The sequence below is a fragment of the Natrix helvetica genome, assembly GCF_964273705.1.
Source record: "Natrix helvetica genome assembly, chromosome: 2".
In the NCBI taxonomy this organism is placed as follows: Eukaryota; Metazoa; Chordata; class Lepidosauria; order Squamata; family Natricidae; genus Natrix; species Natrix helvetica.
The window spans coordinates 175,162,544-175,234,632 of record NC_138552.1 but is presented as its reverse complement, the minus strand read 5'-3'; the positions used below and the strand labels follow the sequence as shown (position 1 = coordinate 175,234,632).

The following is a 72,089-nucleotide window of genomic DNA, read 5'->3' as shown; positions in this document are numbered from 1 at the left end:
GGGAGGGGCAGGAAGCAACATAGGGGGCAGGGAGACACCCTTCTTCCCAGTCTTCTGCGCTTCATAACTATTTGCTGGGGATGGATGGACAGTAAGTAGTCATGAACAGATGTTAAGCTTGGCTGATTCTCTGATAAGCTTTTCTTCTCTTTTATCCTTTTTAAATTATACATCCTTTTTAATGTTTCTGAATCATGCCACATTTCTGACCCCAATACCTCTTGGCATTCTTACATGTCCACCAAAGATGGTGAAAGATACCTTCATACTTGTTACACTTCCAATACTTATTTGATACTAGCTGTACCTGGCCACACGTTGCTGTGGCCCAGTCTGGTTAAATGGAAAAGAAAGAAAAGAGGAAATGCAAGTTTCTAAATATGTTTAATTTCACAATGCTTGTGGGTATAGAATATTTTTTGTTGTTCCATTGTCTGTGCAGATATAGAGATTGTCTGGTTTGCCGACTCTAGAACATGCAACATATAATTGTCCATGTGAGAAACAATTTTCAATTGCTGGAAAGACGTTGGACCGGGCACATTTACCAAAAGCATGCGAAGAAAGAAACATTCCCAGGGTGGTTCCCTCTAGGCAGGGCCATGCCGTTACCAGCAGTGGCAAGGTTCATGAGGGTCTTGCCCACCTGGCGGGCCCTGCCACTCGCTGCACCAGCCACGGCTCCCCCGGCAGAGGCATTGAAGTGAGCCATGGTGGCCCCTGCAAGAGCCGCCATGGAGGACGCTCCCGCAGGGCCCAGCCTGGCACCCTCCAAGCTCCCCGCGGCGGGCAGCCTCCGGAACGACGGGCTGGATGGGACCCCTCCAGACACCAGCGTGGGAAGGAGGCTGGGGGTGTCTTCCATGGGCATAGTGGGGCGGCAGGTGGGTGCTGCTGTTGGTCAGGCCTCGGGGCTGCTGGGCCGGGTGAGGCTGGATGGGGGAGATGGCATCGGGGCTGTCGGCTTCGTGGAAGTTGTTGAGCATCTCCTCGGAGGAGTGCATTCAGGCTTCCCAAAGTCGGTGGCCCAGGGAGCGAGACGTCCAGGATCTCGGAGGAGGAGAAGTCCTCAGTGTGCAACTTGTCCAGGTCATCGTAGCTCTCCGTGTCTTTGGCGATGCTGTTGTTGGACCTGTGGGTGGCCGAGATCTGCGCTGGCGTCATGCTGGTGATCTGGAAGCCGCTTTTCTTCTTCAACTGGGTGCCTGCCAGACCCCCAACACCTCCTCTTCCCTGTGAAAGCAGTGCCAGGCTCTGCGGTGGAGATGCCCTAGGAGGACAGGAGGAGACCGAGATGGAGGCGGTATCGGAGGCCGGGGGAGGCGGCATCGGCCGGGCCAGCAGGTCGGGCTGGAAGTCCTCCAAGCTGGTGCTGCTGCTGCAGGCCCGCTAAGGCAGCATCGCGGGCTGCGCCATCTTCTTCTTTTCCTGCGCCTCCGCCACTGAGTCAGGCTGCTGTGGCTGCTGCTGCATTGGGGCCAGCGGAAGGCCCGCTGCCGCCACCGACGATGATGACACCTCCCTCAGGCGCTGGCCCAGCCGGGCTGAGGAGAAGAGAAGGGGAAGGTGGCCGCCGCCCCGACCCAGTTTCCCTCAGTGGTGGTGGCAAGAGGAGGCGGCCGGCGTCCCCTGAGGAACAGGAGGAGGAAGGATGCAAGGCAGCCCCCGCCAGATGTGACCCCATCCAGAGATGTCACCACCACCTCATGGGGCACCCAGCGGGTGCCCCAGCCCCACTGTGCCTCAGGCTGACACCGCCCCTGCCGCCCCCGTCAGAGCCGCCTTGGCAAGGCCGTAGCTGGCTCGCTGTGAGGGGGTGGTAGAGAGCGTGCGCAGCCGGCCAGGCTGAGGAGATGCTCCGCCTTCTCTGGAACTCTGCTGGGCTGGGGCGGGGGGAGGCTGGCTTAAGGGCGGGAGGAGGTGGCCACCCTGCCTCAGACAGCAAAGGCACGGCGGGAAGAGAGGGGAGAAAAGCATGTTTTTACCTGTCACAGGTGTGTCATCTATATAATATACATATATAAAAACATGCGCGTATTCGAATGCAATGTTGTGTCAAAATTTCAAAGCAATTGGTGAAGAACCTTCGGAGATTTGAGATTTTGAACAAACAAATATTACATTTTTATTTATATAGATTCTCTTATACACATTTGAATTTTTTTTTCAAGAAGTTAAATACCAATAGTACATCATTTTATTTAAAAATGTCAGTTTTTCAGGATGGGCCTCATCATATTTCAAAGTATTCAAAATCATTCTCATATTGTCTTTAATTTGTCTCTTTGGTAAAAAACCATTTTGATCAGAGTGGATAAAACTATTTAGGTACTTTTAAAGTCTCTCTGCTAATATGGATGCAAATAACTTGTAATCTGAATTTAATAAAGAGATTGGTCTACAGTTCTTGGTTTGTGTTAAATCAGTCTCCTCTTTGGGTAGCAGTGTAATATACGCTTCTGACCATGATTTAGGTATTCTACTTTCAGACATCACTTCATTCATAACTTCTAAAAGTGGGAGGGACAAGGATTCTTCTAATGTTTTGTAGAATTCCACTGGTAATCAAATGGCTTTGATGTTTCTTGATGCACAGAAGGCCTTTGATAACGTGAATTGGCAATTTATGTTTTTACAACTAGAACAGATGAATTTTAGTAAGAAATTTATTCAAACTATACAAATGGTGTATCATAAACAAACAGCAAAGATAATGGTAAATGGAGAATTGACAAATTCTATTGAAATAAAGAGAGGTACGAGACAAGGTTGCCCACTATCACTGTTACTATTAACATTAGAATTCTTAAACAGAAAAATCAGAAAAGAAGAAGAAATAAAAGGAATGAAAATTTAAAAAGAAGAATATAAGTTACAAGCGTTTGCAGATGACTTGGTTTTTATTCTTAAAGATCCACTAGAGACAGCACCCAAATTGTTAGAAAGAATAGAGGAGTACGGAAAAGTAGCAGGTTTGAAAATAAACAAAGACAAAACAAAGAACATACCATTAAGACAAAAGGAAGAGTTGGCGGAAGTCTTGCAGATCCAAGTCACAAACAAGGTTAAATATTTGGGGATATATTTATCAGCTAAATGCAGTACTCTTAAGGAGGACAATTATATTAGACTAAAGCAATAAATTGCGACTGATTTGATGAAATGGGAAAATTTACAACTATCATTGATAGTAAGAATTTCTACAATTAAAATGAACTTTTTACCCAGAATCTTATATCTGTTCCAGACAATTCCAATCAGATTGGGCAAGGACTTTTTTGAAGATTTAAATAAAATAGTCTTGAAGTTTATTTGGCAAGGGAAAAAAGCAAGAATAAAACTCAAGTTGCTACAAGATGCTAGAACAGGAGGAGGATTGGGCTTACCCAACTGGGAGTTATATTATCAAGCAACAAACCTGATGTGGATTAAGGAGTGGATAATACTAAAAAAACCTCTAGATTATTAAATGTAGAGGGTCATGATTTACTGTTGGGATGGCATGCTTTTTTATAGTATAAGGGAACTAAAGCACATGGTTATTTTAGAAGACATTATATAAGGGAGGCTTTGCTATTAATTGGGAAAAGGTTAAAAGATTACATTACTTAAAAATGCCAGTCTGGATATCAACTATTGAATCTTTTTCATATCCAATAATATATAAAAAGGAACAAACAATCAGATATGTTGAAATATTGAATGCAGAGGGTGAACTCAAATCTATTCAAGAGTTGAAACAAGAAGGAATAGAAATGAATTGGTATTCATAGGTGCAGATACACTCTAGATATAATGAAGATAGAAAATCAGAAGATCTTTACAACAAAATGACTGAGATAGATAAAATTTTAACAGGTACTGATGAAAAAGTAATTTAAAATTATATGGATATCTATTAGAGGTTAAACTACAAGAGGAACAAATCAAAGAAACTATGATAGCTTGAGGGGGGAATTTTGGACATGGGATTGATTTAGACAAATGGCAGAAATTATGGTTACAAAATTATAAAATGACGATGTCAACTGCATATAGAGAACATTTGTATAAGATGTTTTACAGGTGGTATCTATCCCCAACGGGAATTGCAAGAATGTCAAAGAATAAATCCGAAAAGTGTTGGAAATGTCATCAGATACCGGGTTCTTGCTACCACATGTTGTGGACATGCATTGAAGCTAAAAGATACTGGACTAAGATTCACATGTGGTTGGAGAAAATGATACACAAACACGTAGACCTTAAACCAGAGATTTTTTTATTGGGAATTATGCCAGAAACTTACAATAAAGTCTTGAAATATTTGATTATAAATGTTCTAACAGCAGCTAGAATCGTACATTTAATAGACAATTGGTAATATTATGCATAACCCTAGGCAGTGATGTATATTACAAAGATACTCTGTTGTTGATAAATAGTTTAATAAGAAAGTAATGAAAGATTGGTATATTTATGAAGCGATCATTTAGAATACTTTATTTAAAAATGAAGGAACAATATTTTTGTTGGAATGTATGATGTATAAGGACAACAATGAACATAAACATACTTGATGGATGATCAGTGGGAGTATGCATAATTGAAAGTAGTGACGTATAAACATAAATAGTTGGAAAATTCTTCTACATTGTAAAAATAATTAGAATGAGATAAGTGATTACATAAAGGTATATTGTTATTAAATAGATAATTAAGAATGCAAGGGAATTAGGTCTGCTGAAAGGAAAGAAATATTAACTGTAATTGAATATATGATGTAAAATGAAAGTGAGGTACCTATTCATATTAGATGAAAAATTTGTGACTGTATATGTAACTGAAAATATGGATGCACAAAGCTTGTAACCAAACGACATGCTGTACTGTAATGGATGGGAATTTTTAATGTTTTTTTTTTGTTTAAAAAAAATTAAAAAAAAAATTAAATGTCAAATTATAATTAAATGAGAATTTCAGTCCATTGTGGTCCACATTATCCCACTGCCCCAACATAATGTTATATCCCATTATATCCCATTTTTCCCTCATTTAATCACACAATCTTTCACATATTAATCCTCCTGGTTCATTTTCAAGAACAGTTTATATACTTTTGCATTAAGATGTTCTAATCAGAATTAAATTGTTCTGGAGTCAAGGGACTCCTGGCATACTAGCTTGGGATTCATATAGCTCCAAGTCATGTCTTTAGGTGGGGAAATCACAACTGTCTTCGTCATGCAGGGAAATTCTGATCAGAGCAATGCCATTGTGCTCTTTCATTGTCATCTTTGTTGACTCAATGTTGCTGAGACCATGCCGAGGTCCTCTTCTCAATGGTTCTGAGAGAAACAGGACAAGGGATGCAGTGTCTGAATTAAGCATCCATGGGGGAGGGGGGGTGTAAGGAAAGAAAATTGATGAAATGAGTGGCATATAGAAAAGGGTGGGCCTTATATTGTGATGTAATGATGTATATCTTCACATTTTGCTGTCTTTGTGAACAAGATTAGGTAAGAATAAGCTTTTGCTCCTGGAAGAAGTCACTTACTTATTAAGTAATAAGTTCTACTTCTGTCCCAATATAACACATTTTTGGCAGGGAGCTTGTCTCAGCTGTACCATTTCCATTTAAAAATTCTTTTCTGCAAATTTTCCATCATATTTTATATTAATTATTTCATTGACTAAGCAGGCTTTTATCATTATATCCTGATTGCCAGGCCAACAATTTACAGGGAATTATTTCCATTATATTATCATTGGGGGGGATCCCTTGTACATTTGACATGAAATGCCTAATCTATTACAATGCATTGTATTGTATTGTAAATTTAATTTGCATCATATTCTATAACATATTGTAACTATATATTCTCTTTATGCCAGATACTGATCAGATTTTCTCACACTGGTTCCATGTGGACTGCACTAGACAAATAACTTAGCCAATACTTTCCTGTCACAATAAACATCAAAGAAAGATTCATAATGATGGGGAATCTGCTCAGTTGCATTTATCTACTTATTGAGATTTGCTCAGCACATGTTCAAGGAATGTCAGGATCCCCCAATATAAAAATCACTGTTTGGGTTCAGTTTTCACCAAAATGGCTTCCCTGAGATCTCCTGGAACTAAAATTATCAGATTTCTGACTACTGTCCTACCAATAAATCCAGAAGGGAAAGCTATTCCTGATTATAAAGCATATTTACTATATATCTTTACTGTCTATATCGTATACTGTTTAATATTGTACTGTTTAATATAGTTGCTTGTTAATTATAAGATACTTGTAATCTTTCTTATGTGTGATTGTGTCTGCATGACCAACCTGTCTTCTCCTTCTTCCTCATCTCCTTACTACATTTAAATCTGACATTAGCCTAGGTCACTGAATGCTGAAATGGGAGTGCACGCACGTGCTCGTCTGGGCACCAACCTGGAAGAGGAGCTGCCCAGGGGGCATGGGTGCACTGGAAAATAAACTTCTGGTTTCCAGAGCACACATGTGCACCGGCAGGCCAGTCTTCCAGTTCCTGATGTACATGTACACATGACAATCAGCTGGCTAGCACGCATGCTCATGCCAGAAAATGGAAGACCAGTTCTTCTGGCACTGCCCCACACCCAAAGGCCAGCTGATCATTGCGCGTGAATGCGTGCCAGAAAACTGGAAGAGAATGGGCGACACCTTATATGTCAGGCAACATAGCTCCATGTGCCACATCGGGCATGCATGCCTTAGGTTCGCCATCACAGGCCTAGGTACTGCATTGTAAAGGTATGTATGGTTGTGGGAATGACCTTGGGAGACAGGAGGGAGAGGCATCAACATTTAAAAGATGTCTCAGCCCAGAAAAGGGAGCATGGGAAGTGTTTCAGGAGGGATTCTCCCTAGTTTTTTGGAGACTATAAGGAATGGAAGGGGGGGTATACTTTCAGTCTTGCAAGATTCTTTTTATATAACCATATAATAATGATAGAGCTAATACTCCTGGTTGTGCTTCTTATCTAGACTACTTTGCAGGGTTAACATGTATGCTTCTGATGAAGTGACGTGACCTGTGGTTCACAAAAGCTTACGCCTTTTCATAAAAGATGGTACAAGTTGTGCTGCCAGATTTCTGACTTTTATGCTGCCATAGATTGTGGTGAAATGTAGCCTGGATTCCCAGGAGGTAGGGGCTGTATTCCAGAGGAGCAAAAGATAGCAAAGTTTAGATGGGAGAAAGAGGGCCAAGACAACTCCTCCCTAAAAGTTCCCTGAGTATATACCGTATTTAATTATGCAAGTATTTTGTTTTAGTTTGGCAAGATTTCTGTCTATAGGTGAGGAACAATAATAAACAATAAAGGAAATTGCCTTGTCTTTTTGGAGCTTCACACAAACACTGTTTTCCTCCTACAATCTTGTTATTGCATATTGGTATCTTATGGCTTCAGTAAGACCTTCATATTTTCATATGAAGATAAAAGTAGCAATGGTTTTTTTTCAGAGGTAAGTATAGATTATTGTTGAATTGCTTAATATTTTGGAAACCTACTTTCATGTCCTAAGTTAAAGAAATGTAATGATTATTTGCTGTAACCATGTGGAAAAGGTTATTGAAAACAGGAAAAAAATTGTTATGAGATGCTGGAAATGGAGAAGCTCATTTCAATGCCCCCTGAAATTATTTTTTTTAAAGATTTGAAAATGATAGCAGAACCTGAGAGCAGTCTTTCATCATGCTGCAAATGTGAGGCTGGAAATAAATAAGGAAAAAATAATAATTTCTTTTAAACTATAAAAAGGAAATAGAACACCCATTCCCCACTTTTTACTTCTTCAAAATGTAATAGTGTTCTGGACTTCTTAATCATTTTTCACGGTCAAATATCACTAGAAATTATGGAAAATAGGATATTCTAATTTATTATATTATGTTGGTATTTATGCTTAGATAAAAAAATAACCCTCTATATTGATGTGTTCTTTTTGGAAATCGGAAGATGAGGGAAGAAAAGAAAGAAGAAAGTTTCCATTTAATATTTCTGTTAAAATTCCTAACATGTTTTTCCAAGTACGATTAATATATTTTGCTATTTTCTCTGTGAACCCAGATCCTGCCTTAGCAGAGTTTTTTGTTCACATGGAAGGAAACCAGAGGTGGGTTCCTATTGGTTCGGACAGGTTCAGCTGAGTAGGGAGTAACTCAGCTGTGAACGCACCCAAATGGGTTCTATCCGCGGCGCCATAGGCACCGCCATTTTGTTTTTTGCATCTGAGCATGCAGAGAAGCCATTTTTTTTACTTCTGTGCATGTGCGCGTAGCACGCATCAAGCGTGTGTGCGGCCAAAGCACGTCGCTGAGCGAACCGGCAGTAAAAGAAGCCGGAACCCACCCGTGAAGGAAAGCAACGGTTTGTCTAGGGAAACAATTGCATTTGGTATGTGAGTGTCTGAAATAAGCAATGTCATTTGTTAAGCCCTAATTAGGGTTAATACCATCCTCCTCAACTCCCAAAACTGAAAACAAAAAAAAAATAATGTTCACAACCTTTCCCCAATTCCATAAAAGAATGGCAGATCCCAGCCATGCTAGACATGTATTAATTTAGCTCTGTTACGGACTGCCAAGCCTCTGGTCACTAAAAGATGACCATTTGTGGATTAGAGATGATCCAAATGACTGTAGTAGCAAATATCAAGTACAATTCTGTCAAACCCTTCGTTTTGTTTTTTGGATGAAGATAGATAGATAGATAGATAGATAGATAGATAGATAGATAGATAGATAGATAGATAGATAGATAGATATGCTGGTTTTGTTGTATTCGGGTCTTTTCCCGTGTAAGGTTGAGATTGTCTTTGCAACGTTTCGGCAGGATCTCAAAATGTTTTGAGCCCACGCTTGAAGATGGCAGGTGAGTTCCTGCCGAAACGTTGCAAAGACAATCTCAACCTTACACGGGAAAAGACCCGAATACAACAAAACCAGCATACCTACACCCGTGAAAATCTACGAAAACATATATATATATATATATATATATATATATATATATATATATATATATATATATATATATATATATATATATATATATATATATATATATATATATATATATGTATATATGTACAGTCTTCACTGTATTTTATAGCATATGCTAATGGTTTTATTTTTCTTTGGGGGCCCTTTGTTCTTGTGCTGCAATGTTGAATTTGGAACACAGGGAAGTCACTGTTAAGACCTGCCCTTAGAGAATCCACTATTCCTAGGCAGCCGTATGGCTCTCACATTATGAAAGTCATTGAACGTTTCAGGACAATGCCATTTTGTGAGTACAAAAATACTTTGGAGCCAACTCCAGTTTTATAAAGCTATAGTGTTATATTTTCCCTATCCCCTGAAGTTCTACTCGGACATATGTTTCCATAACTGCGAAAGTTATCAGCAGCTGCACTAGAAAATGTGTCCAATCGCAATATATAGTTGGCGTATATGGCAAAATAGAGACCTTTTCCTCGTCTGGGAATCAAATGGTGATTCTTGCTTTATTAAGGGCATGCCAACAAAGCCACTCACTCCGTTCCAAGATTGGCACCATGGCCTTCTGTTTCCATATAGTCCTTGCTCTTTGACAGCTGAGCCAATTAACTCCTGGCTGAGCTGCAGGGGAAAGTAATTGCTGCAAAGAGGATTTTGCAGCTGTAACACAGGAGCTCGAGGGCACTTGAGAGCAGGCTGTTCTTTGTCAGCAGGGACCCTCTTCCCCTCTCACCTCTTTGGTGCTTCCTTCTGCCAGCCGAAATGAAGTCACCAATGTCCACCAGCCAACCAGGTTTCTAGAATGAATGGAGGGACATCTTTGCAGCTCCCCTTCACAAACTGGCCTTATTTTATTCATTTACCATAAAAACAAAGGCTGGATGAGCTAAAAAAAAAAGCATACAGGGATAGGTACAGTGTGGGTTCCACTTCTCCATTCCTTTGTTGGTTGAAGAGCAGGGGATCTGGCTTAGTGATTGAAAGGAGAATCTGTGTCTCCTAGTCTGCCATCTTTATGATTAGCCATAATTTCCAAGACACGCTTAGTTTATTGGCAAAGCGAAATTGTTAAATCAATTCAATCTGAATCTAGGCACAAGGTTCCTACCAGCAATCTAGACTCAAAGAGAGAAGGCAGAGTTGAAGTCAGGACAAAGTAGAAGTCAACAATTCGACCACACAACACCATATAGCAATTAGGGTCCAAAGGATGTGGCAGAAACATAGTAAAGAGATTTTTTCAAGAGTCAAGGATTCCAACACATACACACACACAGCATTAAAAACCATGTGATCTGAGGCATGTGAGAATGGGCTGTAAACTAGAAGTTATTGCCAATATGTAATTGTACTTGGTTTACTTGAGTAAGCAGCTAGGATCTGCAACTGCAGAACTTGGTGCTTCAAGGTCACAATGTACTTACAAGAAGTCTTATGGTAGGAATTTTTCTTCTCAAGCCTTCAATTTTCTAGTTCTCTATCCAAAACTGGGCTGCTCCTGTGGGCTAAAGAATTTGGGATCTACTTTAAGGTCAGATTCTGTGGACATTGCACTGTTATCTAATGAAGTCCTTTCAGTGGTGTTGTTGTCCAGTGTGTTATAAGATTGCTGCTCCAGGAACCCATGTATAAGCTGATTTTCATGCTTGGGAACCATATTGTGTCATTTTCATGTCCTCTTCATAACATTGAGTTACCTAAATCTGGCTTTACCTGACTTGAAACTGTCTCTATTAGTGAGTCAACTGAGTTTTAAGTTATTACCAAATTTGATAAGCATTCTTTTCATATGTGTCCAATTAATTACAAAAATATAGAAAGTCCCAGCCCTAGAATTGCGTTTAATGGCACCGCACTCAGGTTTGATATGGAGCTATTGAGGAGCATTCTCCGTAACCATGCTAGCTGGAAACCCACCCAAACCAACCTATTCAACATGAATTGCATTAGCAGAAATTAAGATTATAGATTATTAAACAGTCATAAGCATTTCAGAAGCATAAAAATAAAACCAACCAAAAACCAATAAATACAATGTACTAAATAATATTTGGGACCTATGATACATAGAGCAGTCAAATAATAAGCAATTAATAGACCAGGATGAATTTGGCAGATATAATAAACTAATAGCATTCAATAAGCAGTTAATCTATGGAGAAGTTAATATATTCAGTTCAGTGAGGAAAATGCAAACAATGAGCTGAAAGAAAGGTTAAAAGTAGTGTAAAGGATTTTAAGAAGTTATTCACTTTAATGAAGCATACACAGAATTTAAATACAGATTGGTGATATTGAAAATTCAAGTTAAACTTGAGTTCTAATATCAAAGCTTGTTACAACATCAAAAGATGTAAGGTTTTTTTTTCTTGTTCAGCAGAGAAGATGAGAGATTTAAAATGCAGCATTCACACCCAAATCACACATGTTTATGCATATGTTCTTGAGAACTTTACAGGTGTACAACCTGGGAATAAAAGAAGAAGAAGAAGAAGAAGATATTGCTCTCTTGATAAGAAAGAGAACAAGATTTCTGATTTAGCCAGGAGAAAAATACATAATTAGTTTTCTTTTGCAGCATTGGCTTGTATGGCTGGGTGTGAAGGAAGATGTTTCTTGTTAGAATAAAAGAAAGTGATTTGCAATCCCTGTTCCCCTCTTTTCTCTCCTGTCTTGTTCTGTTGATAGCTTTTTACTTCTTTCTTGGGGAACTTAACAACGAAAAGAAATAAAAACCTCATTTTAGGTTAGGGAAATTATCGGGAAGCTATCAGATAGACCAAAGGAGGGGGAAAATTCTCTTTATCTTCTGAAGGGAGGGAAAAAGGAAAGAAAAACTGCAGCACCCAGGTGGGGCAAAGTTTATGATTGAATGGCTAGATGCGGCTTTCCTTGTTCTGATGAAAGCAGCAAGATCCTGTAGTTCTCCATAAAAATCTTTAGGTTAATATTTTTGTGATAGGACATTTTTTTCTGGGATAACCCCAAACTAAAAGCCTTATTAAAGAACTTTACAAACTCAAAACTGAAATTATTTGTTATTCCCAGTTTCCTTCACATTCAGCTTCGGATACCATATTTTTTGCTCATAAGATGCTCCAGACCGTAAGACGCACCTAGCTTTTGGGGAGGAAAACAAGAAAACAAAAAATTTGTTTTGTTTCAGGCATGAAAATCTTGCACGGCTTTGTCTAAACCTTTTAAGACTTTCCTTTGGTTGCCTCTTGTAACATGCTGTTATAAAGAATAACAGAGCTGGAAGGGACCTTGGAGATCTTCTAGTCCACCCCCCTGCTCAGGCAGGAAACCCTATATCATTTCAGCCAAAAGCTCTTGAAGCTACGGAAATTTTAATCTCCACAATGGATTTTTTTCTCCTGGGATCTGGGTCTATGCTGTTGATGCAGTTGCCTATCGCTGCTACCTATCACTGCTACCTATCACTGCCACTGCCTACCACCGCCGCTCGCCGCCTATTGCCACCACCGCTGCCTATCACCACCATTCACTGCCTATTGGCAGTTGGATCCCTGCCACCTGGAACAGCTGATTGGCGGTATTCTGGGAGGCTGATCCAACTACCAATAGGCAGCAGCGGCAAACAGCAGCAACAATGGTAACAGGCTGTTCTGCCGCTGCTGCCTGTCACTGCCGCCACACCAACCCCCCCCCTAGTTTGTGATGCAATATTCACCTCATAAGACACACAGATATTTCCACCCACTTTAGGGGTGGGGAGTGTGTCCTATAGTGCAAAAAATATGGTAATTAAACAGAAGTTCAGATCCCCATGGATCTTACTAGGTAACTACTTCTACAAATCTTACTTTTTAAGAAATACCCACAATGTTACGGGTGTTACTCCAAGGATGAGAAATATTCATGAGGGTGGGGAATGCTTGCAGAAGCTCATGTGTGTGTCTTGCCTGAGTTACAGAAGGCTTTCTCAAGTGTTTTGCCAAGCAGGAATCTACAGGCTATCTTAACATGTTTGAAAACTTCCTGGCAATTCCCTGTGTTGTTGATCTAGCAGGCTAAAGTTATCACACTTCCTATAATCATTTTGTATGGATAAATTAAACTCAATCTTCAGCCAAGAACGGTATTACCCAAAGAAGATGCAGAAGCTGTTTCTGCCAGTTCTAATACTGCCTCAGATCCTAACTGTTTGAATAGAGATTACTATAAGGAAAAAGAACAAGAAATATTCTTAAGGGTAGATAGCATATTAACTTCAAAGACATCAGATAGGCAATATCTGAAGGATTAAAAAAAGGATCAATTTAGAAATTCTACAACTAAAATAAGTTTATAAACACAATGATTAATAAAGGCATAGATTACAAAAACCATAGCATAGAAGTTGTTGGTATGTATGTAATTGAGTCCATTGTCTGGTTTGGCGAATGGTTGTCTCTTGGCATGAACAAATAATAAGAAAATAATGTGTGTATTTGCTTAATTATTTAACTGCAGAAGTGATTTGCCAGACGTATCTAATGCAACTTCCTTCTGTAAAATAACCATTGCCTTTTTAAAATTCAACGATCAGCTGTGTAAATAGGGAGATTGAGAAATCCTTGAAAGCTGTAAATTGGAAAGCTCTGTCCTTGGGTCCTTTTTAAATATTTTATTCATGGCTTAGCCAGAATCAAACACTAGCTGTTATTGGGGGTGCAGTTTTAGGAGTGAGGAGCAAATGAAGCACCAAAGTTATGGAGTACTTTGTTAAATGCCTTGTTGAAATAAAGTCATATTTGAATCAACCCTATTTCTACAATCTATTAAGTAAATTACACAGTCAAGAAATAAAAGAAGTTTGGTTTAATAAGACTTTTTCTGAACAAATCTATATTGACTTGGAATAATCACTGCATTTTTTTCAAGGGGTTTATCATTCAATCATATTATGATCTCTACTAGAATCAAACTGATGAGTCTACTTACCCAGTTCTTCCTTTTCCCTTCTTTTGAAAGGGCCATTTGATCTCTTCTCACCATTTAATATACAGAATTATGTTTCCAGAATTTCTATCTAATAACCCTTGGCTCGCATTTTCTTCCACTTCCCTCCCACAGCTTCAAAATCAAAGTAAATAAGATTGTTCGCATGTATCTTATTCACCCCAACTTGGACACATGGCAAAGACTGACATTCAATGATTGATGAGTTACCTGTAGAGGAATAATCCATTTCTATAGCCAGTGAAACTTGCCAGGCTTCTCACCTGGACTTGGCAATAAATCAATAATCTCCCAATAGTTCATCCTTAGCTCAAATTCTCTATTTGATTTGACAGAAGATTCACAGATGCAGCTTGGCTAGATTAAACTCTTCATTGCAGACCAGAAAGAAGCATCACACAGAACAGGTGATTTCACACTTCAGAGCAAAGATGTTAAATAGTTGTATATGTTTTCAAAGGGCTAACTGTAATTTAGTACATAATACTTTGCTGACTGCTAGTTTCCACCTCACTGCGTAACCCACAGATCTCAGTATCATGTTTGTTAGAAGATTCCAACTAATACAATGTTCTTTTGCCTGTTTGCAAACAGTAGTTCCTTCTCACTTTCAGGCTTCAGGCTAGCACTATTTTTTTCCTCTCCCAGACATCATAAAGCATTTTACTTTACTAAAGACTGAAAGCTGTTTCTAGTTTCAAAAGCAAGGAATATCTTATTCTCATTTCTGGTGGCTACCATAATTGTATAGGCTAGTTCCAATATTTACTTCTTCTAGTTGGGGAAGAATTGCTTCTGTAGCCCCATTCATGGAGAAACTCTTTTACTTGGCTGATGAAACATTTTCCCTTTCTTGTGCTGTATGGATGTACCAGATGGGGCATTTTTCACACTAACTCAAATCAAAATTGAAGATCAGAACCCTGAAGATTTTGGCCAATGGTTAGTTTTTCCAGAAAATAAAGACCGAGTGAACATTTATATTTAGGGGACTGAAAAGATGAATGAAACGGCCATCCTATGGATCGGTTAAATAGCTCATTCCATTGTGCTATTAATCAGTTCTAAATGTACTGAAGGAAAAATGGAAGAGCAGTCTACTGAAAGGTTGGGAAGAAAGAAGCTAAAGATAAAAATGCTGGTACAACTGTTGTTGGGAAGCAGTGTAGTTTGCAAATGATTGAGGATGTGTTACACCTTGCTAGGTCTATGTTCCCAGGAGACTACATAGAAGAACTTTGTGTGAGGCAGTTATAAGAATGGAAAGTTAGTAATTTGGATGAAGATTTGATGACAAATTCTCTTGGAAAAAATAGCCAGTACTCCAACCAGCATTCTCTGTCTTTCTGTGTGTTTTGTTGCTTTATATATGTTTGATCCTTTTAATTTCTCTTCCTCATTGAGCCATCTTTACTACTGCATCCACTTTGGAGTTTAGAAGGATAATATTTGAGTAACTTTGGTAAGGATGCCAGTTTTCTTCCTCCCCCTTCTTTCCATTTGGGTTTGTTTGTAACAGAATAACAGAGTTGGGAGGGACCTTGGAGGTCTTCAAGTCCAACCTTCTGCTCAAGCACGAACCCTAACCATTTCAGACAAATTGTTGTCCAATCTTTTCTTAAAAACTTTCACTGTTGGAGCATCCACAACTTCTAGAGGTAAGTCATTCCACTGATTAATTGTTCTGCTTCTTTGCCATCTTGTTTCTTTCTGTTTCTGTTTTGTGTATTTTTATTTATTTTTAAATGTCTTTAATGTTTTTAGCTGTTTTAATGTTTAAACCACCTGAAGCCAGTAGGACTTGGACTTTATTACTGCACTGTTTAGAGGTGCATAAGTGACACTAAATACTGCTTATTGGGTTTTTAAAATTATTATTAAAGAAGGCATCTGGGACAAATAAAAGGGTGTTGGAGTTTTGATATGAGGTTTATGTGAAGCCTTGAAAAGGACTGGGAGGCTTTTCTTTGACTTGGTCAGGCGAAGTGAAGCCATATCTTATTTCCAAGCACTGCCACTCTGCCACATCAAAGCAACTATGTAGACAGTCTTCTGTGATCTTTTGTGCATGAGTAGGTGTGCACAGAAGGCATTTCCACTAAAGCAAAGTAGTCGGGCAAAGCCAAGTGAGCTCCCTTAATGCTTTGATGGAAAGTCTCACTTTTTCATGCTGTGCCACGGCTTTATTCCTTCAGTCGGAATTGATGTGGCTCTCTTAAGTGACCAGGCACACAGACTTATTAGATAGTAATCCATGCTTTTAGAAATCTCCAGAGCATTCGGTCCTCACTACCAAGTCAAGATTAATTGTATCCAAGGAAACTACATAACCAACTTGAGAGAAAATCCCTCAAGTATCTTTTCTACTCCCCTGTCATAAATCTACAACAATAATAAGTTAAATAATTAACGATTTGTTATTTTCCCTGTCACCTAAATCCAGATGTCTGCCAAAGATCTTCCAGTCTACTACTGGCAGAATCCATTCAAATTATTTCTTTAACACGCTTGTTTTCACATGAATTTATATATTTTGTCATATATCACAGCAGGTGGCAGCATCTATTCAACCATAGCTGATCTCAAAAAAGCAAAATAGGATCAACTATTAGCTATTAGCTATTACATAGATAGAACACTCTCAGGGAATCTCCAAAGACTGCATTACATTAGTTATCTACACAAGTCTATTTATTTATTTGTATCCTGCCTTTATTATTTTTACAAACTACTGTAGGTGGTGAATATATCCAACACACCTTCCTCCTCCTATTTTCCCTACAACAACAATCCTGTGGGGTGAGTTGGGCTGAGAGAGAGCGTGTGAGATGGCCCAAGGTTACCCAACTAGATTTGATGGATAAGGCGGGACTAGAATTCACACTTTCCTGCCTTCTAATCTGGTGCCTTAACCAGTAAACCATACTGGCTCTAGATGAATAAAGCAAAAAAAAAAAAAAAAGAGGTCCCAGAAAGGAATGGCAAACCACTATTATACTATGGCCAAGAACAGGGGTGTCCAAACTTGGGAACTTTAAGACTTGTGGACTTCAACTCCCAGAATTCCCCAGCCAGCCGGCTGGGGAATTCTGGGAGTTGAAGTCCACAAGTCTTAAAGTTCCCAAGTTTGGACACCCCTGGCCAAGAATATTACATGTCCACAGAGTCACCAGAAGTTGAACCTGACCTCAGGGAGGCTTTATTCTTTTCCTAATGCAATATGTTGTAAAGCCTGCTACTCCTTTCCCTGTTTCCTGCTTAAAATGACTTTTCATTCTTGACATTTTAAAGTGGTTTAATCAGGGCCGGATTTTCCTATAGGCTAACTAGGCTTCAGCCTAGGGCCTCAAGATCAAGAGGGGCCTTTTATTTATCCTTGCCACATTTTTTATAAAGGTTAGTACCAATTACAACATGTTTCATTTAATATATTGATATATATCACAGTAATGATGTATTTTATTATCTCTCATGTAATTTACAAACTTAAAAATGGGAGGTGAAAGGGCCCCATAAGTGGAATAGCCTAGGGCCTCTTTTCAATTAAATCCAGCCCTGGGTTTAATCAACAACAAAAATTGCTGATTTTTATTTTAAATAGCACATAAAAACAGATGACTACCATGTTTCCCCAAAAAGTGCTGGGCCTTATTTTCAAGGAGGTCTTATTATTTTTGAGTTGCAGGAGGTAGCGAGCATGATCACCTCATGGCTGCTGCTGTGTTGCAATATTTTCAGGGAGGACTTATTTTCAGGGGAGGGCTTATTTTACTGTATGCGCTCAAAAGCCCAATTGGGCTTATTATCCGGGGAGGTCTTATTTTTACGGAAATGGAGGTAGTCTGTGACTATATCAATGGCATGGAGTTTGCTTCCACGAGATTCATTTATTTAGTGGTAGAACATATCTTTTGTATTTAAAAATAATACATGAACATCTCTAATTTCTCTGCATTTGGACAGCAGCTCCTGAACAATAAAATATTTTTCAAAAAAGATATTGCAACAAACAATATTAGCTTTACTAGGCTCTAGTATTCCTGTGCTAACCCAAGCTGCACAGCTGTTACTTGTCATTCCAGCTGTTTAGCCAGTGGTCATTGGCTTCAGAAGCTCCAATACTGGTGTAATGTCCAGCCAATGAAGTCTTGCATTGTACAGGGAGTTTACTTCTAAGGTTTCTATAGCTTCAATCCCCTCGGTTTTCTTTGAAATTATGTTTAAGTGGAGACATACATAGATTGAAAAGTGACCAAACTGCTTTCATAATGAAAAATGAAAGATGGGGGAAAAGAAACTATCGCACTCAACTCATACTTCTTTTTTTCAACATTTTAAAAATAAAGTGAATGCCCCAACACTGGAAGTCTTTAAGAAGATGTTGGATAGCCATTTGTCTGAAATGGTATAGGGTTTCCTGCCTAGGCAGGGGGTTGGACTAGAAGACCTCCAAGGTCCCTTCCAACTCTGCTATTGTATTGTATTGTATTGTATCGTATCGTATCGTATCGTATTGTAAGCATGGATGCCCAATTTAAGTAAATGGTAGCTTTTTTAATTTGCAGGAACACGAAAGCAGGAAACTATTTGCTATACAATTGGTTGTGTTCATTTAATCTGTATAATATATGCTTAATGTAAGATTAACATCACCCAAGCATAAGACACATGGTTCTTTTCAAAAAAAGGAACCATGAGATCTTTGCTTAGGCCCTGGACCTAAACAAAGTTTGATCTGAGACATGAAACTGCCTGGCTGGATATATACAAAGTCCACGAAGCATTTAAATGCCACAAATCATCAAGATTATTGGTTTCTGTCAGAAGGTAAGAATGTTAATCCAAACTTTTAAAATTACTTTAAAATATTTTTTCTCCACTTTCCACTTCTATTGATCACATTCCACGCTCAGAAGTCGTGGAGGTAAATTGCAACAGATCTGGAAGACACCTGGTTTGTAAAACGATTAGAGGTGGGTTGCAAAAATGCCAAGGTACATCAGATAACAACAAAGAGAGGCAAAAACATTCTAATAATTTGCTACCATCCAGTTCTTGTACTTCATGTAACCTTAAAAAAAACATCAAAACTTGATGCCAAACAATTAAGCATCTTAATGGGATGTTCTAAATTGCTTTAGCCTGCCCAGAATTACCCTATGGGCTGTTGCATTTTTTTGTCCTCAAAGAATTATTTTTTTAATCCTATCACTTTTCCACCTATCATTATTGTGATGGAAAATCTTTAGACCATAACCTACCGAGCATGTGAAGGATAATAATTTCAGGTTTCAACTAGTGATTTGAAAGGTAAGGGTACTATTTCCTGGTGGTTTATTCTCTGCAGCTGTGTCCTCTTTCCTGTTGAGTTCTACTTTTAAACGTCTACGCCCTGATGATAAGTCAAGTCATAGCAAGCTAGCAGAAATTGCAGGAGGATGTGAGCTACGGAAATGCAAAGATTTCTTTCATGTGTACAACACAGGTGCATCCTCTTATCTGGGTGAGTCAGTGTCTCTTAAGGTAGGTGGCAGAATCCTACCTATAGGCCAGTTTAGTGGTAAGCAGTTCTTGGTCTCTTTCTTCCAGCCAGCAAATATAAAATAGAAGGGAGACAGTATAAGAGCAATTCAGTTGAATGTTCGGGATAGATGAAACTCTAAAATTTTATTCCTGTTCATGTTTTATTTTCCTAACCTACCATTTTCTTGTTAACTATCAGTTTGGATTTTTAAAATTTTTTTTTAAAAAAAATCAGAAGTCTCATTTTTATATGGAACAGTCCTAATATGCAGATTTTCTATAAGCAATCCTTCTGGATTGTCAGGCACGAACAACAACATCCACACATGCAGAGTTGAAGCTGACAACTTTATTATGTGCTGCCTATAATACAGGAATCTCCCCAGTCTGGCAGTCTATTCTTGGGAAGAATTAGATAAGGCTCCAAAAACCAGTAAAATGGGAGGGGGGGGGGGGTTGTCCTAGCCATTTTGCAGTTGAATAGTGACTCCAGGCTAACTCTGCACTTGATCTCTTCTCTCTGCCAGGCTGGGTGCTTCCCAACATAGTTTATGTGCTATTTTCATCAGAATATGCATTTTACATATATTTTCTCCTTATCGGTTTAGTCTTTCCCTTTGATATGATGATCCATATGCAACAAGTCTAGCATTGCAATTTGGATTAACAGCAAGACATAAAACATTTAGTTCTGACATGTAGAGAAGCAGTTCCTGCAAGCCTTGAAGGTCAATGAATACATGTGTAAATATGGGAATATCATGGGAATTCTGACAACATAATTGTCATTTGGGGAGGGGTCAGCTGTAAAACACCCGAGGTATTCTTTCTCATCCCAGCTTATCTTTGTCCTGGGTTGGTGAATGGGAAAACCTCCAACCAAAGAATTTGTCCGCAGCAACTAACCGCTATTACTTGCTAAGAATTCCTCTGCTTGGATCTATGAAAATAAAGATGGTGCTGAGACAGGCACTTTGCATTATTTTTTAATTAAAAGAATCTTTTAAAAATTAATAAATCGCAGAGACAAGTCCCTGACATCATCATGAAATCAGTCTCAGGCGCAATATTGTTATTAGGTAATAACGGGCATCACATACAAGGAAAGTCAATTTGGTGCAGTAGTTAAGGCACCAGGCTAAAAACCAGGAGACCATGAGTTCTGCCTTAGGCACCAAGCCACTTTAACCTTGGGCCAGGGGTGGGTTCTGACCAGTACGGCCCGGTACGGCCTAGCCAGCATGCATTCCATACCTGTTTTTGAAGCAACCGGGACAATTGTGCATGCACGCACACCGTGCGGCACCTGCGTGACCTCCGGTGAGCAGCTGGGTGTCGCAGGGGTGGTGGAGTGCCCATGCGTGCGCAGTGCACAAACAGACCATGAGCAGCCTACCGGTAGCGACGGTAGGAGCAACCCACCACTGCCTTGGGCCAGTCACTCTCTGTCAGTCCTAGGAAGCAGGCAATGGCAAACTACTTCCAAAAAACCTTGCCAAGAAAACTGTAGGAACTAGACCAAGCCATTGCTAGGAGCCAACACTGACTTGAAGCACACAGATAAACAAAAAGATATATGGGAGTCTCCAGACAAACCTAATCAGCAGGCTGTTGGAAGCCCAAACAAATGTAGGATCATACTTTCGTCTCCTCTATTTCAAGCAGCACCCTCCTACCCTGAACTCCAAAAGATCCAGAATTTAAGATTCAAGACAGAAATAAAGTTTTACAAAGGAAGGAACATCAGGCACCTCCTACTTCTCTGCATGGACCCTCTGGAAACATCTGTGATTCTACAAGAGCCATTACTTTGAAAGAGTCACTCCCTCTAATGTGGAACCATTTTAAATTACAGCACAGATTATTTTTTTTAACAAAACAAAAGCAACTGAAAAGCAAGACCTTTTGTATATAATCCCAACCTTCATAATTTATTTGCATGCAGTCTAGATGTACAGAACATACAGTATAATTGTACGCAGTTGAAGAGTGCTGAAAAATGAATACAAAAGGTCTGTTTTTCTGACATAATGGAAATAGAGCCTTTTCAGGGAGGGGCATCTCTATTTTTTCCCCCATCCAATTGTACAGACTCGCTGTCTTATTAGACTAACACGCTTTCATTTAATTTGGCCTTGACAATGACTCTTCACAGAGCATCAGTAGAATACAGATTCAAATCCTAACAATAACAGCAGCAGCATTTTGCTTTCTGTATTTTCTGTTCAAGGACTTCAGAGTGCTACACTGTTATTATTGATTCAGTTCTTATAGCAATTCAAAGGGTTTTTTCCATGCATTACTCTGCAGGGTGCAAACATCCAAACTTTTCAAACTTTATTGCCTGGTGTAAACTGTGAGTACTGGTATGCAGGTGCCCTGACAATAGCAGCAGCAGATCTCTTCCAGAGTGCTGAGTTAAAATGGTGGCCACCGGTCTGGCATAAACTGTGCTCTCCCCATTGTCGAATCCTGTTTCTGCAGAAATAACTAGGATGGGTGAAAGGGAACTAGCCTAATGCATATTCCAGTCCAGGCAAAGATCCTGGATTGATAGATTCTCCCCGCATCATTTGACCTCTCACCAATCATGCTCCAGAGATAGGACTCTTGATGCTCCTGCACAATGCAGCCATTCTTCTGCATGTGTGACCAGCTTGTCTGTTTACGAACTAATGCTGTTGTCAAAGAGCACTAAACTCTCATTCAAATATAATAGGTGGGTAAGGAGAAGGGGAGAAGGATGAAATGGGAAATCAATGAATCAGAATAGAGCTGGAAGGGACTTTCGAGGTCTTCTAGTCCAACCCCCTGTTCAAGCAGGAGACCTATACCATTTCAGACAAGCAACTGCCTCCAGTGATGAAGCATCCCCATAATAATGATGATAATAAACAAACTTCGGTACCAATAGTACTGCTAGGAAATAGAAATATTGGCAACAAATGTCTAGGGAGTCTATTTGGGCCAACAGCACCCCAAAATAACTGATTTATTCTCAATGATGGTTAAACCAGTGGTCCCCAAGCTTTTTTTTTTTGCCATCTCCCATCTAAGCATCTCTAAAATCCTGATGACCCCCCCTTCCCCCGTGACATATAAGTCTTACTTTACTCAAAAAGTGAACTCTACTCACGCGGAGGAAGCCTAAAAGGCCATTAACTTGGTTTAAACAAGATTCAAATCGCTCTGATTAAAAATCAAGTTGCCCCCCCCCCCTATGGGGCATGGGCCTCACGTTGGGAACCACTGGGTTAGACTATGTCTAACAGGAGTAGCAGACACTATTTAAAAAAAAACCCAATAGCCATGCAAAATTCCTTGTTGATTGAAGCAATGGAAAAGTTGTAACGCATCCAATTGGAACAGAACTAGCACCACACGAGCTGGTTTAAATTGATTTCTGTACAACATAGAACTAGCTCTCTCTCAAGAGAGTTATTGTCTTCATCATAATCATTTCCAGAAACTAGGTGAGAAAGTGGCCCACAATTATATTGATCATTTGCCTCCAGTAATAGTTATCTAATTGGCTGGCACACTTTGCAAGCATCATCTCCTCCCAACATCCTGCAAAAATTGACCCCAATTTTTCCTGTCCTTGACCAGTCATGACAGAGAAGAATGAGCCCTGCAGTGAGCAGTGCTTTGAGGACTCAAACTTTGTGTGAGAGATTAACGTTCACTTGCAGAAAACTAAATTTTGACAACTCTATTTTGAGTACCATTTCACCTCAAATCCTGCAAAATGTCATTTTCACAGAAAAGAAGCTAGAGAACAACCAAGCATGGAGCAATCAATTGTTTTAATTATATTTTTTAGGTTGCTTTGCTCAGTCAGATTTCAGGCTCCTAAAAATCATTCTGATGCAGTTATTTTCATGATTAATAGCAGCAACCAAAATTACTTTCTAGGTCTGTATACTCTCATAAAACAAATACAAAAGAACCAGCCACATCCTTTATTAAGAAAAACCTATTTACGTCCTTTGTCCTAAAGTTTCATCTCCTAGAGACTGCCTGGTAACTAAGGTTACTTATATGGTAACTTGTCAATAAACTTGATATGCCTCAGAGCAATCAAATATAAGAACAGAGGAACAGAGCTATTTCAATGCTAGATCTGCAAGACTGCTGTTGCACGGAACTACACTTACCCACAGTCTATTAGTATCCTACACTCATGGATGAAGAACTAAATAAGATATGTGACTGCTACTGACCTCTGACTCATGCCTTCTGGGTAGTGTCTAGTGAAAAATTAGATAGAATATGATATCATTCCACTCAGAAACTCAGAAGAGTTTCTATACTTATGTTCATTTTTTTTTTACTTGTAGAGAAATTGTGGCATTGCATCAAACAAGGTCTTTCCCCAGATTTTCTTTATCTTAGGCGGCATGAATTAGTAGATATGTGTCCTATCATGTCTGGCTTGGGCCCTAAAATATATCAGCAACAGCTAAGAAAATACAGAAATAATGCTAGCTGTTCCTAGTGAATCCACATTTCCCATAACAACTGCACACGAAATCTTTATTCTTAGATGGCAGAACTCTGTACATTGTAGACCAATCAGGTATAGGAAGAAATGAGATAATTTTTAAAAACATCATGCTGTACAGCTGTGAACATTTTCAATGAGAAAGAAGCTTAAGGGAATTTTCTCTAAATTATTTTCTTTCTGATGTGTTGAACAATCCCCTAATCACATGGCAGTGCTCGTGGCAATTCGTTGTTTAAAATATCTACGTAGCACACTAGGTAAGAAAGGTATAGAGATATTAGTTGAAATCTGATGGAATGAAAAACTTCCAAGCATTGTGAACTGTAGACCTGGATAAGTGGCATGTCAATGCTAATGAAAGCTGGCCACAAGTATGAAGAGGAGAAGAGGCAGTATGGAAACCTCTTTTCAATATATTTTACAAGAAGGCATATTGGATGAATAATTTGATAATCATGAAACAAAGTCTTTGATAAAGTTGATCCTTGATAAGATAACCATCTTATCAGATAAAGATCAACTTCCCAACCTTCATATATGAGCTTCAGTTCTCAGAATTGTTAGCAATGACCATGTTGAATGGGGAATGTTGGGAACTGAAGTTCATACATCAAGAAATTGCTAAAGTTGTGGAACATGGTATAGACAATGATTATTCTCTCTCTCTCTCTCTCTCTCTCTCTCTCTCTCTCTCTCTCTCTCTCTCTCTCTCTCTCTCTCTCTCTCTCACACACACACACACACACACACACACACACACACACATTTTGTAGGGTGGTATAACTTCAAGACTTGAACAAGAACAGCAGAATCTTTCAGAGAAAGACTAGTTGTTCACCATGGGATGCTAAAAATGGAATATCATGTGGAATACTAGGAATAGAAAGGAGAATGTTTGCTTTACTTGCTGCATTTGTATCACATAATTCCTTCCACATCCCAAGTCAATTGAAATAATATTGCTTGTTCTATTTTATCATTACATAAGCCTACGGAGTAGGTTAAGTTGAGGACAGTGTCTCTACTGGAACCAAATGGAGGGAGAGATTGTGGAAGACTACCAATAGTTCTTTCTTCTTGCTCTTCTTCACCTGATGGTAATATTCTGGGTGTCCTTTCTTGGAAACAATGGACACAGCATCTTAAAATTTGGAGCCAAACTGTGATGTGGTAGAAGAGGATAATTAAGGGTGACATTTTTTAATAAGAAGAATAAGGCTGCAAGACCTTAGTCCTTTACTTTCTAAATCACAATTGCAATGCAACATGGTCTTTAGGAAATCCCCAGGTATAAGTATAGGACCAGTACCTACATTTCAAAATCTGCTGTCATATTATTTGGACAAAGAGTCTTCCTCATATTGTGATACAGTATTTGTCCCTGGAGACAGTAGCCCTGGTTGATGGTAGAAGACACAGGGTCCATCTCTTGTCTTCTTGGATGTTTTTCTGTGAACTTTTGAAATGCTTTTCTTATTTGTTCATTGCTTTAATTTCATTAATGACATTCAAACTGAAAACAATTAACTTTGCAAGTAACGTGGAATATTAGAGAAATACAATCAAGTATTACTATTTTGCAAAGTAACTCTGGATTGATATCTTTACTGAGATACATTTTCCCTCTAAAATTTGATGTTTTTCCTGCACATCAAGAAGGCAACACTTTTAGAGCATAATCTACAAAAAGAAAACAAATTGTGCATTTCAATTACAAAATCAATCTACATTAGGATTTCCTCAGCATCGGGATGTATATTCATTGTCATGATGCTGTGGGAGAGACATATATTACATAGCTGAATTAATGCTTAGGTTAAGGTTCTTAAAGCTGCTTCAGAAAAGGAAGCATTCGCTGCTCCCCAAAGCCATTTGGGGAAATTCCTGACTTTGATGTCTCTATACTCACAATGCAATTTATATACATTTGGGGGAACGAGGAAGAAAAATCTCTTGTCGTCTTATTTCTTTTTCTTTTATTTCTTCAGTCTCTAGTGACTTTGCCTATTTATTGAAAATCAACTTAGAAACAAACAAATAATAATTTGCTCTGCAGATTTATGATGAAAAGATGATATAAAACTATTATTCTTCGAGCGCTCGGTGATGGGAGGGGGGGAAAGAATGTTAACAAAGGAAATGCCTTTCAGTCAGATCATAATGTTCTCTGATGTTCAGCTGGAATGGTATAAAATGTGCTTCTAATGAAAGCAGGTGAGAAGGTGAAGAAAACTAATGAGGGTGTTTCTCAGCACTAGAACACCACTTAGGAGCTCTATGAACTTCTTTTGTGTTAGGAGGCTGCACAAATTAGGTCTGAAACCTTCACCTTCAAGTTCATAAAAGCCTCACTTGTGGTGCAGCAGAAGCAGTTATGTATCTTACGTAATTTTCATCCCCATTAACTTTGAATCTATTACAATAAAACTGAAACTGACTTAATTATCTTACTGTTCTTGCTTGTTTAGTGCATAAACACCTATTCCTAACCACAGTGGTTCAACATGACAAAATGTGTGCTCTGCTCTGCTCCCTCGTACTTGCAGGTGATGCCTAGAAATACATAAGGGATGGAATTTGTGTCATGATGTCCCAACAAAACTCCATGAATGCCTCTGATTTAGTGCCCTAGGAATCTGTAAGAAGTTTGATGTAGCGGTTAAGACACCAGGCTAGAAAGTGGACACTGTAAGTTCTAGTCCCACCTTAGGCATGGAGCCAGCTAAGGGACTATGGGCCAGTCACGCACTCTCAGCCCTAGGAAGGAGGCAATGGCAAATCATTTCCCCAAAACCTTGCCAAGAGAACTGCAGAGACTAGTCCAGGCAGTCATCAGGAGTCAAAACTGACTTGATGGAATTGACAAAATCCTGTAAGATACAAAATTGGATGCTTCTTCTCTTTGCTGTTATTCATTCTAACTCTTGAAGTTTTGAACAGAGATTTAAGACATGATAGAAACACTGGGGTGAAGGCTGAAAAAGAAATATACAAATTAAGGGCATTTGCAGATGATTTGGTTTTAATTTTGGAAAAACTTATAGAAGGACTAGAGATATTAATGGAAAATTAAAAGAATTTAATGCATTAGCGGAAGTTAACACTAACAATATAAATGAAGATGTTAACAATAAATATAAAGTGGAAGATCAAAAAAAATGAAGGCAAAAACTGATAAAGATTTGATAAAAATCTCTGATATGAATCATGTTATTACAAAAAAAAATTATGTTAAAGCATGAAATGAAATTAAGACATATTTATTAAGATGGGAAAAACTGCAATTATCATTGGGAGAATTTCTGTGGTAAAATGAATGTACCACATAGAGTGATGTTTTTATTTCAAACGATACCTGTTTTGGCTAATGACTCACCTGTTAAGCAATGGCAAAAAAATGTATCTTTTAAACTGTATTTTGCAGTCTGTTGTTTGGTTTAGATGAAAGAATGTGTGCTATTGAGTGTAGGATATTAGCACCCACTCTTCTCCTAGAAGAATGAAATATCCTAGGAAATATTGAAAAGGCAGAATATTATATTTCCCTGCATCAGAAATGGAGAAATATGTTTTAAGGCAGAAAACAGACTCACTCTTAATAGCCCCCACTTTTCTTAATGGGCCATTAAAATGCCTGAGTGAGTCAGTCTATTCTACACAACAAAGGGTTCCCTCATTCAGCTCCGGGGCGATGGCATTAAGGCATGATAGTATTAGCCCTTTACCCAACTCACCACATGGCATCTGGGAACTCAACCAAATTTGGACTCAAAACACAGCCTACAGAGTTGCCCCTGCATGGCCCCATGGGAATCTGACAACCAATCAGAATACATTTCTTACACAGGAACAGGAAACAGTGAGGTGGGGCCAAAGAGTATAAAAAACCCAGCAAGGTCCTTTCTTTTCTCCCTTTTTCTTCATCACCCAACAATTGGAAGCATGTGGTCCCTTCTGTTCAGGACCTCAAACCATGTGGTCCTGTCCACCATTAAACCATCTTTCCAAGCAGCCTCCCTGAACCCAGGACATTTCTTCCAACAAGAGAAATAAGAGATTGTTAGAATTAGAAAGACACAATTTGAGGTTGGCATGGCTTTTTGTGATATGATAAGTTAAAGGTAATGTAGATTGCAAAAAGAGCCATATGAAGAATATGGAATATATAACACCCAGGCTATGGCCAAAAATACCCTTACTGGTTACAGCATAAGAAGCATTTTATAGAAAAGAAACAAAGCAAATGATTAACATATCAAGATTTGATGGTACAAGAAAGTGGAGGGCTTAAAATGAACATCTGACTGCAGAGAGATTCAGTTTTCAATGGTTTTCATATATACAATTAAGAGAAAGATTTAATATGGATAAAGAGATACTTGGTGTTCAACAACATTAAGGTAGAATTTGACACTGAATTATGTACAAAGGATGAACATGTTATTGCTAAAATGTATTAAACTTTGGCTGAGATTTGAAACAGGAAAGGAGTAGGTCAAAGAGTAATGAAATAGGCTAGAAATGTTGGTTATAACCTAAAGATGGACCATTGAGAAAGAACTAAAATTCACATTGTGTTATAATTTAAGAAACACATTTTATAAGATGATGCATATGACTCCACAGAAAGTACCAAGATATATAAAGGCACTTCTAAATAATACTGGCAATATATAAAATACATGATGGGACATTTACCATGTATGAGGGCTTGTGAGAAAGTAAAACATAAATAAATAAAATAAACAAACAAATAAAAAACACAAACACAAATTATAATACAAAGAATTTTAAAGACCAATATTCAGGTGAAACTGAATATAAGAAATTTTCTTACTGGGACTTATGGATAGCCAATCAGATAAGACTTATGGACAATTGATTTAGTATATGGTAACAGTGTATATACTGTATATATATTTGTATATATATTACATACACAAATTTAAGGACCTATTGAAATACCCACAATGGAGACGTAGACTGTGAAAATGACAGAACTTGCAAAAATGGTGAAATTGACCTGCTTGATCAGGGATAAGACAACAAATACTTTGATAAAAGACTGGAAATCCTTACAGACATTTGCTGAAAAGAGAAAAAATGAATTGGTGATATAAGAATTTGCTGATTAAAAAGGGTTGAATAAAGGAAAAGAGAAACATGCTGTAATTTTAAAGATGGAGGAAAGATAATAAATTTGTAGCTGTTATAAATAAGATTGAAAACAGTTTTTCAACATGAGCTGTGGTGGCGCAGTTGTTAGAGTGCAGTACTGCAGGCTATATCCGCAGTTTCCAGTTTCCAGCAGTTTGGCAGTTTGAATCTCACCAGGCTCAAGGTTGACTCAGCCTTCCATCCTTCCGAAGTAGATAAAACGAGAACCCAGATTGTTGGGGGCAATGTGCTGATTCTGTAATCATCTTAGAAAGGGCTGTAAAGCACTGTGAAGTGGTATATAAATTTAAGTGCTATTGTTATATGTTTTTTATTCTGTTTCTCTATCTGCACTGTCTTTTCTATTACTACTTTTATTCATTATTTTTCTTTCTCCTTTAATTTTAATCTATACAATTTCTTGTTTATCTTTGATTACCTTATCAAAGGTAAATTTGATACAGTACTGAGTGTTTGCTCTTTCCTTCCAACACATAAATTCAATCAAATGTAAATAGAAATAAATTAAAAGGAGGCAAGCCCAAAGTTCCAGATGTAACATTTCACAAGCTTTCTCTTTCTCTTAAAACAAAAACAAACAAATGGAAAAAAAAAACCACAGAGAAGAAATAGGCAACAAGTGGAAGTTTCCCGCAACTTTCTTCTAAGTATGTTTAATTTTCAGATAAGTGTAGGATTATTTTCCCAACTATGTAAGAAAGAGTCACAAGAGGAGAGTAGCAATAAAAACAGAGCGTATCACACAGTATGATCAAAATAGCAGAAAACCCTTGGTTAATAACCACTAATTCCACATACTAAATACTCAGACTTCTTTTTTAAAAAATTACTCCTAAGCACACTTGTAGAAACCTGTCTAACAGTTCTGCCAAAAAAAGGTGCATGCCTCTGTTATCACCGGTACACAATCCAAATGATCAAGAATGATGGCTAATTTGGTCTACTATCACTCAGGTCCAATTTAAAAGGACAAAACAAAAAGACAAGATAGGAAAGGAGAATATTGGGGGACAGGATAGCTTCAGGCTATCATTAATGATGGGAAAGAGAAGCTTTAATGCCTGCATCAGTGGTTTTAATTTGTTTCAGGTCAGTAGTGGCAGGAAGTCATTAACATATGATAGCTATCCCTTTTTCTAGGAGTTTACTCTCTCGGTCTTTATCTTAATACATTGATATCCACCTTACGAAATTTACCAGCCTAATTGGCACCTTTGCGACAGCCTTAGTCCTCAAATGTACAGCCAGTGAATTCAATCTGTAACATTGTGCATGCTGCTGTAGTTCCGGCTCTGCTAAAAGCAGAGAAAATCTAACCTGCATAATAGAAGCTCTGTGTGGATTGCACTCTGATCTGCATTCCTCCCCAGCCCCAATCTGAGCAGGACTGATGGCCCAGAATGGCATACAAAAGCCATCTGAAACCGTACTTAGAAGTTTGTGACAATTCACAAGCACTAAAGCAATTAAGAGAGCAATTTCCACAAAATTAAACTTAGAAGATAGAGAGGGGCATTTTAAAGCACTTTACAAAATGTGAATGGTTTCTTACTGTTTAGCTTTTTATGCAATTAAATTATTCATCAATGCAGATCTTGGATGGTGGGGTCATTAATTCATTTTGTATGTGTGTGTGTATGTGGTGCATGTGTACTTGCATGTTCATATGCATTCAATTCTGGAGCATTACATCACAGCACAGATATCTCTGAATGGGAATGAATACACACACACACACACACACATATTGCATTTGTGCTGATAAATAAATAAAGGGAGACTAGTATAGATCTAGTTCAAGCTATTTAGCTCTCATCAGCTAGCCATACCCTAAATAGCTTGAAATAGATCTATACTAGTCTCCCTTTATTTATTTATCAGCACAAATGAAACACAAATGTAACAAGGCACCATAAAAAATGGCTTTCTGCCTGGATGGCTCCTAGGGTGAGCCGAAAGACAGAAAAGGGAAGCAGTATGCTCCCTCCCATATTTGGGCATACCAGGGGTTGTGACACAATACATACATACATACATACATACATGTGTGTGTGTGTGTACATACACACACATACATATACACACACACACATATATACATATACATATACACACACATATGCATACATATATACATATTTCTTTTTTTAAAAAAAAAAGGTTTTTTATTGGTTTTACAAAATTTTAAGGAAAGGGGTAATGGGTATGGGTACAAATTTTGACAGCTACATCATGCAGGAAATGGTATTCCCCCCCAAGTCTCATAACCTTTACAAAATGATAAACAAATGTTATTGCTTAACTAAATCTTGACAGCTTATTTTTACATTGTATCTTTCAATAATTTCAATCATTTACTTTGTATCTAACAAAAAGATTCATTGTATCAGCAAATGCAATGTTTTTCTAACATACTTTTGTGATCTGAGTCTTCTCATTGTTGCCTCCCCCCCCCCCGGCCTGCCAGCAAAGCCTCGACCCCTCCCTCCTTCATATCTTGTGTACTGTCTTCCGCTTTGTCTAGGAGAGCTTTGTTTTTTTCCATGAAGGCCTCCGCCTCCATAACTGTATTAATTCTAACTCTGCTGCCCTCCCAGAAAATCAACATACCTTCTGGCAATAGCCACCGGAACCAGAATCCCTTATCAAATAATTTTTTTCCTAATGGTGAATATTTTTTCCTCTTATCTCTTACTTTCTTCGGGATTTGTTTCAGGATGGCTATCTCTTTGTCCTTGTATTTTAATGTTTGCCCCCTTTGTGCCCCCAGAATCTCATCTCTTGTAGCGTTTCTAAGAAATTTAATATGAACCTCTCTTGGAACATTGTGTGTTCTAGCATAAGCTGAATTAACTCTATAAACCAAGTCAATATCCCATCCTAACTGCTGTTTGTCTTTTTAAATATATTCAGCTAACATTGTTGTCATGATCTCCTTCAAGTCTTCATTGTCAGTCTCAATTATGTTTTGAAATCTAAGGAAAAAAGACATCCTTTCAAATTCCATTTTTATCATGAGGTTCTCAAGTTCTAAATTTCCTCTCTGGACCACCCTCACCTCCCCCCTCATCTCAGTTGCCCCCTCCTCCAGAACGTCTAATCTTTGCTTGTTTTGTGCAGTTTGGTTTTGATTTTCTCTGAGTTGTTCATTCATTTCTCTCAATTGATTTTTCAGTTCATCCTGCCCTTTTAAAATCTTTTGAAGCAGCTGGTGAGTTACTGATTCCTCTTCAGGGGCTTTAGGTTGTAGAAACGATGTTAGTGACTGTTGTCCAATTGGGCTGGATGTTGAAGATGCTGGAGCAGATCCTGGCTTCCCAGGTGGTGGTTTCTTCGGAGCCATCATAAAAAAAAACCTCAGAGATATCTATGTCCATACAAAGAAATGGCGACTGTGGAAAAGCGCAACCAAGAGAGACCACGAGGCAGACAGTCCAGACAGGAATAGAGACCTTCTATATAGTTCAAATCCAGTCAATTAAATCAGTTATTCCAGATCCAAGATACTATGTAGCAAGAGATGTTTCTGAGAGTCACGGAGGCAAAAGTACAATGCCAGCAATTTTCATAGGAGGAGTCTAATTTCAAAGAGCATAAAGACGGAGGAAGTGTGCCATCTTGCTTCGCCAGCCCCGGAGATCAGGAAGCAACAAGTCAAAGGTTTTCAAAGTTTTTAAAGGAGTCAGATCATCACTTTTCTTTCACAATTGCATTAAGAAAGTCATTTTGCCATTGCTTATAACGAGTGTGATCCCTTTTAAAACTCTCTCTCTCTCCTCGAAGAGAGGAGATAAATCCAAAGCCACTTTTCCAAGGGGGGAAAAATCCCCCTCCCTCCAATCACACTTCCCAGGAGAAGATTGAAAGTCTTTTAGAAAGCTGATGTTCTTTCATTTAAATATCAAAAGGAGAATTGGGGAGGATTCCCATCTCACCGCACTTCAGCTGTAGCCTTCAAATTGTCGATCATCCAGCTGCCTTGAAACAAAAGCGCGCGGGAGCGTAGAAGCTCCGTCGCGCACCCCCTCTCGCCTCTCAGCTCCTGGGGCAATGCCGGAGACCCCCCCACGGCCGCTGCCAATCCAGGGGACCCCCAGCGAGCAGCCCCTAGGGCAGGGCGCCCCTTCAAGGCCCCCTGTGCCCCCCCAAGCCAAGGGAAGCCCACCAAGAGAGCGCAGGGCGGACAAACACGTCCGTCGCTCTCAACAACCGGAAGCAGAAGGATATATACATATTTCTATTGCAAGAATAATTCAAAAAATACCTGAGTGGTGTGTGTGTGTGTGTGTGTGTGTGCACGCGCGGGTGTGCTCTGCATATTTCTATTACAAGAATAATTCATAATATTGTACCTAAAACTTTACCCCACAATTGATTTAAAATGCTATCCATCCAACCAACCATCTATCCAGAAATCAATGCCAGCATTCAATTTGCTGCTCCTTTTATCAGTCATTTTCATGCCTTGGTTGCATTTGTTCTGAATCACTACTGAATGGTGATCCCATTTTTAGTTTATTTTATCCCTCCATCATTGTTTGCGAGAGTACTAGACCTTAGAGGCAGACTGATTTTTTCCCCCAGTAAGGCAGACACTAAAAGAGAAACAAACCCAGAGGAGGGAGATAGACCTGCCATGAATGTGAGTCCCATACAGCACAACTGAACATGAGCAGCTGCTGAACTATGCGTCTGAATTCTAGAGAGGGTTGCAGAATAAAAGTGACAAATATAGGGAAGTGGCAAATGCTACAAAAGCCTGGTTCAACTCCCCTCGTTATTTTCAGTGTATCCCTCTGCTTTCCCAAATATTATAGTAAAGGTTTATTGAGGTCTCATCCATTTTACTGATAACAAATTGGAGCCAATTTGAATCGGCTCCAAATTCATCTACGCAAAGGAGATTCATATGAAAGTAGGACAAAAAACGGAGTGGTAAATAGTGGATACAGGGCTCCAAACAAGAATAAGTCCAAATAAAACCCCAGAGTCTAAACATGGACTGAACTGGTAAAGAATATGTCAAAATGTATTTCCAAAAATGATGTATAAGCAAGTTTGCACAATCTGCAAACCTAACTAGAATCATGAAAAAAATCTGACAGAGTCCTGTCAGTCAGCTTAGAACTATAGTTTGGGACAAATTCTCAGTACAGCAACACATTCAAGAAAGGATTTGCAATATGATTGTGAACATCAAAAACACAAAAGCCATTGGGTACATCTCAAGGATAACCTTGCTTGTTGTAATCCTCATGGATTTTTAACAAAACATTTTATTTGCGATATTCTTTGAGGGATGCAGACACATCTAGTCTGCTTTGTTTTCTAGTAACCAACTCAAGAGGAAGCTACCTTGAAACAAAATGGAACATGAGGCACATAGTATTTATGCAATAGTTCAGTAGACAGAGGCCATTGGTTAAAAAATGTAGATTTAGGCCCAATATGAAGAAAAGGGATTAACATTGCAAAGAATTATGCTAGAAATTCAAAAGGTTTTAATAATCACAGAGAGAATTGAAAAGAGACTTGAAATTATAGATCAAAATACAGAAAGTACAGAGGGAAGAGTTGAGAATACTTATAAAACAATGATGAAATTTGAGGACAGAGTTCAAAAAACCACAGAGACATATGAAAGTGATAAGAAAATTGTTGACGCTGAGCAAATTGAGAGTGGAGGGAAATGATAAGTGTAAAATACAGAAAGGAGAGATCGATGAACTGGAACTCTATCTCAGATGTCAAAATATAGATGAAGAAAGGGGAGAAAATTTGGCAGAAACAATGAGAGTAATCTCGGCAGAAGCACCAGCGATAACAAAAGTCAAGCTGATAAGAACAACAGATAGAAGGTCTTGAATCTTTATAAGATATGCAATGCATAACAAGTTGTCAAGAGAAGTCCACATAAGATTTATCAAGAAAACACTTAGAATACAGATTCTACAAATGGCAAGAAATATTGGACTGCACTATTTCTGGAAGGATACACGATGATGAAATGAAATGTCACAATAAAATTTAGTTAAATGTATTTAAATTTTGAATACTATGTATAAGACAAAGTAATAATAGCCATAGCCAAATAAATGATTAATAATGATAATAAAGCATTTACATATACTAAATTGATAATATGAAATTTTATACAAACTGTAAGTGAGGATGATGATGATGTTGAAAAATCTTTTTATAAAAGATAAATAATTCTATATAGAATAGAATATAAAGATGTAATATCACTGGATGATTTCAGGATGATGTAATAAAATGTCATAATATAAATTTACTTCAAATTTAACATGTTTCATATAAAAAGGATGTAATAATAGCTATGCTTAATTAATGTTTAACAATTATAACAATTTGTATACATGTATATTGAAACGATGATACTAATAATGGAAAAAACATGGAATTGAAAATTATTAGAGAATGTTATCAATGCTAAAATAATAGAATGATTTAGAATAGGATATAAAAAATTCTTTATTATTGGATATATTGAAGATGATATAATGAATCATTATAATATAAATGGATACATATTTAGAATACCTAGTTTAAAATGGAGAAACAATAGTGATAAGCAAACAAATGAAGTATAATAATAATAATGTATACAAAGATATTTGATTGACAATATGTGAATTTTGATAAAGCTCAAGTGATGACTATGGAAAGGACGCAGAAAGACCTTGTAACCAATTGACACACTGGATGCAGTTAAAGAGGTTTTTATGTTATATGTCTTGTGTTTGTTCGAAAATTAAAAAAAAAATATTTTAAAAAATTTAGATTTAAAAGGAATAGTACCTTGCAAATTGCCTTTTTTCCGTCTGTTGCCATGACAGTTGCAGTAGCCAACCTAGAAACTGTAACTAATAGTCATTGTTTAATGAATTTTGGGGCATTTCATTCCTGAGCCCATGCTCTGTTTAAATTCAGAGGTCTGCTGATCTGTAAAGTCTAGAAAAATACCCTTTGGTTAAATGGATAACAGAATTGCTCTGTGTTCTAACAGCTCTTTTGCTGTAATTCACATGGTTTGTTATTAGCAAACAATGAAGGCTTTGGGGAGTAGTTCTTTTTGGAGTGAATATTCGTATGAGTGCACAGTGTATATTTATCCAGATCATCCTTTTCTGTCCTTCACTGCTGATCATGTGGGCTCGGAATTGTAGCTTAGCAATATCTAGAAGAGCACATTTTGTGTTTTTATGAGTATGAGAGCTATACAGATCTTTCCCAACCTCATGTTCCCCAAATGCCTTAGGACCACAACTCCATAATTCTCAGTTAGGCTTGACAGGAATTCTAGGAGCTATAGACTCACCACATCTGAAGAATATTAGATTGTGGAAAGCTGAGTTGCAGCACTGACACACCCTTGAAAGTGAAATCAATGAACTCTTAAATGAACTAGGCAGAAGATCCCAACAGGTGTAATTTGTGACAACTCAGTTGTTGAACTATAATTGTCCTGGCTTCCTCGAATGCGGGCAGTTGTAACGTAGCAATACCAACTTGAGAATAAATCCACACAGATCCTAGGAAACATATATGTTACCAAAGTGCAAAAATATTCAATATACTGTACATTCAGGAATAATATATCTGGGCTCTCGGATGACAACTGGAAGACAGCAAACAGATGTTACTGTTCAGATTTCTGCAGAACAGATATAGTATTCCCCAATGTATAGTAAAAGCTATAGATTAGTAGAAAAAGCTAAGCTACCTGAGCTGTTAAATGTAACTCTAATTACATTGAATATTGTGAATATTCTGACATTATTGCACAAAGACTAGTATTAATACAGAACAATGCTAGTTGTACGACTAGTGTAGTACAATGCTAGCCATGTATCACAGAACTGCACTGTATTCAGGCACCGTGAACAAATTGATACATAAATATAATTGTGTTTGCAGCTTTTCCACAGCTTTTCATCTGATCTAAAGACTGCAGAACTATGTTGAGTCTTAGAAAGGAGCCATAATAATTAGATTCTTGTTAAATCAATATCTAGTAATGCACCTCCAGAGGCTGCTGAATAATAACTTTCAGCAGGCCAAGACTTTGTGACCATTATGTTGAGAGATGTAGTTCAGAAACCTGGCTAAACTAGACTGGTTCTCCCAATTGGACTCTGGTTCCAAGGGTGTGTGTGTGTGTGTGTGTGCGTCACTCTGGCGGTGGCTATCTGATTTACAAAAGACCCTACATCTCCCCGTGTTCTTCGTGCTCCCCCACCTCCATCTTTTAATGATAACTCATTATTATCATTATTGATTTGTTTTATCCTTTTTACTGGTTTTAATGTTTGCAAGCCACACAGAGTGACTTCTAGATGTGATGGGTGACACACATCAATCAATCAATCAATCAATCAGCAAACAAACTTCAGCAGGACCGCACACTGAATATCTACATCGGGGGGAGACTAGAATCAACAGGAAGAGAAAATATTAAGCTATTCTATTACTTCCTGAAATATTCTTTTATATGGACTTTTCTCCTTAGCCTGGTGCAATGGTGGGTTCCTACTGGTTCGATCCGGTTCGGCTGAACCAGCAGTGGTTTGGTGGCCTGGGTTGCTGAAACTGGCAGAGACCCAGGCCTGCCACGCCCCCAAACCGGTTCTCCAACGGCTGCGCCATCTTGATTTACGGTTCTACCCATGCGCAGAACAATTTTCATTGCACAAATTTAATTTTTTGTTCATTTTTTAACATTTTGCCTATGCACAGATCTATTTATATGCCAATGTGCACATGCACACCGAACTAGCAGTAATGCTGGCAAAAACCCACCCCTGGCCTGGTGTAATCCACCTACCTACTTACTACCCCCAGCACTTTCTTGCATTACCTTTCATGGATTGTATCTATTACACCAGTGTAAGAAAGAACTATTGATAGCAGTGTTCCAATATCTCAGGGGTTGCCACAAAGAAGAGGGAGTCAAACTATTCTCCAAGGCACCTGAGGGCAGAACAAGAAGCAATGGGTGGAAACTAATCAAGGAGAGAAGCAACTTAGAACTGAGGAGAAATTTCCTGACAGTTAGAACAATTAATCAGTGGAACAGCTTGCCTCCAGAAGTTGTGAATGCCCCAACACTGGAAGTCTTTAAGAAGATGTTGGATAGCCATTTGTCTGAAATGGTATAGGGTTTCCTGCCTAGGCAGGGGGTTGGACTAGAAGACCTCCAAGGTCCCTTCCAACTCTACTATTGTATTGTATTGTATTGTATTGTATTGTATTGTATTGTATTGTATTGTATTGTATTGTATTGTATTGTATTGTATTGTATTGTATTGTATTGTATTGTACCAATACTTTTTGCAGTAAAAGGCTTTGGAGTTGGATCACTATTTAAAAATAAGACAGGGAAAAATAATTATCCTGCTGAAATCTATCCTATCAGTTCAGGCTGAAGCTTTTTAACAAGCTGTAAACATGGAGGAAGGATGAGCCCTGAAAAGAAAGCATGCCCTTGAGCTCTCTCTATGGGCTGGTTCAAGTCTGTTGATATTCACTGAATGTCTTTTACTTCAGGAAGGCAAAAAGTGATGGGACCTGATGAGGTAAACAGTTCCTAATGACTTTAAATTAACAAAACCAAACAAAACAAGGAACAATGCAGACTCCTTTAAGAAAAAGAGCCAAATAAGAATGATGACTCCCTGTAGGAACATAAAACTACAGAAATATAGTATGATCTACTGCAGTGTTAAATAAAGCTCCTTTTTTGCCTATCAGTCTTGAAAACATTGCAGATATACAAGTACTCTTCCTTAGCACAAACATGATCACTTCTTCTCTCCTCCAGGTAGCAAGGCCATTTCCAAAATAAATATCCTTCATTGCACACTTATTATTTGGATTACCATCAAACAGCAAAAAGCTTGAGGATATGAAATGCTTGTAGAAAATCAGAACCAAAAAGCAAGATCAGAACCTCAGAGTTAGTAGCAGGAAGTCTTCAGATCAGTTAGTACTGTATTATTGCTGCTGATTTGCTTTGTCAGTTTCAAATGTAAATGGCAAAAGGAACAAAGAAAGAGAAAAGACTATTCTGTTATCTTTCTTCTCGGAAATATAGTTATTTTTGGAGGGGATTGATTTAACATAACTATGTAACTCCGAAGCTGCTTTCTTAACTGCCAAATTCTGTTTGGCTTCTGTGTCATAAAACCTAATGGTAAAAATATTTAAATAAATCAAGAATTGATCTGCTGGGATTCAGAGAACTCAAATCATCTTTCGCTTAGTTTGACCCATCTCAATATAAATCACAGTAGGACAATTATTTTGAGGCTTACCACTCGATGGATATTCCACTCGATGGATATTATTAAGACAGATGTTGGCATCCTTGGGTGGCCAGGTTTTATTCTGCTTTTTGGAGGAAGGAGGAAGGCACAGGGAAATGAGCTAAAGAAATCAATGGCACCGAAGTGCTGGGTCTGAAGTGCTAGTCAATTGAAACCTAACCCTCTTTTAACACAATGTGTACATTACATGAAACACAATAGATTAAAAAGTCCAAGCTTTGATCATCCAGCCACACTCACCATTTTGATAAAGTTGATCCTCCTTGCAGGCAGTTCTGCTGTAGCAGGCAGGACAATAATCCAAAGTGAGAACTACTATGTCACACACCTGCAGTGCTGGAGCCTTTAGCTTGCCCCATCTCAAATATTACCTTGAACTGTTTATCCCAAAGGTGCTTTTCCAAAGGCAATTGGACTTTCTTGTTTTTTTCCTTGAAAACATTTTGCTTCTCATGACCTGGATGATTTGAGAATCTCCATAGACACTTAAGTAGGATTGTTTTATGAGAATCAAACTTAACGGAATATTGTATACTTTGAATGGAGCAGCTAGAGGAAAAAATGGGATATTAACCTACCCACCATAAGGGGCATGATGGCTCAGTGGTTAAAGATGTGAACATGTCAGCTGGAAAGCTGATATCCTAGGTTCAAGACCCAAGCACTGCGCAAAGGGTTGACTTTCCATTTGTTGACCCAGTTCCCGCCTACCTAGCAGTTCAAAAGAATGAAAATGCAAATAAATAAATAGGTACCACTTCAGTGGGAAGATCAAGCATCCCATGCACCTTTGGTATAGAGGCAGGTTGGTCAAATGACCAAGGAAATGTCTTCAGACACTCTGGTACTGGCCAGGAAATGGAGATGAGCAACATTCCCTAGAGTTGGATACAACTGGACAGGAAAACTTTTCCCTTTAATCTAACCATCAGGTTCTATTGGATGCAAAGGAATTGATACTCTTAAGTCAACTTTGTAAAAGTAGCTGGCATTGCAGTCCTGTATAAGATTCATAGAGCACCAATACTCATTCTGAGGAAATAGACACAATCCTGTTGCACATTCCATTGGAATTAAGTGTTTTTTCTCAGTGGGATATGCAATCCAAATGTGTATTAACTCATAAGAATTATATGCTTTGTGAGGTTTATGCCCCAATTACAGTGGGCCAATTGAAGTATTTTGTGTGATGGGGGCTTGATTTAGCAGACCTTGTTTGATCTAGAAAAAGAAAACAAGATCAGACGTACCTAGTGCTTGAATGGGTGACCATCTTGGAACTCCAGGACTAATGGCTACATTGAGAGGAAGAAGCAACATTTTGGAAGAAGCAAGGCAACCCACTTCTGTAACACGGCCAATAAAACTACACTGGTGCAGTCAACAAAAGTTAATCCCAATTTCAGTGAACCTTTACATTTTTTGCATTGTTGTTGTTAGTTACAAAGTCGTGTCTAACCCATCACGTTCCCATGGACAATATTCCTCCAGGCCTTCCTGTCCTCTACCATCCCCCGAAGTCCATTTAAACTCACGTCTACTGCTTCGGTGACTCCATCCAGCCACCTCATTCTCTGTCGCCCCCTTCTTCTTTTGCCCTCAATCTTTCCCAGCATTAGGCTCTTCTCTAGTGAGTCCTTCCTTCTCAATAGGTGGCCAAAGTATTTGAGTTTCATTATAGGATCTGGCCTTCTAGAGAGCAGTCAGGGTTGATCTCCTCTAGGACTGACTGGTTTGATCGTCTTGCAGTCCAAGGGACTCACAGCCAGCACCATAGTTCAAAGGCCTCAATTCTTTGGTGCTCAGCCTTTCTTATGGTCCAACTTTCATAGCCATACATTGCAATTGGGAAAACCATAGCCTTGACTATACGCACTTTTGTTGGCAGGGTGATGTCTCTGCTTTTTAGTATGCTGTCTAGATTTGCCATAGCTTTCCTCCCCAGGAGCATGTTTTTTTTTTTTAATTTCTTGGCTGTAGTCCCCATCTGTGGTGATTTTGGAGCCCAGGAAAATAAAATGTCACTACCTCCATTTCTTTCCCATCTATTTGCCAGGAATTGAGAGAGCTGGATGCCAAGATCTTAGTTTTCTTAATGTTGAGTTTCAAGCCAACTTTTGCACTCTCCTTCTTCACCCGCATTAAGGGGCTCATTAGTTCCTGAAACCCCATGTTTCAAGTGGTTCACTTCAAACATCAAGTTCTATATTTAAAGATGTTACTCTCTGAAGAAATTATATTTTCTGCATGTTGCCAATATATCTGCCATCTTCTCGAACAAAATATCTTATTTATTCTTACAGCAAATCTATGAAGCTTGGATTATTGATATTCTAAGCAGGATGGACAGAAAGGCCATTGTCAAGATGTAACTGAAACACAGATTTTGTAGGTAAAACTTCATTTGTGACCATTATCTTTTATGTACGAGGACATATACTCCAAGCTGTGAAAACATGCCTCAATAGATGTAAGGAATATTAGATACAAATTGTAGATTTTCAGCTTTTAAGTTTTGAAGATATTCTACTATGTCCTATATAGAACTCTAATCTTCTCTAATATTTAACCATAGTTTCATAGGTACAAACAATGGCTTGCTCACAGCCATTGCCATTGCCTTGGCTTTGTAATTCTACAGAGCTATGACCCTCTAGTACAAATGCTTCTCTCTGAGCAACCAGTTACTTTCTGAAAAGCCAGATACAAAGTCATACATCTTATTATTCCTAGCAAGAGCAGAGATTTGTGAGGAACTATGAGTACACCGGTTTCTAACTCCTTCCATGGCAGTGGTGCTCATGTGCCTTAATAAAATATTGACTGAAAACAAATCCTGGTTTCAGATTCCAGTGGCACCAGTACCAATCCCAGTACTTGGCTTTATGAAATCCAACTACTAATCTTGTAACATTTAGCACAAAAAATGACATTTTTTCATTAAATCATGGTGTAGTATTACCATCCTTAAGGAAGAACCTACATTGAAAAAGTGTTTAGTTTTCATCAGTTTGCATTTTGTCTTCATTTCAGAAGCTCTGAAATATTTGCGTTAAGAGCTAACAAAGCAAATCTGAATGTGAAACTCCTAGGTTTGGACCCAACATTTGTTATAATAAAATGTATTATCTTGGACTATGTAAAACAAATATATAGGTAATGGAGGCTTATAAGAAAAAATGAACATGTAAGGTGGGGGGAGGCAGTAAAGGGCACAAAAATGACCCTTGTTTTACAGAAGTCCTATTTATGTTTACCTGGCAATCAGTGATACTGAAGAGAGGGACTATTACATCCAGGAAAACAGGCGCATGATACCACTTGCATGTGAAAATCTGAGTGCATTCAAGGTGCCCATGCATAACATGGCTTGGGGTGCTTCTTCAAGAGTGGGGAGGGCTGGTTTATATCACTTGGTGTTCTGGGAATAGCCATTATTCACTAAGCATTCTGTAAAAGAAGCCTATAACAGTTTAGGCTTCTAAACAAAAGCCTACTGCAAAGCGGTACCAAGAACTGCATACATATAATTTCTCCAGGGTTCTCAGACTGAGATCATATTAAATACAGTATAGATAAGACAATCAAGCAGATGGGAGATTTTTCAGCCATGCTGGTATTTGCAGCATTGATCACATAAGAAGACAAGGCCATCCAGCTATTAAAGTTGTTGTTAGTTGCGAAGTCATGTCTGACCCATCACAACCCCATGGGCAACTCCAGGCCTTCCTGTCCTCTACCATCCTCTGGAGTCCGCCTACTGCTTCAGAGACTCCATCCAACCACCTCATTCTCTGTCATCCTCTTCTTCTTTTACCCTCAATCTTTCCCAGCATTAGGCTTTTCTCCAGTGAGTCCTTCCTTCTCATTAGGTGGCCAAAGAATTTGAGTTTCATCTTCAGGATCTGGCCTTCTAAAGAGCAGTCAGGGTGGATCTCCTCTAGGACTGACTGGTTTGACTGCCTTGCAGTCCAGGGGATTATTAAATTAAAGAGACAACATCGATTTTTAACAACATTCTGCTCTCACATCATACTCATAACCCTCATAACATATGGCCATGTAAAGCCCATAAAGGGAATCAGTGCATTTTGAACTAAAAATTGCCCGAGATGACGTGGCTCTTGTTCTTTTCTTACACTATTTCACTTCGCTGTCAAACTGCAACACTTCGATGGCCTTCGGATTTCTCCCGGTTGAGCCCCGCGTTTCCCAAAGGGCGGGAAAGAAAACGGCCGGCGATTTAAGCTCAGTCACGACCAACCAATAATAAACCTTGGGTTAATTACGGACTATGGCGCAGGGATCCACGTGCCCTGGCGATGAAGAGAATCGCAGGCAGCCAACAGACACTGTCAGCCGCCTGACCTTATCGAGAAGCGCACCCTCTCCCGCCTGCGCCCCACGAAAAGTTAAATGTTGGCACTCGCACTTGGTGCCAACTTAAAAGAAGGGTGGCCAAGGAAAAGAAAGGGGGGGATCTCCGCCGTTCCAAAGAGGAGATCTCTCGGGGAGAAGGGCTCGTGCTTGTGAATACTTGAAAGCCCGCAACTAGATGAATGGGGAGAAGCTCTCTGCAAAACGGGAAGTTGACGGAAAGGAGGGGAAAAGGCACAGCTAGCTCGTTAGTCGTCTTCCCCGGGGCGAGGGCTGACCCAGGCTGCCGTTCAAGGTATCATGTTGGATAGCCATTTGTCTGAAATGGTATAGGGTATCCTGCCTAGGCAGGGGGTTGGACTAGAAGACCTCCACGGTCCCTTCCAACTCTGCTATTGTATTGTAAATAGAGAAGCAGTTCCGCAGCGCCACTTTCCGTAAGCCTCGGTCGGACGCCAACCCCATTCCTCAGAAGTGCAGCCTTCGGTCATCTGTCCCTTCCAGATGCTTTGGGGTGGCAGATTTCAGCCCCGCCGCAAATTCTGGGACTCGTGATCCTAACGCATTTGGAGGACGTTAAGTTGAGGAAGGCTGCCCTATAGGGAGACCCTGCGAGGCTCCAGGGCTCCCACGATGGCCACAACGAACGCGCCACTTATGCGGGACGGCCCGGGTGCTTTCCCCAAACGACGAAGCAACCGAGCTCGTATTTCGCGAAGAACACGCCGCTTCTCTCCGTCAGCCCCGCCCGGATCCCCTTGGCCTTTAAAAAGGGCGTTGTGGTAGTAGTTTTGGTGAATTTAAGGCACCGAGCTGCATGGCACTGGCGCTATGCCGCCTAGGTCTCCGAGAGAATTGGGCGGGAGCGGGTGCGCGACGCCTTGTATGGTAGTCCTGTTCCCCAAGGGGTCCCTCTCCTCTCCAAAGGCGCGCGTTTTCGCTCGCCCTCCAGAAACTACGCGGAGATATACCCATCCACACCCTGGCCTTGTATGCCGGGCAGCCTCTCTTTGCCCTACAAGTTGACCGAAGCCTTCTCTCTCTCAGCACTCCCATCAACATCCCCTTCCTTGGTGGCCAGCCTGGTAGCCCACCGCCCCGTCCTCGTCAGCCAGCCCCACGCTCCTTTTGGCCGCAGAACTGGCCCGTTTGCCTCCCGCTTGGTCAAAGCGTTGCTGCCCCGTGAAGCTGCTGCTTGAGCAGCTGCCCCTTCTGCCGCACGCGCGAAGTTTTGGCGCTCAGGATCTCTCTCTCTCTCTCCTCCGTTCCTCCCCCGCTTCTCCCGCCCTCGCTCGCCGCCGCCGTTGCCGGGCTCTGCTCCCGCGGCTGCCAACGGCAGGACAAAGGCACATTAGACACGTGATGGCGAAGGCGCTTCATAAATGGGACCAGGAGGCAAAGAAGGGGTGTGCGCGCGGAGACAGACCGTTCAGAAGAAAGGGGACGTCGGGCGAGCCGCAATAGCCGGAGCCACGGCGGGAGGTGGAGACGGCTCGGGCGCAAGGGAAGGGGGCGGTGGGCGCAGCTCCTCATCCTCGGGGAGCGGCAAAGGAAGAGAAGCACGGGAGAAGCACATGGCGAGGGGCGCGGACAAGCAGAGGCTGGCGCACCTCCTGACTGGCTGAAAGGGGGAAAGCGAGCGGTTGTCCACACCTGCCTGCCCTCGCCTTGCCTGGGCGCCTCGCACCGCCGCCTTCCCGCACGCAACACCCCTTGCCTCTCACCCGCCTTCCCCGCTCCCCCTCCTTCTCCCCTCAGTACCGCCGGGCCAGAAGGGTCGTCGCCGGCCACCGCTTCAGCGACCTCTCTTGGGCTGGGCGTGAGGTGCCGTCAAAAGAGAGCACGAGGCGCCGGCAGACGCTCAGCGAGGACCAGCGCCCTCCGGCTTTCTCTCTCTCTCTTTTCAAGCCGCGGATTTGGGGGAACAGACGGTGCCATGTGAATGTGGAGGAAGGTAAGGAAAGGGGCGCTTTGCCTGGGTTTGCTTCTTTGCCTCGGCTCTAGGGAGGAAGCCGGTCCACGGTAGGACGCTGCGAGGAGTGCCCGCTCTTGGCGCCCTGCTTCGAAGCCCCGTTAGGGGGAAAGACGCATCCGCCCATTTCATTCCATGCCATCAAGTCAGCCGCGGCTGAGTTCCTCTAAAGGGGACAAACTCCCTGGATCATCCGAAAGGTAATGCGTGTTAATTGTTCTGCTCTCCGCAGCAGATATAAAAAACACTTGAGAGTTCAGCCCGCACACGGTTGGAAGACCGAGTCTCCATTGATTTAATTGTATCGGTGCACGGTCTCTTTGAACTCCGATCCTAAGCTTCCGAATCGGTAGAACTTGCTGGCAAGTAATGGCCTCGGGGTATCATTAAGTCGTGGACGCTTTATTCCCCAAGTCTACAGATATATGTATTTTAAAGAGTTCCTTTAAGGTTGCTCACAGAGCTTAATGTGTGTCTACCGTAGCAAGCTCATTGTGTGCAATGTCTTATCAATCCATCTGGCTACCTAAATGCATATATCTTACCTATTAAGCTGCTTCTAAGCGGTTTGCCATAGATATTTTGGAAAATTTGAGCATGGTATCAACTATTTGGAAACTCATCAGTTATGCCATAAAGAATCAATAAGAACCATCAGTTGGGCATTAAACAATAATTTGCCACTGGCATTCAGAATAATGGATTGTTGCTTAAATCGTTAAATCTTCCAATACCTGATGAATCGTGAAAAGTTTTTTTTTCCAGCCTTATAATTTGAATCCACATGCCAATGACCTTTGTTAAGATATTTGGGATTTCTTGAATTAGCCAGAAACTGACAGAAGGTTGTCTCAATGAACAGAGAAATAGTTATTAATTAATAAGAAAGCCTTTTCTTGATCCCGTGTCTTGGCTCTCTATAGGCTTTCGTGTACTTCATATATTAAAGAAGATAGCAAGGGATGTTTATTCAAATTAGCTAGGTTTCAATATGCCTATTTATTATTAATATTCAAAATGATTATTGGTATTTATTTGCTGCAATAGGCTAAACCTCCAAATCAAACATTTGTGAAATGCAATCAGTTTTTTGTAGATATTATATGTCTTAAAAACAATTGTTCACCTTTATAGTTAACTGTACACTGTTCCTTTCTTCCCTTTCTATTGAAATATAATTGAGGCTACTCAGATAAGATCAAGCCCATGTGTCTATAAAAGAAGACAAGGCTGTGTAGATAACATTTTATTTTCTCCTAATTTGATTGTTTTGTTTAATGGGCATGATTTAGCAGAGGGGAGAAAATACAAGATATGACAAGAGCCAATCTCGTAGACCGGTAGTTTTGTGGTTAACAATATGTGTTCATTTTTCTCCATGCAAAGCAGTCACCTTCTAAGTTCCCCTAGGACTTTGTCAGACATAGAGGGTTTCATCTTTAATCCTAAGCCTTTGGTGATTAATAATGGAAGATATTGTTATTGATTTTTCCTGTATTTTCTCCCTTCACTACCAAACTCCCAACAATGAAGACTTTAAATAGGAGAAAAATATTACAATAGTTTTTGCTCTCTGATCATCCTGGAGGAAGAAATGTTCGTAAGGGATTGAAAGACCGAAACAAACCCAATATATTGAGAACCCAATATTGGAAAAATATTTCAGAATATTTATTTCAAAACTAGCCTTCAAAATACAGTAAAGTAAGGTTAAATTCTAACGTTAATGTTAAGCATCAGGTATATTGACAGAATTCTTTTTAGAATCTCTAAAACACGTGTGGTAGTATGCAACATAAATCTAAAGACAAGATAGGCGGATTTCTTAAATGGAATAGTGGCTTCTGTCGTTATTCTATATTTGAAATGATGTTAAGAGGATGACTATTCTAGTTTTTAATATAAAGCTACAATTCATTGTACTTTAAGGAAACATTGCTATTTGACCCTATTGTTTAGTTTAAAGAATTCAAAAACATATAAAGATATTATTAAAAAATAATAAACTAGATTTGTTCATCTCTCAATGGAAATTGTTTCTATAAGTTAAGAAATCAATGTACACAATACACACAAATTTCTTTCTTTCTTTCTAACAGCTTAGGTATTGTGGTGTGTGTTTTCCTTACTCTTCTTGTATCTTCTTATGATGTCATTGTTCCTTGCTTTATATGTATGTTTGCTCCTTGTATTACTGCAGTTGTTTGACCTAGGGACATGATCAAAGTGGCATGTTTACATCTAATGACATCAAAATAAGAAAATGGTTAGCACTGGAACAATTAGCTGAGAATATTATTTTTCGCAGATTACACATAGCTGGAATGATATAGGTTTTCCTTTTTACAAGAAGAGAAAAAACTCATTAGTGTGATGACAGCTCATATTCTGCAGTGGGTGTAAATTAACTATAGGAGAAAAGGCATGAGCATCTAATTAGTTTAAAGCCAAATTTACACATGTTAAATCACATTAACTTGAGAGAAGCTATGTACGAAATGCAGAAGATGATCTTAACTATATTGGAAAGAGAATACACTTATATTCATAAACAATAATTTCATTTAATGGTAATGAGTATTTGAAAAAAATCTAAAACCATCCAAGTATAGAAGAGTATTTTTTATCAATGTGCACATAAAGTCTCTGTAACATCTCAAATATATTGGAAAATAATGTAATAAGTAAATAATTTTACCAAAGCTGGACAAGATCTAATATTGGAGAAATTTAAGCACAATCTTAAATTTACTTACGAGATCAAATTTGAATGGGACATTCTGTTAAGTTTGCATTGTACCTTGCTTTTGAACTTCTTATAGTTGTTCTTTTAATCATAAAGTTACTTCAGTTGCATGGATGATGTGCCCTAAGTAAAACCTTCCTTACATTGTTGAACTTGGAAAACTAGCCAACTGAATTTTAAAAAGATATATAAACCTTCCTTAATTTCATATGACATAATATTGTTTAAGAAAATCTAGTTAATGTTGCCAGTTCCTTGAAAGTTTGGGTTCTAGTTAACTTAGTACTTAAAGAAAGATTTCTAAAATATTAAAATGTGAGCAAAATCACAACCATATTAGTACTTTGTTTTTCCACAGGAGTTTCATTCTGAGTATACAAGACTATTGCATCTACTTTCCTACATCTCACTAATTCATTATGTGAAAAGTTTAAAAGAACCCTAAAAAATTGTGTCTATTTCAGAAATACTTATTTCATTAATTTTTCTAGCAAGCCATTCATACTTCCAGCAAATGAGTTGTTTTTTGTCCCCATTAGGTACACGAGCTGTTTTTCTCCTCTTTGATCATGACTGTATTATTAGTTTTATTAGTGGCTTTATGGAATCTTTCTAAATCAAATAGCGAAAAAGAAGAAAAACATGTGGACCTTCCCTGTATCCATGAATCAGGAAAATTGAATATTTGGATGCTGTTATTAGCAACAGCGACATTGTCCAGCTAATTGCTAAGTTAAAAGGTTTATGGTCAGCAATCCCAGTGTATGGTTATAAGTGTGGCTGTACAAGTGAAAACAAAAGCTAGAAAGAAATGGATCCTTTCTCCATTCTTATTCTCCTATTTGTAATAGTCTGTCTGCCAAGTCTTTCTATTAAAAGCAATTTTTCAAACATGCCAAGACAACTTTAATTGGCATTATGTTTCAGTGTGAATGAAATGTTGCTTTATTCCTATACTTTTGACTAATACAGGCATATTTATTGCCCATTACCGTGAACATGCAGATGTTTATTTGGAGTTATTGTGGTGTTTATAGTTATGTTAAAAAGATCTTACAGGATTAACATTTGCAAACTGATGATTACTTATAATAGCAATATCTGAACCTTCTACTTTAAGGAAAAATTCTGCTCATTATTTCATTCCAAAGTTTAAGATTCTTTATACCTGAAGAATGTTTTGTAAAGACTTTTCCTCACTGGGGCAAAAAATACAGCTAAAACAACCTATATTTGTTTTGTTTTTAAGACACAGTAGATCTAGAATTTTATGACAGAGTACATTTTGTACGTACACACACCTTCATGTTGTTAGACATTCAAGTGTTCTTACTGTGTCCATTCCTGAATACAAGCAGGACCAAATCAATAGTTTTTCAATATAGTGTTATAACAGCAGAGTAGCTAGGTACAATAAAAGAACAAGCTATTCCTCCTAAAGTAGCTGCTTATTGAGTTAGTACTGTTCTATTATAGGTAGCCAAGTAATGATACCAGGATGAAAAAAGCTGTGCTTCCTTCTGTTGAAATCTCTGGCCTGGTAGTATATCACTGATAAACAAATTAAATACTTTCACTTAAAAATTAATTCTATATTGTCACAATTGAATAGTAAAAGGACATTACTAAAGATATTATATTTGTCTCTCAAGCTTTTCATGATCTGGAAATCATTTGATGTCTTTAGCAGTCATGGTTACTGAGTTAGTCATATTCATTATAAAGGCAAGAGTAGAAGATACTGATTAAGAAACAGACTAAAAATCTATTTTAGTCAGATGGAGTAAATTTTCACACCTGCATTTTAGGAAAGCTGGTAAAATTTTCCTTCCCTTGATGACTCTGTGAAATTACTACGGAATTGTTATTTTTAGCCACATCAGCCTGCTTTTAACATAGAATGTCAACAGGATGACTCTAATATATCCATCATCTAAGAAAATCATACGAAATTTATTTCCAGGATGAAAGAAAAATCTAAAGATGATTTTTTTAATAAATATATTTTATTAATTAATTATTACTTCAAGCTTCTTCTGAAAGGAGCTTAGCAAATTTTACAGGTCTTAAACACATCTCAATAAATCAGCATTGTTTAAAAATAAAAAGTACAAATATTAAAAGCGCAAAATTATCTTTGAAAAAGCCAGAAAATATACTTTGGTCCTGGATTAGTTTTTATCCCATAAGTACATAGGCAAACAGGAATGTCTTCCAGTATTTCTGAAAAAAGACTGGAGTGTATCTGGTTTTCAACTGTGATGCTCTCCTTGAGAAGTTCTATTGATGCCCACACACTGGGAACTAAACCACCAGTAGTAGCTTGCAAAGTGTTCCACAACTGGTTTTGGTGCAGAAATTAAAGGGTGTTGGAGGACATGATACTTTAACTCTTTAGGTGCCAGACCATTTATTTTGATGGTGTTCTTTCACATTATATTTCTTACATTTCTTCTTTTCACATACTTTATGTAAGTTTCAGAAAGAGTAGGTGCTCCACATGAAATATTTGGTATGTATTAAAATATGTACAGGTCACAATCATATACAACCTACTTGAGAGTAAGTACATTGAAGTCAGAGGAATGTATATCCCCAAAACATGAAGTGCTGAACATTCCTTACTGTTTGGCATAAGAAATCTGAATTGGTGATATCAAGCATTTCTTCAATACTTGTAAGCTTTTTTCACTGATCCACTAAACAAGTTGGATAGTACTTTTTATTAAATAAAATATGCTTACGTTAAATACAAAAAATGAATTTATTTTAATATAGGAGGCTGTTTCAAACAGCTGAAATTGTTAAATAGAATAACAACTCGTTTGTTTCCTTTTTATTTAAATAAAACCATTTGCACAATGATAATTCAAGGAGAATATCTTGTAAACATGGTGTAACACATTAATGTACATGATGGAATCATTTCCCCCTCAATATGGGTGTATACACACTCACACACAATTTAGCTTTAAATCGATTAAAGATAGACACTCATTTGTAGAAGGATCTCCCACATTTGCCCTTATGTGAAGATATCACATTTCGTTTCCTCCTTAAAGGCAGGGTACATCCAGTTGTAATAATGCACTGTAGTTTATGTATTGTATTAGTGTACAATTGCAAACTACTGCAAGTTAGGTTAAATATTTCCCATGCTCTGTAGTGGTTCAGCAACTTGTTTATCAGTCAAATCTACTTCTAAGAGAGATGATTAAGATATTTAGTGGCAACCTGTAACTAAAGTTGTGTGAAGAAAGTAGTATCTATCTTAACTTGATGAAACTTCATTAAAGTATGCAGATGAGTATGCTAGGCAATACTACCATTCTGACTTTTCCTAATTCTGTAACTATATATGTGAAAAATGTATTTACTTGTCCCATCTTTCCTGAGTCTTTATGCTGCCCGGGCTTGGATCATTGCTGGGGCTCAGGACCCCGGACAGCTCCCCGAAATTGGGATAGCTGATGCAATATTTTAATGGAGATTCGGGTTAATGTCAGGATTCCAAATACCATCCAAAAGTAAATCAGGGTCCAAGGCAAAGTATTGCTCAAAGTTCCAATTTATTAAGAGAGCCATGTTGGCACATCTGGGGAAACCCGAATCTGAAAGCTTCCCAGTTTTCCCCACCCAGTTGAAAGTTCAAGATCTTGCCCCACACCCACAAGTTCATCCCATGGTCCAATCTCCCACTGCCATGCTGGCAGTGCCACCCATCCAGTTCCGGTCAGGTGCAGAGGTACAGAGACAAAGGATGACCTTGGCTTTCTAGAAAGAATTTTGTTGTGACTACATAGTATGTGACTCCTTACAATTGCCCCTCCCATTGTCCCATAATAGAAAATGCATAGCAGAATAATAGAAAGTATGGCAGACCAAAGACCCAAAAGAAAAGATGGCTGCAGGCTTGACATTACTTATTTCTCAAATATAAAATTGCATATACCTTTACACCGTTCTTTGCTGTAAACATTTAATTTCATGCTTTTAAATTCCTTTCTAAACTATACCTTGACAATAGTTTGCTACTAAGTATTAATTATTCTGGTCTTTTTTCCCAGATTATTCCTTCCTTCTTTTCTCAATGTATTAACACTTTTTCAACTTCTTTGGTCTATTGCATGAGATTCCTTTTTCTAACCATATAAATCAACATTTATTTTAAATATTCTATAGGAGAGGCCAAAATACAAATGCATGTCAATCTTCCATGCCAAATGGGAGCATGGGAAAATAATAATTATAATTATCGTATTAGTTTATAAAAACAGAAATAATTACATATAACTTTGCATCTGTTACAAATGGTTGATATTCAGGAAAAATAATTGGAAGTTTTCCTTCAAACACCAGTTAACTATAAGATTCACTGCCAGTAATCATAAACAATGGTTCCAATTTATCTGAGCCAATGGGCATATTTGACTGCCAGCATTAGGGGCAGTAAGCTGTGATATATTAGCAGCTGGAAAACACAATGGATTTTGTAGTGCAGTGGTCATATTTTCCTCAAAGTTTAATTGGCCATAGTGGAGAATACAAAGCAGAGTAATGGACATTTAAACCGATCCATATATATATGTGTGTAATAATATATAAATATATATATATATATTTGTTTTCGTAGATTTTCACGGGTGTAGGTATGCTGGTTTTGTTGTATTCGGGTCTTTTCCCGTGTAAGGTTAAAAGACCCGAATACAACAAAACCAGCATATATATATGTGTACATATATATATGTGTACATATATATATGTACACATACACACACATACACACACATACACAGTTACGTAAACACATGCATACATATAAACAAATAGCTCATGTTTAACAGTTCATTTGGACTGGATTTTGTAAAAAATTTATTTCCAGTAACCAGAGTCAATATTAAATATGAAAGCATTTTTAAAATTTAGCTGACATTATAAATTAGTTTTAAATTGCATTATATGTTTTTGGGTTTGCTTGTGAGTAGCATTGAGAGGGCCTTTGGTCTGAAAAACTCTAGAAACAAAACTTGTATTTATTTGTTTGTTAAATGTATTTGCTGCTTGTCTCACCGTGGGGCTACTCTAGGCAGCTTACAACAATAAAAAGGAAGTTATGAAGAGTGTAAACAAATCAGAAGTAAAATAATTGTACAGTGAAAACAGTGAAAAAGAAAACAAGAATACACCAATACGATAAGAAAAAGATGGATGGGTGCTGAGAACAAGAGGGGGAGAAGGTGGAATCTGCCATCAATTTAGCAGATAGGACAAGCCTATTGTCCTAGCTGAACAAGAAAGTTTTGCACCTATGCCATTAAGTAACTTTAATTTGTCTATGCCTTAAGGGCATTAAAGGTCATAGTCAACATCTTGAACTGCATTCAGTAGCAGATATAGGCCATCGTAGGGATCACAAACGCTGCTCTTGTTGCCACACTTTGTACCAGCTGAAGCTTCCATATGGATTTCAAGGGGAGTCCCGTGTAGAGCACATTGCAGTAGTTTAGATGAGAGGTGACTAGGGCTTGAATAACTGAGCACAGGGAGTCATGATTCAGCAAAAGTTGTAGCCAGTGCACAAATCGGAACTGTGGTCTCCTAGTCACGCTTGCCGTCTGCTCTTTAAGCAGGAAGCATGAGTCCAGGAGAACCCCAATATTGCAAACAGAGTCTGAATGGGATTCAGAACTAAAGATGACAAAAACTCAGATCCTGAGACTCCATGCATTCCAAAGCCACTCAGTCTTGCCAGGGTTCAGTCGAGGTGTGTTGTCCACCATCCAGGTCCCTATAGGCTCCAGGCATTGTGAGAAGGCAGAGATAGCATCACTCAGGTCACCAGGTATAAAGATGTGGAACTGAGTATCATTCAGCATATTAATGATACCTCAACCCATAGTAACAGATGTTCTTAGCCAAAGGCTTCATGTAGCTATTAAGCAGGAGAGAAGACAGTAACTAGCCCTTCAGGAATGAGTAATCAGTGGCTGGATCTCTCACTCCCTATCAACACCGATTGGGACCGACCTTGGAGAAAGGAACGAATCAGCACAAGACTATACCGCCCAGCCCCAACTCCCGTAGCCTGCTTTCTGCTTAAATAAACTGTCTAAAAGAAACAATTAGAGAATCTGTGCTTTATGTTGTACACAATTGATGCAGTTAAGCTTTCATATGGTATATTTTAATATAGATAGGTTTAACATAGCCAGTTAGAAATGGATGGTAAATGAACTTGCTTTCAGATAGAAGCTAATGAATGTGAAACAGTTCTCACTTTTAACCAAGTGTCCATTTCCTAATACTATGTCCTGGTCAATTTTATTAAGATCGAATGCAACTTTTATTCTACCTTGAATAGTTCAACTTACAAGTCATTATTAACTTTTTAGAAATATAACTCTTTCATATTTTCCCATGTAATTTGTTATTTTGTTGTCACCTGAAGAGTGAAACTTACTTCATGAGTAAATAATGGTAAGCAGCATGCTTGTCATTACTTGACATTCGGTGTCAAAGAGGTCAAAACGCAAATTGTCCTGATTTTAGCTAAAAATGCTGCAATGGATTTTTAATTGTTTACACGGCTGCTTCTCCTCCTTTAAATTACTTTAGTGGATTTACTGGGAAGCATTAGCAAGTGCTTCCGATTCCTGTTTTATGCATGTAATATTAATTTGGTTGACTTCAAATTGCATTTTATGTTTTTTTTTTAATATGTGTTTTCTTAAGAAGTTTTTTTTGCCCTGAAACTATATAGAAATATTGTCATTGATTAGCTAATGCAAGATAGAAGTTGTTTTAGTACATGATACATTTCTGAAATGAGCTTCTAGACATCTTTGGAAGTATTCAGGAAAAGTCCAAAGAGTCATTTCTTTCAACTTTTTTCTTGGTTTTTTTTTGGGGGTGTGTGTGTGTGATTTTACTTGTAATTAATGCAATTAAAGGTTAATGGTTTTATACTGGTTTGGGGGAGGATTGTTTCATTGCATTGCTTCATTATGTTTACTATCTTGAACAGTGCATTCTTAAAGTTAGCCTAAAAAATAAATGAAGTGTCTATGTCTTTTTCTTATGAAAGAATGCTACCAGATTCTATTTTGGAAATATTTATAGAAGAGTCTTTATATTGATGTAGTAGGATTCAGTCTCCTACTCTTTCCTTCCTTTTTTTCCCTTGAATCCTTGAAGATTTGGGGTTTTTTATTGTTGGAAAAGCATAGTTCTATACACACACACACACACACACACACACACACATACATATATATACCCATACATACATACACATACACACACACACACACACACACACACACACATATATATATATATATACTTCAAATTTGTACTGATATGGTTAACGCATTAAAGTTATATAAATAAACTCCAAGAAAATGGATTTCAGTGGGAATTGAATTAGCTGATTTAGCTTAGCTTTAATGTAGTTTTCAGTGTTTTAATAGGTGCAAGAACACATTGCCAGTGATTTGCAATTATTACATTCTCAAAAGCAAACAAAGAAACAAACAGAAGAGAATCCAGCTGCATTCCCAAAAGACTAAACTCTTTTACTAATGAGCTCTCTTGTATTCTAAAATAAATTTGTTTTTGCAAAATACAGTAACTTGAAAATTACTGTGATAATCTAAATGTAGAAATATGGGGGAAATGGGACATCATGGTGGGATTTGCTTGTCATGATATGGTTGATCAAGTTACTATCTGAATATTTTTCTGCACTTTTAAGTTATGAAAAGTTGTAAGGAAGAGTTGGCTGGAAAAGTGTTCATTGCAGCTTTATCATTAAATTGTTTAGCTTCATAAAATATGAAATATGAAATGAAGTGACATTAATACAATATGCATGGTCATCTTTATGAATCTTTTACAGCTAATTGAGAAGATCTCACAGCAAAAATTCTTTTTGTTATACACAACTCTGAAATTTTCCTTTTTTAAAAAAGGAATGAGATACACTGATTTTTGTTAGGGATTCTTTTTTTTATTTTGTTCCAATAATTAGTATATTTTAGAATTAGCTATATGTTTCAAGGCAATTATGGTAGATTTGATTCTGTGCTATGAATTTTATTAAAATTAGTTGTGAAAATATAATTAAAATTCATCATTACATATTTTAAATCAGTTCATTGGGAAGTTATCTTCCACTTACATTACTGTATTGTGAACATATTATAAATTTTAGTCAGATCCATTCTGGATTAATGATGATTCCAGTTATATGTAAAATCTAGTGGCTAAGCTACAGTGATGGTGGTGTTTCACAAGTCTCAACTGTAAAAAACTTTTCTCTTTGCTATAATTCAAGAAGCAACAATATGATAGTGGTAAAATAAAACAACAGTGTCATAATATTAACCGTTATTTTTGTAATGATTGTATAGAACTAAATGTATTCCAAATATAAGCAGAGTTTTATTTTGTAATGTACATCATCAGCACCTACTGATTTTTAAAACTCTCATTAAAGTCAGTTATTTTTCAATTGATTAAAACTGCTTTTTACCTAGATAGTCCTTGGTGATATTTAATTCATGCAATGTAATGTTTGCACTGCAACTTTAATAGGTGGAGAAGTTGTCATTTTAGCTATAAATAGAAAAGCATGAGGTAGGTTCCAAAGGGAAAAATAATGTCCTCAGAAATTTAAGAGACAAGTTTATTAAAGGAAAATAAAGCTGGAAAACATTAAAAAATGAAATTCGTAAAAAAGATTTGCATGGCATATGAACATCTGGCTTTACATATTGGTTAGATTCACACATAATGCTATACTATAGAAGATTGGTTTGGTTGTGGCTTAGGGGTGGCTCTAACCAATATAGCTGATAAATCCTAGTTTATAGCTGAGTTTATGTGAATCTAAAAATGTGATTTCCTTAGAGTTGAGCAAAATTATATAATATGATTGCGAATACAGTTGATGATTTTGAAGCAGCTTGATAATTCTGTAATTGAAGCCTTCTTATTAAAGCATACAGATGTATGCCTTCCATTAAGTTTTACAGAAGACAAATAAATGATAGTTCATTTAAGAGAGAGAGAGAAAAAACTGTGTGTCATGTAACATATTTAACTTAGATGCTATAATTATGTTTAAATGGGACATTGAAATAATACACCATACCATAAAAACATATGCATGTTTTTAAAGAAGTAAATATCAGCTATTCAGAACTTTTAGATATAAAGTAATGCAAATAATAAATTGGGAGAACTATTATTGGGAGAGCAAGAAGCATCTCAGTTTATCCCTTCTGTTTTCTCTTTGTACCTTCTTTGGTTTTGAGGAAAGGACTTTTCTGAAACTGTTACTTTGGGATATTTAAGTTCCAGAAGGTAATCTTAAAAACAATCACTGGTTCAGAAGAACACATTGAAATTAGTTAATTAATAAATAAATTTATACAGTCCCCTTTGAGCTGAGGGTAAATTTAAAGAAGTTAATTAACTATTTGTTTTAACTTAAATAAATAATTATTTTAACTAAGTTAAAATTAGTTGAAGCAAGTTAAAGAAGAGAATAATTTATGAAGGGAAGTGTTGAATAGATGTGTAGGAAACATTGCTACCCATTATTTTTATTTTCGAAGTGAAAGTAAAGGGTTCATGTGAAGCCAAGACAGTCTTGTAAATAAAATTATGCTAGAGGCCAGGACTTTATTTTTCAGCATGCCTGCTTCCCATATTTTGAAGAATAAAATAAATAAGTCGGGAAATTAAGAAAGGTATCCCTTCAGATCACAAAAATGAGTAAGAAAATCTGCCTGACATAAATTGATTGAAAATATTTGAAGACAAAAGTTTATATGCTGACAAAATATTATTATGTAGTATTAAACTAATCTATGTACAAATGAAAACTATGAGTACGGGGGGAGGGAACACTTCCTACATATTGTAACTGCCAAAATTTGCAACTTGTTCCACCACCCCTTTTCCTTGATATTTTTTTTAAAAAACCAATAAAACTTTGTTTAAAAAAAGAAAGAAAGAAAGGTATCCCAAGGTACAGCTTGTTCTCAATCTGTGATCTGGATCATGAAGATTAATATGTTCCCTGAATACTAACATACACCTGAGAAAAGGTGTCATTCCTTTAAGAGCCTTGAACAAATGATTCCTTTAAGAAAGCAACTTTTTTTTTAATAGGATGGAGAAACCTGGGGGGGGGGGGGGAACCAGGTTTCTTCAATGGATGGAAGGAAAATTTTTATACTCCTTTGAAGTCTGAAGTAATTCTTCTTAAAACAGTTTTTAACCTTGCATAGTCATCTTCTGTTCATATTTATTATAGAAAGTATTATATGGAATAGCATATTTTTTCACTAGGTTTGCATGCTTAGATTTGGTTTAAAATATTACCTATTTTAAGATCAGATACTATATGAGGTAAGTAGTTGAGAATTAATATTATCCAGCAACCCTGAATTGATTTATTTTGAATCTGATTATATTAATCCAAGCTGGACAAGGACTTAAGCTTCTGCTGAAAGTGTTCATAAAATTTTGATACTTGTAACTGAGAGAAAGAGTATTTATCAAAATGATTTGATTTCTGCCTTGATTATACGTGAATAATAAGTTTCACTTATATTTTTCTTTTTCAATATATTGCAGTATCCTATGATTGGATCAGAGAGGAGCCTAATGACAGAAATTGAACAGTATATTCTATGGAATATTCAGTAAAATGATCTGAATCATGTACAGCTTTTAGGTTTTTCTGAAAACAGCTTATCATATATTGTGTTCGTTTATCAGTATTAAGGGAAATAAAAGTAGTGGAAAACTAGGGAGAGGAAAAAGGGAATAAGACAGAATGTGAGATAGAAGGGGGAAAGAAAAAAGGCATTGACACTGTAAACGTGTCTCTATGGAAAGAGTATAACTGAAAACCTGCTCTTGTTTCAGTATTCTGCAGCAACCATTGGTGTTATTGTATTTTAAAAAACAGATCACTGGCTTATGAAATAGAAATGGGAAAACATTTTAAAACATACACAATAGTGATAGAATACTTTAACCAAAACAAATGTGTACTGTAATATTTCTGCCCTAAGTTTTTAATCATTTCACTGCATAGAAAAATATTCTAAATATTCTGCAATTTAATTAATATTCATCTGCTGTAAATATGAGAAAATGATTCAATATTCAGTAGGGCTAAGGGCGCTATTCAGTTAAGTTGCTTTTTTATTTCTTACTTCTGTTCCAATTTTGCATATATTTATTTAAGTTTGGTTTTCTCCCTGACAGGACTGCCTCAGATTTTTTTCCAACTCTGCGTAACAGTCATCTGGGGTTATGAAGTCAGTCCTAGATGGCCTTGCAGATACAACCTTCAGAACAATTACAACAGACCTTCTTTACATGGGTTCTAACGACATCCAGTACGAAGACTTTAAAAGTGACATGGCCTCCAAATTAGGATACTACCCACAGAAATTTCCTCTGTCTTCTTTTCGAGGTGATTTCCATCCCAAAATGACTGCAGGAGAAGACGCCTCTTTAGGTGCGCACCCATCGGATCAAATCAATCTTACAGATTTTTACAACAAAACCTTGTCCCCCTTTAAGGAGAATGAGGATAACATACAGTGTGGCGATAACTTTATGGACATGGAGTGCTTCATGATTCTGAACCCCAGTCAGCAGCTGGCCATTGCAGTCCTGTCCCTCACCCTGGGCACCTTTACTGTTCTGGAAAATCTTTTGGTTTTAATCGTCATCCTGCAGTCTCGAAGCCTTCGCTGCAGGCCTTCTTACCATTTCATTAGCAGCCTGGCAGTGGCTGATCTACTTGGCAGTGTAATCTTTGTCTACAGTTTTGTTGATTTCCATGTTTTCCATCGGAAAGACAGCCCTAATGTGTTCCTTTTCAAATTGGGTGGAGTTACAGCCTCATTCACTGCTTCAGTTGGAAGCCTTTTCCTCACGGCAATAGACAGATACATATCTATACACAGGCCCCTCTCCTACAAAAGGATTGTTACCAGGTCAAAGGCAGTTGTAGCATTTTGTGTGATGTGGACAATAGCTATTGTAATAGCTGTTCTCCCTTTGCTTGGTTGGAACTGCAAAAAGCTCAATTCTGTTTGCTCAGATATATTCCCCCTAATTGATGAAAATTATCTGTTGTTCTGGATCGGGGTCACCACTGTACTCTTGCTTTTTATTGTTTATGCCTATATGTATATACTCTGGAAAGCTCACGGCCATGCTGTTAGGATGCTCCAGCGTGGAACTCAAAAGAGCATAATAATTCATACTTCAGGGGACGGTAAAGTGCAGCAGATCACTAGGCCAGAACAAACACGTATGGACATTAGGCTAGCCAAAACTTTAGTTCTCATTCTTGTGGTTCTGATCATCTGCTGGGGTCCCCTACTTGCTATTATGTTGTATGATGTCTTTGGGAAAATGAACAAGCTTGTCAAGACTATCTTTGCCTTCTGTAGTATGCTGTGTCTGCTGAATTCTACGGTGAATCCAATTATCTATGCTCTGAGGAGCCAGGACCTGAGACATGCTTTCAGAAGCATGTTTCCACCTTGTGCAGGGACCGCACAGCCTCTTGACAATAGTTTGGAGTCTGACTACCAGCATAGGCATGCTAACAATCCAGGCAATGTCCATAAGGCTGCTGAAAGATGCATTAAAAATACAGTTAAGATTGCTAAAGTGACTATGTCAGTCTCTTCAGACACTACTGCGGAGGCATTGTAAAACAAAGACCACGTTTGGGAGAAGAAAGTGAGAGAAAGCAGGAGAAAACCATGACTTCAAAAATGTATCTTTCCTCAAATGTACCATTTTAAATTTTACTCTTTTTAAATGATTTTTTTTTAAAATTAAGTAATAGCCCTCTTCCCATGTTCTAGAAACAAGGACTCCAATTTTGTTTTTAGAAATAGATTCCTCAATTGGCAAAATGTAAATTGACTAGTAATTGCTTAACCCTATTATTATGAACAAAAACATCTCATTAATCAATGAGACAAGTCTATACGCTAAGGGAAACATATTAGATGTTGAGTTGAAACATGCACAATACTATAATCAGATCCAATGCTAATTTTATAATTGCATTTAATTTTGGTATGAAATACATTAATGGTAAGTAAGTTTTCATACCATCCTCTCCTCCAAATGCAGCAGTACTGGACTGTAAATATTTTGTATTATGTCTTGTGAAATGTACGACGTTTACTGTATGTTACTGATATTTGTTTACTCGAAGTGATTAAGTAGATTTATGTAGATGTAATGTAAAGTATGTGATGATGTAACCTTCTCACCCTATCATGAAAATACTTCCTGTATTTTGAAGAATTTCTGTGAGGTATACTGAAAATTTTATGTTCTTTGTGTTTTTAGTGAACTTAAAGGGAAAGGCTTTACATTGGTTCTCTTCACATTTGAAATCCCTATGGAGCCTGGAATTCCTATGCATGGGAATAGCAACAACAATAACAACTTTTTTTTGCAGAAGAAAACTATATTGCTCAAACTGCGAAAAGTAATTTTAACAGGTCATTGGCTTTTTGTTGGAAACTGTTTATGATGTAAGAGGCAAGATATCAGGCGTTGGCTTATTTAACTGGAAATGATTTCATCTGGCCAGTTGCTAGCAAAGGATCTCCAAAGACAACATGTGACCAGTGTACAAAGTTATCACTGTGATATATACTTGAAATGTGTTGCATTCCTAAGTCCCTGGTTTCAATGCATTTTGAAAGCTGAGATGCCAAACTCTAATTTTTGGTCACAAATGGATAAAACGTTGCTATCGTACTTCTTAAAAAATGTGGATATGTAATTACTATCTATGTATTTGTGTAAATTGTGTGTGAATTCTAAATAACTGTAGGTTACATTAATATTGTTAAGATAAGAAATTGTGACCAAGTGTTTTCTTACATTTGTTGTTGCATTCTTTGCACATGAATTCTGTTTTTAAAAGTGAGTTCTTCCAGCCAAATCCATAACAAAAATTCAGCATCGTATTGGAAAAAATACATTCTGATACCTAAAGAAAAATAGTATTCTAGTATTAACAAGATAGTCTTGCTAAGAAGACAAAAGTGCTATTACACTTTAAGACTGATTGGCTTGTTGTTTAGTCAGAATAACTATAAAATGATTGAAAAAGCAGACTATCACTATGAACAAATATAGAAAGCCTAAAATAGACATTTGCAAGTGTCAGAATTAAGCCACAACAGCAGCAAAATGAGGAGAAGCCTGTTTGAAAACCTCCAAATCTTCACAATCTCTGCCAGAATTAAAAATGTAGAGATAGAAATTTAAATGCCAAACCTTAAAAAACAAAACAAAACATGCAAGCCTTAAATTCCTGATCACAACAAAATAGGATTCTCCGGATCACCATGATCCAGATAATATAAGTTATGTTTGGAAGTAGATCTTCATGCTGTGACTCCTCTTATTGACCAGGTTATATAGGTAGAGGAAGATGCTAAATGGACAGTTTCCCTTTCTGGAGTCTTTACTGGTGGTTTGGAACTATTCATAGCATCAGGAATCTAGAGGGTGGGTTTAAATGGAAGGACACTAAACCCATTGTTACCCACTGTCAACCTGGTAGGTGTATAAATTCAGATCCTTATATGCAACAGGGCATACAACTACCATATGAAAATTGGTCAAAAGTAGATAAATTGAAATCTAAAATATTAGAAACCAGGAATAAATCAACAAATTTAATTTCATTGATAAGCAAAATAAAGTGCTAAGTTCAAAAGCAGTGCTTAACCAGTGATATGCTGTACAGCAGAACCTTTTTTCTTATGCTGTTTGCATTGAAGATTTTTATTCCAGGAATGTAGAAAAAGTATGGGTTCAATTTCATCTCCATCTATACTCCTGACATGGTTGGCATCACAGCTTGATCTTCTTCCATTCCTTCCTTCCTTCCCTCCCTTCCTTGCATACATGCATACATACATACATATCCAATAAAATCCTTGATGTGGCTGCTGTTGTAATAAATTAAATCCTTAGGAAGGTGACCCAGAAGAATAAGTGCCCTTCTCATGAGAAAGAAAACAACAGCCTACTCTATTCATCTTCATTGTCAGGAATTTCTGCTTTTTAAAGAGCAAGATCAATTATAGGAAATGTCTTCTCCCCGCCCCCCATCTGAAAATTATAGTGACACATAGGCTGGATACATACTTTATGCTAGGAAGAAGCCATAATGTGGCTTGTTTTATTATAGTATATGAATCCAACAATTCTGGCTTGCGAATCAGGCTTCATGGCTTTGCATGTTATATGAATCTAGCCAATGAAACAAATTCAGGCTTCATAGTATGAAGATGAAACTACTTGCAAACTAGGATTTTTGATAGCTTTGAATTGTAAGGCTTCTGTTTTATTTAAGAAAAGATGCAGAAAAGGGAAGAAGCATATATTACCCTTAATGTTTTCTTGGGCTGCTCCTGTTTTCATGGCAAAGGGGACCTACCTAATGAAAGAGGCTATGATTACATTGATAGTGCCTTATTTTTTTTATCACACTAGTTCTATATGGCAGAATGAACGAATCATGAAAGTTAACATTAAAAATAGCTTTGTTACCTCCTCATAGTAATTAATGTAAGTAGTAGTGGTATATAAACTGGTTACAGTGACAGGAATTCATAGAGTTGTAATCCAATGTACCCTGAGGGAAGAGATCAGAAGAAAGCTAATATGTTGTATTTACAATATTAGTAAATTGTACCTGAATAGAGAAGAATCCAAGACTGGTGATTTAAACATGGGTTAATTCAATATTATTAATTAGCTGGGTCACTATAAGGTAATTAAGAATTCCATTCTGATGGGCAATCAGCAAAATAGTCCCAAACAGGAACAGAAAAGATATCTGTAAACAATCAATATAATTTTGGTTTATTGATTAATATCACAATACTGTTGGGCTGAGGATTAAAAAAAAAGTCACTGTTTGAATCTGAGAGATGCAGCAGTGTAATTAAAAGGGACTAAGCTGATGCTTGGCAATACATACGTGTAATTTAGCACACAATAAATATGTCCCATATCTTCACATCTTAGGAAGGAGCAAAAGGGTGGCAGCTTTCATATCTTGCCCTGTAGTCAGAGCTGTCCATAAATTAAACAGGAAGTATTGCAGATGAATTTCTTCTAAATATCCACTAGAGAGAGAGAGAAAAAGAGTGTCTGGTAATAGCTGTGATAAAGCAATGCTCAGTGTTCAAGAATTTAAGTCCCCATAATAGACCGTTAGTATGAGTCTGAACATACACCAAGTGGAGAAGGGAACTAATTTTGTTACCTGTATGCACTATAGCCATTGCTGACTAGTTAGAAACTGATGTAATTTGAAGTGGATATTTTCTACATCAATAGGAACAGTTTTTAATCTGAGGAGCAAAAAATACCCAAAGTATAAAATATAAATGTATTTCAAGAGCCATTTTTAAACTTAATTCTTGTGACTTTAATGCAAAGTTGTGTGGATGTCTGTTTTATGTATTCAAGTTGCTATCTTTTGTGATTAAAATAAACTTTGGGACAATGGGGCTGTCATGGCACTTACCATGGTGCTTATTGATAAAGAAACAACTTCCTGTGAAATACTATGTCCTCATCAATATATTCCATTTAAGTAAATAAGTATTTTTCCTTTAAAAAGCTCTTTTTAAATGATGTGCATTATATTAACACCATTTTGCAACTGAGCTGGCTATGAAGTCCCTACAAAATGAACGCTAAACATAATTGTTGCTACTTTACTTAGATTAGCTGCTTTTAAACCATGCTTTAGGGCAGCTATTCTCAAAAGGCTTGGGGAGGGAAACATCATTCTGCAGGGGAAATTTCAGGCTCTTAGGATTCTTCTCCATAGCTACTCATTCTGAGGAATGCTAGATTTCACACAACTCTAAATTCGGGATGTAAACATTAGTGGGACCAAGTGTCCTCGTTTTTCTTCATTTCTTTCTCTTTCTCTCTGACTTGGGATGAGGAAAAATACAAACATTGTCCATTTGCCCTAGACCAGAGCTTCATATGCTTCAGTACATACGTTAACAGAGCTTCGCAAATAAGGTCCTTGATTCCAAGACTGGATATTGTTTTCATTGTGTATTTGTTAGTTGTATATGTCCTGAAAAATCCATACTCCTGTTGAGGAATCTACAGAGTAGGATGTGTGTCTGTCTGTGTATGCATGCATGCAAGACAGTTTTCGCACCTAAGGCAATATACTGTGAATGAAGAGGTTCATTGGTTGCATTCAATACATTTCTTACCTACTTTTCAAGGTTGTGGTCTTTCCTGCAGTTTCTGTTGAACAAGGGCCATTAGTTCCTATTCTTGTGCAGGGACCACAAGAACCCTAGATAGCAGTAATTCCACTCTCTTCCTCAAACATATCTGAAGGAGGCAGGTGAGGCTCAGGGCAGCTGAATAAAGCTGCATTTCTAGCATGTAGTTTGGGTAGCACTAGGCAATGAATGGCAACTGTTCTCAGTATGGCAATGGACTGATCACACTGTTGATCATTCAGCCACCTGGTGCTAGGCAAGCCCTTACTGTGTCGTTCCTTATGGGGTGTCTCAAAAGGCATACCCCTTCCAATCCATCTTAGTCACTAATTGCTTTCTATACATTTCGCCAGGCATCCCTGCCTAAATGGAGCATTTCCATTCCCAGACGCGCTGTATGTCACCTCGACAGGCTGGAAAATGGGGGAGGGGGTGTTGCAGCATCCTTTGATAACCTACTTACTTGTAATCCTCCAAGATAAGCCATTTAGCCAGCCATTGTCAGAAAAACAAAGTGTTTAGACCGAATAGTAGTCTAATCCACCAGATCAATTTTCCTGCTTTAATGCAGCATGGGGAAGCGGAAGCCTTCTTTTAAGAAGGTCTGCTAGGAGAAGAACCGTTCCTTTGGAAAATGTTCTCCCCAAATACTCACATTCCCTGCTAATGGCCTAGCAGCTTAACCCTCATTTCTTCATAGTTGCCCGCCTGCTCTCACAAAACGAGTGGTTTCATGGCTAAAAATTATGTGTATTAACTTTAAATGTTGTGTATATCTGTACCAGAAACCATCAGTGTTGTTATGTAGAAATTAGATTGTCCTTCATCTTAATGTACATTTGTATATTACTTATTCGATGCTGTGCAATCACTCTGGATTTCTTTTTCTTGCACTGATGAAAATGCCTCTTGTATAATAAATAAACTTCTTCCTGTGGTGAATGTATGTAAATAAAATTAAATAAAAACATTTAAAATGTCAGTTATACAAGCAGTGTCCTGAAAAGGGGATATCTGTCACAGCTGAATGGAGAAATCAAGTTGCTATGACATCTGAAAAGTTCCAGGGATACAATGTCAGAGAAAGTTTTTCCTTGTAATAGCTAAGTTGATTTTCTGTAGCTTTTTATTTTCATTGTTTCCAAGTGAAGAGCCTAAAACTTACAATGTCTGTAAATCCAACATTATAACCTCCTTAAAGTACACTGTGTTGTTAGATGTTTGTTTGAGCTGGTAGCACCCCTTGCAACTGCTGCGATACGTTTCTGTTGGTGGTTTGTATATTACTTTGTACATGAGTACTGGTAAGATTGTCATGAACAGTAGCTTCTGCCATTAAACTACCTATAGCGGAATAGTATATAATGTTACAAATGTGTCACTACCATGCCATATTTTATTTCTCCAATGTAATTAAACTTATTTATTTGAAATCAACTACCTGTTTATTTGAATGTGGAATGATTTTGAGTACATTTTCTCACTTTGTACTGGGGAAATTTCAAGATTCTGAAAGAATTTTTTTACTGTAACAACAAACAAGACTTTTGTCATGTAGAAAGCTGTCCCCCTCTTTCTCTTTGCTTTAGGCATGCAGGTAGCCCATGTTCAGCAACAGAAGTTATCACAGTGCTGAATGATGGGACTTACATCCGTTCCTCATAGTTGCACCTGTTACAACATCCCCACAGTCATATGATTGAAATTTGGTCTCTGGCAACCAACTCGAAGTTACAACCCTGCTGCTTCCTGTGTCATGTGATCACCATTTGTGACTTTCACTGCCAGCTTCCAACAAGTAAAATCAGTGAGGAAGCGCTGGCATGAAGTTGCAAACAGATTGTGTGACAATGGGGTTCTGCACAGAATTTGCCTAACAATGGCATTGTTGCAACTACCATCGTAAATTGCTGCAGTCATGTGAAATTATGCTTTATGACCACATCATTTAGCACAACATTCCCAAGGTTGGAGATTGTCCAAACTAAAAGTGTGACTGGATCTCTGTGCCCTCTTCCTGATTGTGCACTTAAAAGTTCATATTTATCCTAAGTGTGGAAAGTTCCTAATTGAAAGTCCAGCTGTCTATGGTCCATTCGTCTGGTCTAAATCATGCCCATCCCCATTCAAAGCAACAGCCAACTAATAATTTTGTTTCCTGCAGTGTAATTATTGCTTATCATAGTTCCCAATCCAGTTGCTAACCAGCTTGATACTGCTTTCCTCTCTGTGCAATTGTTTAATTGTGTAATATTTTGGACAATACGTCTCTGTTTTGCGTTGCTGCAGATACAAAGTAACTGTTGGGAAATACATTACTTCTACAGATGCAAGAATTTTCCCATGGATATTAGATATATTTTTTATGAACGCATGAAAAGACACTCCATTTTGATCATCGTCCTGATGATTCATTAAGTAGGACTTGCTTCTGGAAAGTGGAAAGAACAGAGCTAAGGTCATTCCAGCACAAAGTACATGATTTCCCCTTCCCCCTCAGAGCAACGTCTCATTAGAAGAAAGCAACATGTACCAAAATAAAACAAATGTCTTTTTTTTCAAACACCAGAATGTCATAGCATGCTGAAGTCTGTCTGTGTGACGTTTCCTTGCTGATCTGCCATTCAGCTTCATTGGATGATCCTAAGTTTGATGATAACGAGAAAGGAACAAAAACCTTTTCCTATTCATTTCTCTTGTATTATGCATAATTTATAGTCATATGTCTATTTTACTTGCTTTTTATCTATATTTAAAACACCCCAAATCATAATATAATCACTCCAGCTTCCTCATAATGTTGGCTATTCCTTTCTACATGTTTTCAGTTTTACAGTTATCTTCTTTAGCTTATTGTGACTAAAACAGAATTCAAATGTAACCATACCACTGATTTTTCTAAAAGCTGAATAATATTGGCTGTTTTCTTTCCAGTTTTTCCCCCTAATCATCCCAGCCATGAAATTTGTCTTTTTCACAAGAAGCTTCAACAGAACTGAAAGAATATTTATCAGCAGCAAAAATTACTCTCACTTTTCCATATGTACCTGCTCAGACTCCATCAATGTAACTGTAGCCATATTTTGATCAAATGTGCACTATACGTAATCTTATTTACCATTAACTGGCTGTTCTTCATTTTACTCAAAATCTTTTAGAACTCAAAATTATTATACTATAATCATGCATGCACAAATTCAGACTCAAACTGATGCATCACTTCATCTGCTGCTGAAAGCAATTTATACCTACTGCCAGGTATTAGTAGTCCTGTAATCCTAGGAAGGGACTCTTACATGGTGCTGCCAGCTGGGTCATATGGACCAAGGTGTTTTTTTTTAAAAGAGGTGTTACTCCTCCTCACTCACCCTTTGTCTTGGCTTGTGACAGCCAGAGTCTGGCTTCCCAAAAATTGGGCCCGGGATGGCAGGTTTATGAAATAAGTGGTCATCGCCCAGGGGTGGTATTTACTTACCTTCCCTACCAATTCGCAAATGTGAGAGTGCGTGCATGCGCTAAGCCTTCCACACATGCGCTTTTCACTAAAAAAGGGCCTAAATGGGATGCCATAGAGCCAGGGTGGGTGGGTGGGGCCACGCATGATTTCTGCTACTGGTTTGGGTGAACTGGTCCAAACTGGTAGAATGCCATCTCTGGCATCGCCCCTGAAGATCCCTTGGATCGACCTAAATGGAAACGGCAAGTGGACCCTGCCATAATGCAGGAATAATGCTAGGAAGAAGAATTTATACACAAGTTAAAATCAACAGTCCTAATCCAAATCCTTGCTTTAGCTCTTTTTTTTTTCATTTCCTTGTAATAGGCAATCATTTATTCATTTCTTTGTGTTCTTTAATCTGTTACCTAAAAAGAGCCTCTTCAGTTACATATCCTATGATTAGTATGTTTTCTGAAGAATGTTGGTGATTGTCAAAGACCTTTTTAAACCCATTTTTTAGTTTTCAAAATTCTACCCTTATCAGTTTTGAAGAATGATATTATATTGGCCACTTGTCTGACTTCTGGTATAGAGCCTGACGTAACTTTTGATTTAAAGATCAGTAATTTCATATTCCTATTATTTAAAAACTTGCGGATGGATCTGAGTCTGTTGATTTGTTCTCCTATAAATTAGCTTGATTATCAACTTATCCAAGGTTTTCTGGAAACACTTTAGTGTAAGCAATCTTTTGAGGGAGTCTTCCAAAGACCCATGGCAAAATATGTTTTTACAATGTGTATCCTAAAAGCAGCTATTATTGGGGATATGCTGTAGGTATGTCATAAGCAAGACTATTGCGTATGCTAAGATGATGTTCATTATAAATATTGAACTGACAGAATATCTGCTTTTAATAATTTTATAAGATCGCATTATTGAGCTGCTACATATTAAAGAGAAAAGAGAAAGAAACAGATCTGGAAAAAGATTGTTTCCCTTCTATGTCCTTTTGCTATTGTATTGTATTGCATTCTTCCTCATCTAATCTGATTATATAAAGAGGAAGTTCATATAGCTCTTTGATCTTTTTAAAAATAATTTATATTTTAAAAATGCAGAATAAAAACTAAACAAAACCTAATATTTAGAATGAAGAAAGAAGAAAAGAGCAAAGACAAAGAGTAAAATAAGAATAATAGAGAAGTGACTTCTGGTTTATTTTACAGCAATTATAGTTATAAATTAAAATAACCTCTTACTTTTAGGTTACAGCTATGTCTATATTTTCTCTATAATGTATTATTTTTAGTCTAATCCTCAGAACCATATATCATAATATCATTTTTCTGTTTCCTGCAAAAAATCAATAAGATGTTTCCAATAACCTTTAAATTTAAACAGTGTTCTAGCCTACAGTATGTCTAATTAAAGCTATCAATTTGAACTTCTCAACAAATTCCTTAATCTTCGCTATCCATACCTCTAATCTGGATAAAGTCAAATCTTTCCACCTTAATGCATATAATAGTATTGCTGTAACTGTCCATAAAAACAACAACAAAATTCCGTAATTTTTTCCAGCTGCTTATCTAAATAGCTCTATGATCCTGACATACTTCCACCAATGGGATTATATTAATTAGTAATTAATTGTATTGATCAGTTAAAGTTTCAGTCACTATTTTTGAATAAAAAGAAAAAAAAGAGAATTTGTTTATAATAAATAGAGATTATTAATACAGTTGTAGTAGGTTACAACATAGAGAAAGCTTAGTGAAATATTTTTAGTGGTTTGTATACTGAGAGAATGAAACAGACAGACAGACAAACTTTTTGGCTGAAGTCTGAGTGATAATCCTGGTAATTCCAATAATTTCTAGTTAATTTACAGATATCCAAACTTTATAGTGGCTGGAGGTGGATGCCAGACAGTCTGGGAAGTGCTGCAGAGTTGATAGGGCCATGTTGTCTACATAGGCAAGGATGGAATTTTCAGATGTTTTCCCTGGATTATGAGGGAAGAGAAATATTTAGAATTATTGTTATTGTTATTATTTCATTGAGAAACTGCATTGAGTTCCTTCCTTCCTTCCTTCCTTCCTTCCTTCCTTCCTTCCTTCCTTCCTTTCTTCCTTCCTTTTTAATAGTGCTGTAAAAAAGACTTCTGACCTAGGCCGGGGTGTCAAACTCAAGGCCCACAGGATGGATCCAGCCCGTGTGGTGCTTAAATCTAGAAACAGTGAAGGACTGAAGGACTGACCCACAGTGGCTCTGCCAGAAAAAAACGGAGCTCGGAGGGCTGCCTGAGCTCCGTTTTCATTGGCAGGGGGCTGCAGAACACTGTCAAAATTGGTCCCAGTCCCCTGAGTTCTGTTTTTGCTAGCAGAGGACTGTAGGAGGCCGTTGCGGTCAATGACGGGCCCCATCCCCCCCCCAGCTCCTTTATCGCTGGCAGAAAGCTAGAAAAACAAATTAAAAGCAAAACCAAACAAAAGGATAAATGTTTCTCCTTTTGCTGGCGTCCCCTGACGTGAGTGACATTGAGCTGGCCACACCACCGGATATGCCCCTGGTCACGCCCCCATGCCCCCACCCAAGGTCAAACACAACCCTGATGTGGCCCTCAATGAAATCGAGCTTGACAGCCCTGTCCTAGGC

At 37.9% G+C, this 72,089-nt stretch overlaps 1 protein-coding gene across 1 annotated transcript; it reads left to right on the top strand.

Moving 5' to 3' along the window:
* Positions 1–45,777: 45,777 nt before the first annotated feature.
* On the top strand, positions 45,778–67,426 carry CNR1 (cannabinoid receptor 1). Its single transcript, XM_081943387.1, has 2 exons — positions 45,778–45,877; positions 59,928–67,426. Exon 2 carries the CDS (start codon positions 59,976–59,978, stop codon positions 61,395–61,397), a length of 1,422 nt encoding a protein of 473 aa, XP_081799513.1. The 5' UTR covers positions 45,778–45,877; positions 59,928–59,975; the 3' UTR covers positions 61,398–67,426.
* Positions 67,427–72,089: the final 4,663 nt, after the last annotated feature.

What these genes read in the sequence shown, in the direction of transcription:
- CNR1 (XM_081943387.1), top strand. Translation starts at nt 59,976, where the DNA reads ATGAAGTCAGTCCTAGATGGCCTTGCAGATACAACCTTCAGAACAATT.